At 38.7% G+C, this 72,089-nt stretch overlaps 1 protein-coding gene across 4 annotated transcripts; it reads right to left on the bottom strand.

Moving 5' to 3' along the window:
- Nucleotides 1-13,519: 13,519 nt before the first annotated feature.
- Nucleotides 13,520-69,991, bottom strand: CYRIA (CYFIP related Rac1 interactor A). Of its 4 annotated transcripts, none has more exons than XM_058836218.1 (13): nt 69,827-69,987; nt 54,205-54,255; nt 52,335-52,403; nt 33,364-33,443; nt 25,413-25,534; nt 24,398-24,503; nt 23,228-23,364; nt 23,067-23,144; nt 22,684-22,800; nt 22,514-22,593; nt 20,877-21,003; nt 16,756-16,826; nt 13,520-15,650 (listed from the first exon to the last, which is right to left on the bottom strand). In XM_058836218.1, the coding sequence occupies exons 4-13, from the start codon at nt 33,434-33,436 to the stop codon at nt 15,587-15,589; spliced, it is 975 nt and encodes a 324-aa protein (XP_058692201.1). In that variant the 5' UTR covers nt 33,437-33,443; nt 52,335-52,403; nt 54,205-54,255; nt 69,827-69,987; the 3' UTR covers nt 13,520-15,586. The 4 variants fall into 4 exon arrangements, with proteins under 4 accessions (XP_058692201.1, XP_058692202.1, XP_058692204.1 ...); XM_058836219.1 differs by lacking the exon at nt 33,364-33,443 and adding an exon at nt 33,632-33,711 and having other exon boundaries at nt 69,827-69,985; XM_058836221.1 differs by lacking the exon at nt 33,364-33,443 and having other exon boundaries at nt 69,827-69,985.
- Between the last annotated feature and the right edge of the window lie 2,098 nt (nt 69,992-72,089).

Genomic DNA, 72,089 nt, shown 5'->3' with positions numbered 1-72,089 from the left:
TGCTGTATATGGATGTAAACTCTGCCATGTCACTCTCCCTCATCTCAGATCCAGCTATGGGCTGTTGCCTATGCAAAATAAGCCACAACAGTCCTACCCCCACCACACACATTTCATTTGATGGAGAAGAGGGGGTAAACGCAACTCACATTTCTTCAACTTCATCTGCAGACTGGACATTAAAGAAGTGGAAAATATGTGTCTGATGACCTCAGGCTATGTCTCTGCTTGTAAATAAACCATGCCAAGGATCACAGCTTGGCTCAAGGCCATACATGGAAGATCTTTTTCCTCCAAAATCAGGGTCTTCTCAGGTAAAAGCTTTATTTTCTTGTAGTGAAGTTTCACATACATCTTACCCATCTCCTGATTTTTCTTTAATTTTTTTTTGAGAGTTGACTAAAAAGTTTCATCAGAGTCAGATAAATCTATCTTCAAAAGAGTGGCACTGCAGCTTTTTTTCATGGAAATGACAAAGCTTTCTGAATTTGTTGTCCACTCCAACAGAGACTGGTGAAAGAGGATTTGATGATGAAATTGCATTCCTGTTTGGGAATCCAGCATGGTGTACCCATCCCTTATTTTACATTCTCCAAGGAGCAGAATGCAGAGTGCATGAGCACACTTTAAGACTGCAGCACCTAGCACCTGACCTCAGAGCAAAGCATCCAAAATCCTTCATGCTTTGCACAAAAATAGTACAGCTAAAACCCATTCTTGCAGATTCTGTGTGTGTAGCTTTCCTGGCACTGATGAAGGCGCTGCTGATGCCAGGGGTCCCAGTCATCATCACTTCTAGTGCTGGTAGTTCTGTAGCTGCTGTGGCCTATTAGGAAAAAACTACATTTTATCCTCAGCTCACACTAAAATCTTCCCTATCTTCTATCTTTGCCTTTTTTATATAGTTATATAACTGAAGACCAAAAATAGGAGCCTGTATTTCTATATAGACAGCATAGTTCCACAGGGTTCAAGCATAAACCGTCCATATTTTGCCTCAGAATGCTTGGTAAGTTCACATCCTGTACTTGAATAAATTAGAGATACTCATTTAATAGAGCTATTCTGATTTGTGCCAAATCAGGAGATGTTTCAATATGAAGAAAAAGTTCCTAAAAATTAGACACAGCATCCTTGAAGGCTGATGAAGTAATATATTCCTCACAGTTGGCAGGGACGGTTTTTTGATTTAATATCTCTGCACATATAAAGCTCCTGTCCAAGGATACCCTAAAAGTGCAAAACAATACTTAGAAATTACCAGCTTAGCATGAACATTGCCGTAGACAAATCTGCCTATAAAAATAAAAAATAAACAAAAAAACCAAAATAAACAGAAAAAATCCATATTAATCCAAAATAATTCACTTAAATGAATCTCTTAAAGGAAAAATAATCAGTAATTGGTAGTTCACTGCCAGAAGGAATGTATCAAAAGATTTGTGGGTGTCAATTTCTTCTCCCAAGGAAAAAAAGTCATGACAAATGGACTAGAGAATTTTTCCCATACATTTGTAGGTAATTGCAATGTAGCAAGGACTGAGAATGCAACAAAAAGGTTCAGGTTCATCTTGCTACTGAAAAATGTTGCTGTTTTCCCCTGCTTTCTCTCAAACACATTCATACAGGAGGTGACACTGCACATGGGATATGGGAAAGTGACATGATACCTGGCTCAGAATAGTGTGTCCTTTCAGCCACAGGCTTTGCAAAGGCACCTTGCAATTGCACCCCAATAAACACTGAAAACCAGAAACAGAGCTCAAAATCGTGGCAAGTGGGAAATTCATTGGAAATTGGATTAAGTAGGATAGGTGTAAAGTACTGTACTTAAGAACTACAGATGTCCATTGTAGGTGGCTTACAAGATTGCAATTCCCCTTTGGAGTTTGTTTTATTTTTTTATGCCCATGGTGACTTGTGATTGCATCATCTTGATCCTGTGCTTCTGTGCTACCTGTGGGAGTTTTGGGTTGTCTTTCCAGTTTGGTTATGATTAGGTAGTAGGGCAAAACAGAAAGAAGGTTGTCCCACAAGTCAGCGAGCTGATACTGAACCTGCTGCCAATGGTTGCTGCATGAAACACCTGTAATAATCCCTATGCTCTATATAATTGTTTCACCTACAGCCTCCAGCTTCTGCCTTTTCAAACAAGGCAGGAGACAAAACAAGCAAAAAATCTGATCTCCTAAGCAAAAATCATAACCTAAATGACATGGTTAGGTGGCTTCCTATCTCTCCTGTTGTATGTCCAGAATTAAACCCAACACTGATCTCTCTTCAGTTTTCAAGGAGACCTTACTCAGGTGGAAACCTTGTGGAAGGGTTTAGTTCACCAGAGATCTCAGCTGCCCTCTCTAGATATCATTATATCTTTATATGAATTTGCTTTCATAGACAGGCACTCAAAAACTGTACCTGCACCCTTCTATGCTTCAACAGGATACAAGGCATATATAATTTCTATACTGCACTGCCCTTGTTACCTTCCCACTATGAATGGAGCAATACTGTGTTGATGAGGTTTCCCTTCTTAGGCTTTTACCAGAGGGATAACAATTTATTTTCCTAACTTTTAGATTAAAGGAAAGGTTTGTTGTTTGTTTTTTTTTGATAATTGGCTTCTGATGGGATTTAAACTAACAGAATTAAACAAAAATATAAACAATATGCAAAAGATGTGACTTGGGCTCCTCAGCCATGTTTACACAGGCATCTGAGCGAGGAAACCCTTGTTCTGAGCCACACACATCATTTTTCATGGAGTGTGGTTTGTAAAAAGCTGTATTGTTCCCTCTTCCAACTCACTCAGAGGCCTTTCTGTGTTTTTTGCTGCTTTCCTCTCTTCCAGTCCTGTACACATCCCATTTTTCTCCTTTTATTCTTACTGCTGCTGTGTCCTGCTTCCTTCTTTGGCCTCCTTGCAGGATGTAAGAGAGCTGGGATTCCTGCCTTTCAGCACGAAGAGCAGCCTGCAGACCACAGGAACACAGTGCAGGGTCAGCCCTGGCCAGGGACAGCGAGCTGCTCTGAGCAGATCCTGAGCCCCAGGGTGGGGAACTCCACAGCTCAGCATTTAGCCAGTGTCAGCTCTAACTCATGCCTCTGCTTTTACTCTACAGCCATATTGAGAAAAACACCCCTCCCCACACAAAAAATCCACCAAAAAAAACCCAACAAAAAACCAAAACAAACAAAAAAACCCCAACAATCAAACAAACACAAAAACCAAAGGGGGGAAAAAACCCCAAACAACAACAAAAAACCACCCAAGCTAACAAAAAAAGAGGAAGAGATCATAAAATGTGTAATATTTAAGTTTGCTGCCAAAATATTGTTCTCAAAAGTTTATGCTGAAAAGAGGAGTCTTTTCATCCTCGGGTAAGATCAAGCACTGCTAGAAGTGAGATAAAAAATGGTTCACAAAATTTTGCTGTTGTTTGGCATCTATGTTTATTAAATCTGTCATTATAACAATTAGATTTTCATTTGTTCTTGTCTAACCTATTTTGACTATTTGCTGGTAAAGTTTATATAGCAGGAATAGGAGAGTGAGAATAACATTTTACCTATATTAAATTATGCTACACTTCACCTTTCTCAGATTATATTAATTACAATTCAAGGCTTTTGCAAACCACTCATAGTTAAAGGGCACTCAAATAAGGAAGAAAAACAAATGTAATCTCTGACTCCAGGGTATTCATGCAAGCCAGTTAACCCACTGATTAAATGATCTAGCCTTGCATAATTATTCCTGTTCTATGAACTGGTAAATAAAGGCAAAATGGTGGCTTTCTTAGTGAGAGCCAGCACAGGATATCTTAACCATTAATTTCTACTGAAACTTTAAAAATATCATTGTTAGAATGTTAGTATTTTGCCTTAATGTTCACAAAGTTCAGTCAGGATAAACCCTTACATTTCAAATCGATTACGGTGTTCCAGCAAGATACAAGAAATGACATCTAAGTGCTTCACATTTTAGATAGCATAGGACTATTCCATCAGCTGTATACATTTTTTATATAATACCCCTTAATAATTAACCATTTAATTAACATTTTCCTTAATACAAATTAACATATTTTGGTATTTGTTAAAAGGAATAACGATACAAAATGCATAATGGAATACAAAACATGTCGGATGAACCATTTTTTCCCCCACCCAACAACTCTGTATCCTTGAACCAGTTACCTGGAGTAAGATCCAAAGTCCCTACACAAAAAGGCTGCATCACTACTAATAAATTGAACATGTGCAGTGGCCAGTGGGCTGACTTGCAGGATGTGGCTACAGCCATGCCCTTGTTCTGCCTCCAAAACAACCCTGTCCCAAATGACAGAGCAAAGGCTCAAACTGTACACAGAGCTTTGTGGGTTCTTGGGGCACAGGGTGGGACTGGAGCATGGCTGAAGAGGCTCTCAGTCCTCACCCTATGCCCTGTACAGCTGGAGTGTCTGCATTCCAGAAAGGGGGTTTATTTACCCTGTGACAGATTTATCTCGACCACATTGCTTTAGCTGCTCACAGGCCATCTGTGTGGGGTACTATCAAAAGCTTCATGGAGGCAAATTAACTTGATACTGCTGCTTCTTCTGTGCTGCTTCCTTCTGTTAAGGAAACTCTACAGCTTTGACATGGTCTGGCACTGTCTGTTATCTATGCAGGCTTATTTTCACACCTCTACCTGATTTCTAAGGGCAGGCACATGACTCACCTCCCCTTTGGAAGTAACTACACTCTGCTAACCCAGTTCATCAAATTCCTTACGATGAAGTTCACAGGTCCAACCTACTCCAAAATATTGCAATTTGCTAAGGCTGGGAAGCATGGAATCAGTATTTAAGGATATTACTTACAGGGTATGAGATCAGCTCAGTTTCCCAGTGCAGGGTGTTAATAATGCCAAGACTGTGGGCTTGATCCCCATATGGGCCATTCACTTAAGAGTTAGACTTGATGATTCTTGTGGGGCTCTTCCAACTCCAAATATTCTGTGATATCTCCTATTTGCTGGGGACTAATGGTGAATTAACACTAGCTAATGGACTGAGCAGCAAGTAACACTACTAAAAAGCTCTTCTGTTACCACAGTTCTATTTTCTCATCTCAATATTGTGCCACTGGAAGCATAATTCCTTTCATTTTTCCATCCATTTTTATGCTTCCAAAACTTTAATATTTTATGTTGAGAAAGTTTCTTTCTCTATAAATATCTCCACTACTATGAATGTAGGAGTACCTCTACCAAGTCAATGCTTATAGGAAACAGTCTGTTTTTAAGCATTCCCATAAGCTGAACTGCTCTGCAATGTCTCAAGCTCACTGCCTAGTTCCAGAGGCTTTTTGTGGATCTTAAATGTTTCCAGGTCTCCCTGTCCCTGGTTGTTTGTGTTCACCTCTCACGTTCTGATTTCACTGTTTAAAGGGCAAGGTAAGTTTACTGAATGGAAAGACCTTGGAGTCTACAATATCAAACAGCAGAGTGACCTCAAAGGAAAACATATTTCATTTAAAAGAAAAAAGAGTTTCCTTGCAAATCCAGCTTGTTTTACCCACCCAGATCTGCCTTTTTGCTGCCTCTGTGGTGACATATGTTTTATATGAATCTATATTAAGATGAATTTTAACCTACAAATAACTAGATACAGCTATGCAGTAGGAGGGAATTCCTACAAGATGATGTAAAGTTTTTTAAGCAGTAAAATTAAAAATAGCACGTAAAACCTGACCAGTAGATTTGGATTTGAACCAAGGCAACACATTTGGGAAACATTATCAAGTTTATCAGGGGTAACATATCACAGAAAATCTGCTTCTGTTTATATGCCATTTATTATTCATTTTTGACATTTCCCTTTTTTCCTCAACCTTTTTTACCCCTAAGCAAATATATGTTAGACTTAACTGAAATGTGAGATAACAGACCAGTCTCTTTTCTTTCCCTGTAAGACAAAAGCAGATCTGAGTAGAAGTAAAATAAAAAAGTTCTATGAAATGTAAGTACAGGGGAAAAGAAGTTGACAGAGTTGGACTGGTAATAAGGGAGGAATCTGTCTCACAATGAAACCCCAGAAAAAATAAGTGCCTCATAAGATTAAACTCAGGGCCAAATTCTGTCCTTCCCTATGCTGTCATGCATTTCATGATGTATAAATAGCACATGAAAGCCTTTGCTTCATGTAACACACCACATGTGTGATAAAGGCTGTTCTTTATATCTAAGACACTTATATTAATGGGGTTCTGCAAGCAGAGAGTTCTTTGCCCATGGTTGGCACAATGTTTGCAGTTTATAGTAATCAAGTCTAATTCAGGGAAAAATACAAACAGTAACAGAAATTTCACTCTTATTAAACAGTCCAGTTCCTCAACTTAAAAAATTCTCACTCTTGCCATCACAATAAATTTGAGAATGAGCTGGATGTTTAGCTGTACGTGATCTGATCAAAACAAAGGTTATAATTAAAAATCAGATTAAACCTGGTCCAAAGTCAGACAAGATTCATGAAGTCTTTCTACTGAATGCAAGTTGAAGCTCAAATCTGAATTATTTTGTATTTTTTTCCATCAGTAGTTTGTAAATTTTTTCAGTGGATTCCAATGCAAAATATCAATATTTTTTGAAAGATGTATTCAAACGGTGGTTTGCTCTGATGCTGAGATCTCCAGGTGAGCTGAATGTTTACTATTCTTTGTTAGGATGAGGAAAACTTTCAGAGTGGTTTCAGAAGCAAACCCTTCCCCTGTGTGCTCTAGAATCCACACTTAGACCTTGTTCTATCAGCAAACACTCCTTGTATCTCAAAGAAAACAAACACAATAATGGGCATAAAATGGGGAATATATTTATTTTAAAATGCAAGCAAACCCCCAGAATATAATAATATAAATAGATATTATTTGTATTTATTGTTTAGTTTTATTTTAGTAAATGCTGCAGTTTCTAAAAAATGATAAAAAAGCTCTGTGATTTTGAGTTGTTGCATACTGTTGCCGATGTAAACGCTTTGAGTATGTATTGAATAGTTCCATTTGAACAATTATTTGTAATTAGAATTAAAAATTACTTGTAATTAAAATTAAGATCCTTGCAATTAAGACATACAGTGATCGCAGAATTGCACCCAGACATTACTAAAGAAATGCTGGGTAACTCTCCACTAGTGCAGCAGAGAAAAAAACCTCATGTTTTGGCAAATGTAAGGTAACATGTCTTAAAACATGGTATTTAGAGGACATTTCTTCTAAGTGGATACAGATGGACGAGACCAGAGAGAATAAGACCAGAGAGAGTAAGTCAAAGGAGTTCCTAGTAACCCAGTAAGGTTGAACTGCTGAACTCTGTTGAGGAAATTAGCATCGCTGGTGATGCTGTCAGGTAGCTGAGTGCTACTAGACAGAGAAGATGATTTATAAACACACATAAAGAAAAAGGTACAACTTTTAAGAGTGAAGTTTTGCTTGGCCTTTTTTAGGTTTATTTTCAGCTTGGCAACTTGAAAGCTAATGACTCAAACAGACCTTGAATCAGATCCTCACTGATAAACTAGATTAGAATGAAAACCATGTCATTTATTTTATAATGCTGCTTGTGTTGCCTCCCTCTTGCTGTTGCAGAAATCCCAGAACAGGATAGCAATAGATACTCCTGAAAGCAAAAACTTTCAGATACTGAGAACACTTAGATGCTTTGTTGCCTCTCCTGAAGATGACTGTAAGAGCTGGCATTTCATCCAAGCTAATAACCCAGGATCTCCACAGGCCAACAGTGGACAGACAGAGAATGGGGCTCAAGGGAATCTCACAAGTTTCCCCAATCCATGTGCTGGTGCTGCACATGGATTGGGCCAACCCCTGGTATCACTCCAGGCTGGGGGATGAACAGAGCCAGAGCAGCCCTGCTGAGAAGGACCTGGGGGTGCTGTGGGTGAGAGGCTGGACATGAGCCAGCCATGTGCCCTTGCAGGTGAGAAAGCCAAATGTGCCCTGGGCTGCACCCAAAGCAGCGTGGGCAGCAGGAGAGGGAGGGGATTCTGCCCCTCTGCTCTGCCCTGGTGAGACCCCACCTGCAGGGCTGCATCCAGCACTGGGGTCCCAGCACAGGAAGGACATGGAGCTGCTGGAGTGAGTCCAGAGGAGGCCACCAAGATGATTTGAGAGATTGAGCACCTCTCTTGTGAGGAGACAACTCTCTCTCAGAGAGTTGGGATTGTTTAGCCTGGAAAAGAGAAGACTTTGGAGTGACCTAAATGTCTTCCAGCACCTGAAGGAAGCCACCAAAATAGATGGGGAAGGAGGTTTTACAAGAGCCTGTAGTGACAGGACAGGTGGGGAATGGCTTCAAACTGAGCGTAGTTTTAGTTTAGGTATTAGGAATAAATTCTTTAATATGAGGGTGGTGAGACACTCCAGGAATATGTACCTTTGGAACAAGCTGTCCAAAGAAGTTGTGGATGCCCCATTCCTGGAAGTGTTCAGGGTCAGGCTGGATGCAGCTCTTGAGCAACCTGGTCTAGCAAGAGGTCAGGGTGGTCCCTGTCCACTGCAGGGTGGTCAGAACTGGATGAACATTAATGTCCCTTCCAACTCAAACCTTTCTATGATTTCTGGGGACAATTTAGTCTATCATAACACAAAGAACAAGGGCCTTTAGAGATCCTTCTCTCCATACCCTTTGGAGGACTGCACATATGGCATAACTTGCTACCTCAAGTGTTTAAAACCTATGGTTGTTCCAAGTACTCTGCCTTGAAATGTCACATGAATAAGTTTGTAACATCTGTCACCTGTATTTTCAAGATGTTTTCTTCAGGCAGGATAAAAAATTCTGTGCTTCAAATAGCATATCAGGTTAGTATCTATATAAGCAAATCTGTGGAAGAATTGATCTACTTCAAATGGAGGCAAAAATACATTTTCTAATTTTGAAAAGAGAATTTAAAAAAAATTAAAAATTACTGCCATTAAAAAGAAGGCGAGAGGATGACATTTTGGGAACTCTGATACCAGTATTATGACCATGAATTAGTTTCATTTTGCTCTAAAGATCAGAGAGGTAAATGACCAAATACTGGCAAGTCTAAAATGCTACCTTTCATTTTTATGCTTTTTGACCCATAAAGTCAATGAAGATGTTCCAGAATTCTTCCAGGAGAAGTTTCCATTACATCTGTGACAACTGAATGAAAGCCCCAGGAGAACTGGACGTTTCACGTACACACAAAACTGCGGGCTGACTTTGGCAAGGCCAAATCTCTGCTGTTTCCTGGGCTTTTTGTTTCATGTGGTAACAGCCCCAACTAGTACCTGGCATGAAAATAATCTGAATTAAATTGAAGCCTTTCAAGGCTGAATGCCACAATGTTTGCTTGTTAGACTGGCTAATTTTTATTAAGTATGGCATTTCAAATTGTACTTGGGGTCAAAGACAAATGATTTTATTTTTTTTCCCCTTCTGATTTAATCAGTATGAAAGAACTGAGGAATCTCTAACTTTCCAACATGAATAGTGATCAGTGTCTTGGGCAACTGTATCAAATACTAACAAAATGGTTGTCTTTTCTCAGTTCAGTTACACTGCACCTCTTGATTTAAACTACTCACACACTCAGCCTGCTATCTGTAACAGTAAATCTCAGTTTCTATTTGAAAAAATCTAAAGACAAAAATACTGTTACTTGTTTGAAAAATAATCTTGTCTCAGAAGTAATATTTTTCAACAAAATAATTTAAAGTCATTTTCACATAGTATGCATTTGAATACTTTTGCTGATTCTATTTAACCTAACCTTGTATGATTATTTTAAACTCTGGTCAATTATATAGCAAATGATAAGACTGAAGAAAAAAACTGGTCTTATCTATGTATCTCAAATTAATTACAGTTGTACAACATATAATCAGAATAGTGGGTCTCTGTGAATCTGAAACCACTGAACAAAAGGAATCTTAAGCTTCAAATTTAATAAAGCAAATGTCAATCTGACAGGCTGTGTAAAACAAGCGTGGCATTCACTCTGTAGTTTCAAAACACAGCTGCAAACACAGCAGCTAAGTCAGTGGTTACAAAAAAATCTCTCATTGTGTAAGTATCACAGATATTACTATGAATGTATACCTGAATATGTGGAATTCAAAATTAATCAGAAAAAATATGTTCATTTAATTTGATACCAAACAAAGACACTACACAAAATCCTTTAATTAGGTTGGCTATTTACCACAACTTTTTTTCCTCCCAACTAAAAATTTCCATAGATGCAATACCTGCTTCAGTTATATTGATATATTCAGTATCTCAGCAACTAGGACCACATTTACCTGTTTAGTAAGTTCATCTAAGAAACCTAATTCAACTCCCTGATAAGGCATCTTGTTTGGGAAGGTTTCTATTAAAGAGCTCTGATGCTGCATGTTATTTAAGCCTGAGTTTAATAGTGCAAGTTCCTGTAGTTAACCACAGCCTTGTATGCAATACAGAAAAAAAAACCAAACAAAACCAAACCCAAAAAAATCTCCACCTTACATGAAATGGATCCTCACAGAATGAGAATTATCATGAGCTGTAATAGCACTTTTGATCCAAGCCATATACAAATATTCTAACCTTTAAGTTCTGGGAGCAATTTTAAAATGTCAAGAGGTATCTCACGTTCTTAATACCTCAAGTCTACATATTTAATTGTCAACAGCCAAAATACCCAAGACAAGAGAGTTATATTAATTCCAGCCAGACCCCAAATTAACATGCGTTGGAAAATAATGATGTTTCCTCCTCTTAAACTAGGGAATAGTGCTTGTTTGGCCTGTATTTTAACTATATACTTATCTTCTTGAACAACCTCCTACATTGTTCATTTTAGCTTCATTTTCAAAGCAGTCAAGCACAGGAGATCTCTGCAAGATTATCATGTTACGCCATTGATCCTCACAAGAAGACTCAATTTGCTCAGTAATAAGCAACCTGGGTCAAAGGCCATGACTGAGAAAAGACAAAGGGCATTGTTTACACCTGTGTCAATCAGAAACAGCTCTACTGAAGTCCATTGAGTTATATTTGACTCAAATCCTTACGAAAAATTTCTATGCTTGCTGAATCTGGAGTATGTGGCAGCCAGGAATTCGTATTTGTTAGTCTGTACCAGGAAGCATTACAGACTGCTAAATTCAAATACTAGTTTGCTATACTGGCTTTTTAACCAAAACTGGGTTTTATTCACTTATCAGCAATTCAAAGTCATGTCACTGTTTCAGCCTGCTCACTTGCATTGTGTTACCTAGTGTGCTTCACAGTACGAAGTAATAGATTCTGTAATTTTGGATATGAGAATTCATCTGAGGCAAGGAAAGAGTAATTAGTGTCCTACATTTTAAAGAACCAAAACCCCACCTCTTCCAACTACAAGCAAATTTTTGGATATGCAAGGTTTTGTATTTATTGACTTTTGATGTTCATAGAACTACACACTTCTAACAGTCCAAAAACATTTAAAGTATATTTCTGACTACACACCCATAAGATGATTTACAAAAAAAAGATTTAACTTGGGAATTTTAATTTGGCTTGTTCAGGGATCTGGTTGGAAGCATTGCATGGAATACAGCCCCAGACAGATTTGTTCAGGACAGCAGGCTTACTTTCAAGGACCACCTCCTCCAAGTCCTCAAGAAAGGTCCTTCATAACCAGCATGAAACCAAGCAAAGATGGTATGGCTGGACTTAGGAAAGCCAAGGCCCTTCTGAAGTGAAATTTGGTGAAGGACATGAAGGTCAATAAAAAAGGGATTCTACAGCTATATTAGCAGCAACAGGAAAGTTACAGAAAACATCTGCCTGCTGCTAAATGGGCTATTGGACCTGTGACAAAGAATACAGAAAAGATCAATGAACTCAGCGTCCACTTTGCCTCAGTCTTTTAATGGTAGGATTTGCCTTCAGGAACCCCAGGCCACTGAGACCAGAAAGTTTAGAGTAAGAAAGACTTAACTGGGCAGATCAAGGATCAGGGTGGGAGCACTTAAACAAGCTGTATCTACACAATCAGTGGGACCTGATGGGATGCACCATAAATATGGAGTGAGCTGGCCGATATCTTGTTTATCTTGTTTATCTTGATTTTAGCAAGGCTTCTGGCACTCTAACTTCCTCATAGGTGAACTGCTGAACTCTGGATGAGATAAACTGGCAGTGGGGTATATTGAGAACTGGCTGCACTCTTAAGCTCAAAGGGGATGTCATCAGCAGCACAAAATACATCTTGAAGACAGTCACTAGTGGTGTTCCCCTGTGGCTGGTACTGGGATCAATACTATCTAACACCTTCATAAATGACCCAAAGGGTTGGGCAGAATGCACCCTCAGGAATTTTGCAGCTGATACAAGACTGGGAGGAGTTGTTGATACACCAGATGGTTGTGCTGCCATTCAGATGGACCCTGACAGACTGAGAATTGGCCATCTGTACTGCTTTGGTTCAGATGTAGCATGAAAAAGTGATGCACCATTTCCCAAATGGGATTCTACTGAACTGTACTGTCATAGGAATATATTGATTGCACTAAACTGCTCAAGAAATAAATGGGGGAGGGAGAGGACAGATAATTTCATATGAAGAATTTATGTCCTACATTGCTTAATTCAGAATAAATGAAAGAATGCAATTTCATACATTTACGTCTTACTACCAGTTCAGATGTAGCTGAAATACAACAGAGAAAGCAACACAGAGAGGGACTTCTTGTTGGTTTGTAAATTTTAGTAGACATGGAAAATGTAAGATAATTTACCTGAGTGATGTGATCTACCAGAGATCAGCACATGCAATCTCAGAAGCTATCTTTCAAACACATTCTATTGTTCAAAGTGACAAATCTTAGCCTTTCAAATTCATACAACCCTAAAATAGTATTTCCTTCTACCACAAAACTAGCAAAACTTTTAGGGCTCTTCTGAATCAAACTATTCATACTCATTTCTGTGCATTCTGAAGTGCTGTCATTATGAGGCTTAAATACTTATCATATCACAAACATGTACTCCTACATAACACTGAGACAAAATAAGAAGAAGCACTGACAAAATGGAGATCAATAACTTTGAGTGTTAGTCTATATAGCTCTTCTTCCAAAAGCTATTCATTTAAATTTATCTTACAATTAAATGAATAATCCTCTGGTGACCTTATTGATTATAAACACAACCTGAGATGGCCCCCATAGGTCAGGATGACTAATGTGAAGATATAAAAGTCAGACAAGTGATTCATGCCCTCAGCAGTATCAACAATTTCCCTTGGTCATGATGACAAACAAGTGCCAAGATATGTCAGAAAAAACCAAGATTTTTTAAGTGATGTGAGGTTATACTGTTGTAGCATACAACTGAAAAAAGTGCTTTTAAAATAAACTACAAACTGGACACATAAAGGTGAGCTTACTACATGGTCCAAAACTTTAAATGAGGTATTTCTCAACCTGTTTATATTGTCACTAAATATAGGAAGTCCCAAAGTTTACTGTACCAAATTTTTTATTATTTCAAACAAACTTCTGTACAAAAACATCAAAGCAGGCAAAGAAATCCTGTAACTTCAGCAAACAGCACATGACAACTCACAGAATGTTTTAAGGTTTACATTTTTATTATACAAGTGACAAATAGTTTTTCTCTGGGCTACTTAAAGATTTAAGACTTCATTGACAAAAAAATGCAGGTAAGCATATATTAACTTCAGTTACCAAAGCTCAACAGAATGGCCTGTCATCCACCTAATTTACCTAATGGGAAGTGACTATGAACAAAGCAGGATTTTCCCTAACATACATTTTTAAATGTCCCCCCATTAAAAATGGAGCCTGTAAACAGTGGATTTACTACTGTGAAAAAAGTGTGGTCATTGCTTTCACAAAAAGAAAAAGATCTAATGTGAGTGAGTTCTAACTCTCCAACAACAATAAAGCAACCGCCTGCTGCAGCTCCAGAGCTGTGACATGAATGATGGATGACACTGTGGTGCTGTCCAGTATCAGGACATGCATGACATTGGCACCTGTGGTTTCTGATCAGGTCTAAGAAACCTCACAGGGGTTGCTCTGCTCAGAAATAAGCTCTCAAGTCAATCCCTACTCCAGAGAACTTGTGACATTAATATTTTTTAAGGACTGAGTTCAATGACACAGTTTGCCACAGTGCAGCCGAGTTCCAGCACACCAAATGCATCTTCAAAGTCTTAAGGTAATGTTTTTAGAAGAGATTGCATGAAAATTCCAGTGAAAGCACACAAACCCTGATTTATCTATATGGCAATAAGCAAATACAAATCTGAATCTGTGCACAAGCACTGGAGTTTCCACACATACATGCAAGCAAAGTACACAAAATCAAACACATTTTCAGAACGTGACTTCTGCAAGAATATGTACAGCAACTGCAGACCACCCAGTAGACACACTTAACAGAGCATGAGCACTTTGCTGCTTTTGGCAAAGTATTTCTATTCCATTAACTGGAAAATCTACCAGAAACTCAGCAAGGAACTTTAACTTCTTGAAGTATCACATCTCAAAAGTCAGTGAAGAGCAGTCAGCTGATAATTATTTTTGTGTTGACTCTGAATCATTTAATGAATAACACTATCAGGAACTTAATGGAGCTCCTAAGAACAGATCAGCTCTTAAATTTAAACCATCTCTGGTCTGATGTGGCCGATTTGACACCAGGGAAGTTTGCTACAGAAGAGTGGACTAGTTTAGATCACCCAAAAAATTACTTACTGGCTAGAGCTGTCTGGTAGTTAATGCTCACTGTGATATATTTACACTGACAAACTTTTTCCAGTTAAGTCAAGGCATTAGTATTTTCCCTTTCCTTTCTAAATCTAATAAAATTATACAGAGTTTTCAAAATCTAACAACGATCTTTAAGCATATTTTCTGTTTATTTATACTACATCTGAAAAAGGATATGAATTTCCTCAGTTGTTGAAAGGCATGGGTTATACTGTAAAATTACTTGTTTGAAATACATTTTTGGATGCCAGACAGAATATAATCCTTAAAATTAGGTGGATCTTCACTTATTACAGGAAAGACAATGCATTTTATGAGAGTGATGAACATTCCGGTATTCTCCTATACATACTAATTTGACAAGATCTTAAAACTGACCAAAAACACTGTGCACATATTCTTAAAACATACCAAATGAAGTTTGCTTTCTCTTATATTAACTTTCTTCTTTAAAGTTCCTTTTCTGTGGTACCTTTGATTTGATTTCCATTTTGTCTTCACTGTTACTTATCCGATAGAGGAGGTGTTTAAGGATTAAAATGCACAGGTAAAGTGTCATAACTGAAGTATCTAAGTAAAAAAGTATTTTAAAAGTCAAAAGATAAAGGCTAGAAAAAAAACTTAGGTTGCACTATATAAGTCAGTCAGGTTACGAAGAGATTCATATGTTTTAGCAGTGTGAAGAAAATGGTTATGTAAATACACACAAGTATTAACATCAAACTGTATTAAATTATGTAAACATACACATCTTCTGTGATCAATACAAACATCTACTTGTCTCTTGGTACTACTGCAGCATAGCTCGAATTTGTTTTGAAGTAGATTCATCATTCAGGTGTTTTGTAGTGAACCTAGAAATTACAAGTTAAAACAGTAATTTATAAAATGAACAGGGATAGGAAAAGTCTGAACACTTAAGCCTGTTTCTGAAATCAGAATAGTTCAGTTACACAAAGGAGGAATTTACATGTTCATCTACTGATCATCGAAATTTAACTATTAAGGATCTGGTGCTCTTCATCTTCTAAATACCCTATGCAATAAATTATTGCTAGAAGGTGGGGAACTGTGGCTAAATCCTCTTTGGTATCTGTCTATGACAGTGTCATAATCTTGGGTCAAAATTATCTTTTATTTTTTCTAGTTAAAAGCTTCAAAAGAAGCAAAATCATGAAAAGACATAAGAAATATGGTAAATACTAAAACCACTTAGGAAACTAGACTGATTTTTGGCATAATCTATGACTTTAAGCAGTTTTCATAAATATTCTGAGAGGACTGAAGAGCTTTAGTGTGTTTTTTTCTGTTTAAACCCAAGCATTCTCCACTGTTTACGCTAATAGGGAGACTTATTGTAACATAAGTTTGAAATGCACTTGATACCTGTAGGATTTAACTCCAATTAATTCAAAAGACATGATAAGCAAATATGGAGGTGCAGTTCTCCCTCTGTCCAAGCATTCAACAGCTAGAGAACTCAAAACAGCTCTGAAAACCTTGGTACTGACTCCCTTCTCAGCTTCAGAGAAGTGTCAGACCCCCATGTGTCTTCCTTCCCAAGACAGCACCTTAAACATGATTGGGATTTAGGATGCTTAGCTTTTCTTGAAGCTGTATAATTTAGCAAGATTTAAAAAAATGAAAAGTCTTAGTAAGATGGAAAGGGAGAAGGGAAGTACTTAGTGTTTGAAAATTAGAAATCTGACAATTTCTAAAACGTTCTAGATGCTGGGGTATTTTTTATAGCAAATCTTAGCTAGGATGTACTGCTTACAATATTAATAGTTATTGATTATTCAAGTGAAATGAAATGGGAAGAATATTAAAAAACCTCAGGTGATGAAGGCAGACATGAGAGGATAATCTTATTAAATGAATCTTATAAAGTGAAGAATCTTAAATAACAAGAGATGGGGAGAAAAACAAAGAAATTTTCTAAGGCTGAATCACACATACCTGAGAGCATTCAGGAGTCCTTCCACAGAGTCAGGTGGTTGTTCCTTTAAAACTTTTATGCATCCCTTCATCTGGGAACAGAAGCATGCCACTATTGAACAATAATATATGAATTGCACTAACTGAAAACAAGGAAAAATTTCACCATATACAGGCAAGTTTATTTTCTTACTGAGTGTTAATGTGGCTTTACATGACACAATAAAAGCATTACAACTTATTAAAAATTATCTCAAATTAAAAACTTAACTTTGGAGAAAACATCTACTTCAATAAGCATTTGTAGAGAGTAAATTATGTATCAAGTGGCTATATTTTACCTTGTATACTGCTTCTCCAATTCCAAGTAAGAAATACAAAAATCAAAATCATTTGATATAAGGTGAAAAAAAGAGATTTTGGGAGTTCCATATCATTGCTGGTAACAACTATAAAAAGAGATGTTTAATCTTTGACTTCTATTTTTATGTTTGCATACAAGGAAGTAATTTTAAGTATTCAGTTTTTAGTTGCAAACCTAATCAGTGACAACTTATGATTTGTTTCATAACTAGTGGTTAAAAATTTAATCTAAGAAGTCCATGATATTAACTCCACACTTAATGAACATCTTTGTGGAGACTGTAAAAAACAGGCTGAAACTCTGTTCAAATTTACAGAAGGGGAAATGAAGCAGAGAAAGCAGGAATAGAATTCATTTGACCCACAGTACAGACTCCCTAGCTAGTCAGAAGAAACAAGGAATTCTTCTAACCTATTCAGAATATATCTTCATATGTAATGAATTATGCCCCAGAAGTACTTATTTCTTCCCACTGCTATGAAGACATCTAATCTAGCTATCCAGAAATTAGCCTAGATTAATTCCATCCTATTCAAAAACACAGATAGAGACACGGCTGAGTCAAGATTTGAATCCTTTAATTTTCCAAGTCACATTGGAGTGCTAAATCTACATGTCAGAATCTTCTTTGAAGCTGAAGAGCACCTCTGCCTTCTTAAGGCAGCGGATGATGAAACAATTGAAGTCAGAGTCCATTTATGTGCCAGCAAAAATTAGTCAGAAAATGTAGCTCAGCATCCTGGACAGGGACCAGCCCAATGAACACTGTTCACTGCTCAGCTGGCTCATTTCTACCCGGAAGGTGTAACCAGCTTTGCAAATAGCAGATCAGATGAGATTCTCAGGCTAACACCAGTGTTTTGAAGTGACACAGGTATTTTTTCCTAAATTGGAGAAACTCAAGTCTACATGCACATCACTCAGTACAGGTTTACATGCCCAAGCAGATCTGATCAGACCAAACCAAGTCAAAGGGGATAAAAATTAAAACAATTCTTTTTAATTTCTGTGAGAATACCTAAAACAAGTAGAATAATGTTGGGTATTGGTTTCTGTTTCTTCTCTCAGGGAATTTTCTCCCAAATGTGTTGCTAGGAGACAATAACAACCGGGCACTCAAGACAGACAAAAGAAGTTGTCGCTGCTCAGCGGAGGGGTGCAGCTGGCTACTCTCTCTTTTTACCTGGGGGTTTCTCTGGGAAGGGCAGCGATACCAGGAGAACTGTGCTGCGGAAAAGGGGTTGGCTGCAGCTCCTACGTCTCTTGCGCTCTCGGAATTCAGAAGGGAAAGAGGCTGCGGTCGCTGTGGGGAGAATCCGTCACCACCGCAGGGTTCCATCTCCTGCTGCCTTTCTTCTACCGTCAGTGGGGCTCTGCTCGTAAGAGCGGCCGATGCCCTGGGCCCTTAGTAACACCCCACCCCACCGAGCAAAGGACTCTTCACCATCTGCTGGGGTGCCTCAGGGGAAACCCCGGGATGCCAAGCCCGCCTTCCCCTGTCCTGCTCGGACTGGGCTGCCACTGCCCAGTGTTCTGTCCCACTGTCGCCCCGCACCCCCGGCCTGTCGGGACACCCTGCGGTTACACCTACAGCTGCGGACTTTCTGACACAATTCTTCCACCACCCCGGCATTTTTGTTCATTTCTGGCTTTTCCATCTTGCTGCTCCAGAGAGTCCTGTTGGGGCAGCGGGATCGATGCCCCAGGGTTTGTACAGCAAAGCCTCTCTCCCATCCCTTCCCGTCGGGGCCGAGCCGCCATTACCGCGTGCTGCCCGAGCCCGCGACACAGCGCCCCCTGCCGGCGCGGCGGGATCACCGCACCTGCCCCGCCCGGCGGGAGCAGCAGCGCCCCTGCCGGCCGGGCCCGGAACTGCAGCGAGGGGGACGCTTACAGAGCGGGGAGAGACTGCTCATCGGGTTTTGTGCTCTGCTTTTCCCTTTCTCAGTCATTGCTGCCACTGTTGTTGTTTGTTTGCCTTGGGAAGAGACTGCTCATCGGGTTTTGTGCTCTGGTTTTCCCTTTCTCAGTCATTGCTGCCACTGTTGTTGTTTGTTTGCCTTTGGAAGAGATTGCTCATTGGGTTTTGTGCTCTGCTTTTCCCTTTCTCAGTCAATTCTGCCATTGTTGTTGTTTGCTTGCCTTTGGAAGAGACTGCTCATCGGGTTTTGTGCTCTGGTTTTCCCTTTCTCAGTCATTGCTGCCACTGTTATTGTTTGTTTGCCTTTGGAAGAGACTGCTCATCGGGTTTTGTGCTCTGGTTTTCCCTTTTCCAGTCATTGCTGCCATTGTTGTTGTTTGTTTGCCTTGTTATATACATACACACTAGTAAAGAACTGTTATTCCTTTTCCCGTATCTTTTCCTGAAAGTCCCTTGATTTCAGTCATAATGATTTGGAGGGAGGGGATCATGTACTCCATTCCCAGGGAGGTTCTCACCTTCCTTGCAGACACCTGTCTTTCAAACGAAGACAGATGTCTAAGCTAGGAGACTGTAATTAATAGTTTGAAATACAGCCTTCAGTCTTGAAAGACTAAGGAAAGGGTAATATACTCTACTGTCCCTGAAACTCTCTCGAAATAGCTTGAATGGCTGAAGTGAATAGTTTGGAGAAAATAATTGTTTACCTCAGTAAAACAAACCCATCATCTCAAACATCAGGATTTTTTTTTTAATGATAAAAAATCACTAAACTAAACTCAAACCAATATTTGGGACCATGTATTCCTTTTTTAAAACTGAGTCATACATCTCCTGCCTCCCCTTCATACCTAGCTAACTTTCCTGTAAGATTACAGGGCTGTGGGATAAATGTGAGAAACAAAGTACACAAAAGGTATATTTTGGTCCTATGAGAATTTCATTTGTGTTGCCTCTGTAGGCAAGAGACTGAACTACCAGTCAAGAAATCTGCATTCAAGTCCCAGGCTCTATCTGCTTCATGAGCTTGAACAAATCTATTCACTTCACTGTGACAAGTCTTTCCCTCTGTAGAGAGTCAAAGAGGAGATATGGCAAAATTCTGGTATCCACAGATGCAAAATGCTAATGAAGACCCAGTGTCATAGATGGCAATAATGCATGTTTTTTTCTTTTCTTTTGAAGTAGGCTCTGTTGTAAAGGGAAACACTTGGCATCTTTTTCATTAATAACAGCTCATTTCTGCTGAAAATAAGTGCTGCATGAGATTTAGGTTTGTAAAAAACATGTAGAAAAAAAGAGTACTTTTTCCATGTGTGCTTGCAATTTCTCAAATGGAAAAATCAAATTGATTTCTCTGTGACTGGCCATGCCAAAGATAAAACTGAGGAATCATTATCAACATTACAACAGTAACATTTCACTTCTGCTTCATTTCAGATCTCAGACAAAGCAGAGACAACACTGAACATCTACCTATTTACAAGAGAACTACTATAAAAAATGAGCATTTCAGCATCGATAAATTACATGATTTAAAAAAAAAATTATGACCACAGAACATATTCCAGCCTAGATGTAATACTAAATTATTTTAGCCTAACTATACAGTTGTCAAGAAAGCAGAGCTAACCAAGAAAAATTATTATCATTGCCTGGAAGAAAATAAAAAAAGCTGGTCCTTATTTTATTTTCAAACAAACTGATGTATTAAAGCACACAGGTGAAGACAAATTCTAAGTTTTGCCATTCAAAAGTAATTAAAATTATTTACACCAAGCTGTATGCTTGTGCTGAAAAAGAGCTGCAGACTAATATTCTCAAACCTAGAGAGTATTAAAGAAAGGCTTCTCTTACATCAATCTTTGATGTCTTTGAGAAAGCTCCCACAGGATGGACGTGATCGTACAGGATAATAACTCCCACCATTACTCGCATGCAGAACATAAGGGTCTCTTCACTGGTGAATCTACTCCTGTACTCTCTGGAAAACAAAACAAAAGAAATAAACATTTTGGACCTTTTACTAGACAATTTTAAAAACCAGACTATGAGTGCACACCATCTGAACCAGAAGTATTTTAAGGGTGCAGATGCACATTAGTAAGGCTTAATCTGTGAATTCCATAAGCCTGTGCCAATTTAGAAGAATGGTACTCAAAATTCCATAGAGAATTTAGACTCTAAATTCTAATTTAAAGAATTAATGTAAACCTCTTGTCATACCCATGCACAGTTGAGATCCTCAACATATATGTGATAATGGCTTCATAGAAAACTTCATGAAATATGATGGACACTGATCATACTTCATTTTAATCTCAGAAACACCACATGCTGGGACCTCAAAGGAAAGCTACTGTTTTTGCTTGAATTCTTACATTGGTATAGTTAAGTTCAGGGCTTCACCAAGGTGGACAGTAATAGTCATTGTGATCTCTCTCTCTCTCTCTCTCTGTATTGTAGTACCTCTCAGCCTACAATAACCTCATCTTTTATTCTTCCACAGCATCATAACATGAACAGATTTAAAGGCTACAGAAATTTTGATGTTAAAATGCTCGATTATCCCACAATTAGAATTAAATATCAGATAATCTTCTAGATGACTCACAACCTTTTTTCTCTACTTCTGCCAGAAAAAGAGCTGACTCATAAGGCTGCTTTTCAATTACTACTTCTATGATGTCTCAGGATTGTGAGATGAGTCCCAACGACACAGACATTTCTCCAGAATTTTCATGAACAAACTCAAACCTCAGGAAGTCTACTCTTTACAGGGCTCCATGAACAAATGACTCATAGGCAGAAAGATTACCTTCACTCTATCTTGTATGTGCTTTCCAGTCAAAGAGACATTTAACCTAAAATCTGCTCCACTAAATGCATATCAAAATAATAATAAAGAACCCCACTGGTATTATTATCTATTTCAGCAGATACAAACACAACTGTACAACTGAATACATTTGTATGTATGAAAATTCATACCGCTGAATTTTTTCATATCTAGAATAAGATGGCTGCATCCAAAAAAAGATCTGCTTAAATGATCCTTAAAATAGTCCCCAAAAATATTTGCTAAAGTACTGATTGGAAGAGCCAAAATCTTGCCCTCTGTGTGCTAATAATTGAGCACCACAGGCAAGCAGGAGGCAGCAGTCAGCCTTTGGCTCTGGTTAGACAAGGAACAGACACTGAAGCCTGTGAGTGTATGAGATTATTACACTTGTATTTTAACCTTTTGCTGAAATGCAGACTGGCCATGTAAGCTCTCGCTAACACAACTCAACACTGATTCATGAAAGATATCATAACGTGGTTAGAACAGGAGGCAAGGCTTTCTAATACCAGCTCATGCTTTGTATACAAAAGGAGTAACAACTTAAGGCAAAGATACAGGAATTCACTTGGAAAAAAATGTGTTATCCCAGGTGGCTAATTAAAATACAAGTTCTGTCATACAAACCCCCAAGATCTAAGACAAAACTTACGGTGTTTCCAACATGACTTTACACACACTGGCCATAGTACTTAGACAGTCCGTTGTATTTTCAATTGGTAATGTTTTGTTCTGGTAGGGTAAGAAAAAAGCAGTGTTCAGTAAACTGTCTTGTAAAATTAAAATCAAGAATGTGTTAGACCTTTCTCCCCCTTTACATACTTCTGATACAAAATGTGTTGTTGCATTACTGAGGGTTTTCAGCATCGGTGTGGCTTCTGCATAGAACAGGGACATCCTATTGGCCATTTCATTGTTCACTTCATTCTCAATGTCTAGCTGATGAAAACAGGAGGAAAAATAGTCAGTAAAGCTCTTTAAAATCCTGCCAGCAGCAAGAAAAAGATGTAGTACATGTTTATGTCAGAAAGCAGATTGTTGCCTGAATAGTCCTCTCTAATCACTTCATCCAGACTGCTGATTAACTCTTGGTAAGAGAGAACATGACAGCTACTGAATCAAAGCAAAAACTTTACCACAAATGGCATAAATGCATCCTGATAAATAAACACCTCATTGCAGCACATCAGAGTTTATTTACTTACATGCATGTTGTTTATTCTGTTGCGACTTATTGTCCGCCTGTAATAACTGAAGTCATTCTGAATTGCTGGGTTCCTCATCTTCCAGAAGACAAACAGGAAATAATCAGTTTTGGTTCAAAATACATGGCAAAAATCAACATGTATTGAAAGACTTTATTAACCTTAAGTTCATCAAAACGAAGAGTAAAATGTAAGATTTCCGCAAACTCTTTTGCTAGAGCCTGTTCTCGTTCCAGGTGCTGAGTTGGAGTGTAGGGAGGGCATGTCAAGGATTCCAGTAAACTCTGCAGGGCTTTCTCTGAATAAAAATCAGAAGCACAAATTGTAATTAGTCCACATAAAGTTTTAACTAAAAATCTAAACATACTGCATTTGAAGGGAAGAAACCCTCAAAACATGCCAAGCCCTAACAGAGTGTTTTTTCTTACTATTCTGAAGTGAGAAGCATTAATTAAAGACACCTGTCTCTTCAGATGCCACCATTTTCTCTCCATTTTGCATCACTGAACTCTTTTCCATTTTTGTCACCCTTTAGCTGGGATACCTATCAAAAATTCTAGAGGAAGCATTTTTCTTGCATTCAACACTTTCACCTTCCTCAGCTGGCCATCAGCTCAGTATAGAGATTATTCTGGAATCTCTGCTACTAAAAGTGTATTCTTAGGCACTTTTAGTAACAGAGATAGGAATATAAATCTGCTTTCTACAGGCACAGCTTCTGTGTAGCATAACTCAAAAAGTGGAAAGACATAGTTAGAAGATGTTGTAGAAGAATCCCCTTGCATTAGGAGCCGTCTCACTTCATGCATATATTTGCATTCCAGAGTCCTAATTCAAAGAGTAATTGCATCACCTTTTGTGTTTGTTGGGATGAAAAAGTTGGTGTACAACACATCCAACTTTGGATTTTCACCCAGTGAGAGAGTTTATTGATACACTTTCCCCATTATCCCTGCTTTTAAAAAGTCTCAAAAAATTATTGGCTTATACTCCTTTTCAAACTCCAAAGGATCCAAATTACAAAAAATAAATTGCCTTAGTCCAATGTGGACCAGTGAAGTGCAGAAATGTGGCAGGAAACACAGAAAAAATTCATAGTTTCATCATGTTTTTTGCTTGCATGCTATTTATGTAATATAGACAAACTAACAAACCATGAAATTAAGATTAAAGAGATACCTTGATAAATGCAATTGCAGTTAAATGTCTGTTGATATCAAACAGAAATAACATTAACTGTAAACTCTTTAAAAGTTTGTGGAAAGACAAAACTTCCATTTTCATTATATATAAAAAACCCTATTAAACAGATGTACTAAAACAGGGCTCACCTAATCTGAGTGAAAACTCATAAAAGCGCTTTAGCCTTACAACCAGGGGACAGACTGAATTCCATGCTTTTTCTTGCAGCTGGATATCATTGGGATTTTGTATTGCCTGAAATGAAAATATTACTGTAAAGACCTCTAATAAATGAATAAAAAGCAAGAGGCGGTTTGGAATTCTTCTACATTATTTTAAAAAGCATTGTAAAATATAGAAGAATTCAGAGAAATTACATTGCATAGAATTCCAAAAAATACCGTGGTTTTCACCCTCCCTCTCCCCCTGTAACTGATTTAGAATTATTCATTACAGTGAACCACTGACATACAGAAATATGTTCTAGCATATTCTTTTAGGAGCTAAACTGTTGTAAAAGCATCAGGTATAACCTTTTGTGTGACTACTGGTTGTAAAAGTAGCCTATTTTTTCAGGTTTTAATGCTTTTGAAATCTTCAACATGTTGAAGCTTTTAAGTAGCCAACAGCTCACACTAAGAGTATCTACAAATCTGATGCAGGAGAAGTTTTGGTCACCTGAGAAAAATTCTAAGTTACAGTTCAAAAGTGTACTTCAGGACCAGTTTTGCAGAATAAGATACCTCTAAATGGATATGAAGTTATAATTTACTGTTGTTCATTATTCCACTTACACAGAAGAACAATTATCTGTATCATGTATTTCTGACACCTGAGTATTACTTCTTCCATGTTCTCAAATTTGACTTCTTCCATGAGATACAAGAAATAAAGATTATGAAATAGTGTTTCTTGAAGTGAAAAATAATAACTTATTACTAACAGAAAACCTGAAAGAGGTTCCAACAACCATCATTTTATGATTTCAAGATAGAGCTTTATACTGAATGTTATGATTAATCTGCTTATAATCTATTTATAAACACAATTTTAAGGAGACTTTCACTTGAGTTTGTAGAATGTGCTTAGATAGAGAACAGAAGCAAGGAACACATCGAGTTTTGCCGGATTTTGCTTTCAAAGAACTGACATTAACAAACATACATCTCTAATTTCTTGTCCAGCTCCTTTGTAAGCCTGAAGGTCTGCAAGCATGCTTTCAGAGTCCTGTAAAACTGCACTGATCTGGTTCCAGACCTCCCTTTCTCCATCCGTGGGCTGCGCATCTAAGAAAGAGAAAAGCAAAATGCATAAAGTCAAAAGGAAGCTGCAGTACAAATGGCAAGATTACTCAGTTCCATTTAACAATACCACATCCAGCTTGACTATGTGTAACTCCATTCTGATGTAGTTTTTTTCCAAATATACAATTATACTGCCATTCTGCTAACATCCAAGCTTCTGCTTTTTATAGCAAGGAAGGAAAAACAGTACAGTTTTTGTATGCTCTGGCTCATAATGCCTCTTCTCAAAACGCAGCATTTTAAAGAGCAGCAGTATCATAAAGCAATGTTATTAGAAAATAGGATAATGCATCAGTCCCTCCCTTTCATGAGCTCCATAGCTCAATTACAAAGAATTGCTCACTTTTCTTGCAGCTTAGGGATAAAATTAGGCCTTTCAACGGATGGAGCAGTGGGATATTGCTCCACTTGGACTTTCCTCCAGGCTTCCTAAGCAGGGTAATTTATTTCTCCTTTTGTGGAACACAGATACAGTACTATTAAAAATACATTTTTTTCTCATGTATGTCAGTGATCATTCCTGCCACTACAATAAATCCAGCTCTGTCAGTAATCAGTTTTCAGGGTGTGAGTGACCTGTAGACCTTTATTGTTAGAGAAATGCTGTTTGAAAGTAGATCAATTTTCCTATTCAAATCTCTTCCTATGGCATTTACACAGCAGTGTGACACCAGGGAGTGATGTTATCCCCAAAACACTGACACATTAGACAAGGTAGAGATCTTCTGTCTTCTTTTGCTTTAAAACATAAAGATGACAGGCACTGTCAAAGACTGGATGACCTACATATGGGATTGCAGTCTATACATGAAGGAACAATGATGTTGTCCCAGCAGATTTCTACGGAGACACAACTATTTTTTCCCCTTAGATTTGTATTAGCTTGTAAAGATAGAATGCTAATTTTTATGAAACAAAAAAATTACCTTTAAGTTGAATCTTAGAACTTAAAGACAACTTGTTTGAATTAAAAGCAATGAGGTAAGTTCAGCTCAAAACTCATCAATTAGGATGAGCTACTGTATTCATCTCCACATTAACAGACAAGAAATAGTAAAAATACTTTTTCTATTTAGTCATCTCACTGTCCTTAAGAAATCTGACAGAATTTTCTACCCATGTATCAGTATGGGATTCATTTACCCAGTCACCATTAGAAACAAATTAATTGGTTCACACTGGAGTGTATGGAAAAACAGGCATTCCCTCCACAACGTTTCAGGTTCAGATAATTTAATTGTTTCAAGTTATTGATGGACCTTGCATGAACAGGGCACAAATGGCTGAGACTTACATGTCTGTAGCTTCAAAGCAACTCTTCCCATATTCCTTTGGCACCATGAGTCCCACAAGACTGGGCACATAATACTGACTGGACTTCTGGACTTCCCTTTTATTCTGGAAGTTTTCCTTTCTCTTATTTAAAAAGTGAAATAAACATAAACTGGGCTTACTTAGATGAGATTTATAGCCAAAATATTTAATGTAACTAAAAAATTCTACTATCCTTCAAAAAGTGAGGAAAAGAAGCACTGAAGGGAAAAACTGTCCCCACAGGAAAATTCTATCTGGGACATCACTGTTGACCTGACCCATCAGTTGCAATAAATTTCCAGTGTTCCAGACTGGTTCTTTCCTCAAGCTGCAAGAAATATCAAGTACACACCATAAGGGGTTTGCTGTCTTGTGATAAAGAAGCAAAACAGAAAACCCTTTAAAAAAAGAAAAGAAAACCTTTCTTTATCAAGGAAAGCAGTGATCCTGAGAAAAAGTTACAATACCATACAACAACAGAGCAGGGGAAGGTAGGAGTCACATAAAAATCACTATTGTCATTTTAGTAGTTAAATAACTTAATAACATTTCAATGAATACTAACACAAAAGAGAATAACTTGTTAGTGCCATTCATGAATGTAAGATTTGCGTGTGCAGGTCACCTGAAGCATCTTGTTTAATCTTGTTGATTACTGTCGCCTTGAAACTTAAAGCCTTCTGATAATGTTTTCATAGTTTTACTTTCCCATGACAGTTCTATAAACATTAAGTTTATCACATTCCTTCTAAGAAACGTCTTTTGATGGACGTTTCTCATGACCAGTGTGATTGGGAAGGTGGTAACTTAATTATCCAATCCCTGGTCATTGTCGAGAATCTATAAATACTGGAGTCAAGAGCATAAAGTTTCCCCTTTCCTGTTCTGACACTGAGATGTGTTCGTGTGAATAATTTTGTGTCCTTTAGGGACAGGTTACAAGATACTTCTATGCTAAATTTTAGAATTTATTTGCTTTAAAAGTACTAGTGCTTAAGGGGGATGCAAATGCTCTGGACTGCCCAACGCTCTGGGACTTCTTAAAGGCCTTCAGCAACACTCTTTATTGTAAATCTTTCTTAAAATTTCCCAATTCATCTTTTGCAAGTTTGTGGAAGGAGGAATGTTTGAAACTCACTGAGCTTTCTGTAATATCCCAGGACCCAGGGAAGTAGGAACTAGAGACAGAGGTGTGTGAAAGAGGGAAAGAAAGGGAACTCAAGAAAGGCTCTGGAGCAACAAGCTTAGCTTGCATTTGCAGAAGCAGTTTATATTTCTGCTGGAAGTGTTTAGCTTAAAAGGAAAGGTAGGGAGGATGATTCAGGCTTTTTTTTTAAAAAAAAACATGCATTCATTTGTGAAACAGAAGTTATGCAAAGAAATGTTCTGATAAGCCATAGCCGTGTTTCAAAAGGGATTTTACAAGAAGATCCTGCCAAAAATGGTCAGCTAAAATAACCATAATGGATCACTCTGAAATCAATTTCATCTCACTGCTAACAACAACAATAATAATAATAGCAACAACTAAAAGGAATCAAGACTTCTTCATGACAGATTTTGACTTTTAGAACTGGCTTGCTATTCCAATGAAACTGAAGCTTGTTTCTCTGCCCTTAATTAAAAAGTGCCAGTCCTGAATCACAGTGTGGAATCACTGGCTGGCCATGCTCACCTCTTATCCCCACACCACCAGAAAACCAGCACGTGCCTCAGGAACCTGAGCCCATTTATAAATGAACCCACTTCCACTGACTAACCCATGGCGAATGCAAGCCCTCTCAGTAACAAGTTACCATAATGGCCAGACTCACTGCATTTCAAGGCTGAGTTTTTAGAATACTCATGATTAGCAATCAGAGCATTGTCTTTAATAAGACAAAATAGAGAACCCTTTCACCTCCCTTTGGACAAATGCTTCTAATGTGAACCCTAAACCAAACAAGTACATGAATTCTGTATCAAATTAATGCAAGAGTCAGATGAGGCTTGAATCCCCCATATACAGATTCTACCAGAAAAATTTGAAAATTTTAGCCCTGGAGAGAAATACACTTCCACTGGCTCCATCAGAAGTAACTGGGACATGGTAATTCATCCATTCCATGAACACATGCTCTCTTTCACATTTACACATGGTCCATGCCTTGTTTTGGATGGAACTTCAGACTTCACAAACAACAAGAGGAAACCTGGACCCACTACAGTTCATTTGTGGATGCATTAAGCATTTCAGGTGAATGGTGGGGCATGAAAGTGGGGTCATCATTATCTTCTTAGTAAAATACCTGCCATTTGTTCGGAAGAAAACCTTCCTAACAGTGTAAAGTATCTACCTCATCCTTCACCAAATGTGCATTAAAAAAAACCACAGAAACTTCTAAGTAAAACATTAGTACTCATAGGACAAGAGTAAATATAGAAAAGATGTGATGCCTTTACTAATACCAAATGAAGTGTAACAATATCTTAGTAATTAATTGTAATGAAGAAAGAACCCTACTATGAACAGTACTGAAAACAGTACTACACAAAGCACTTCCAACTCACACACATTTTCTGAACATGAAATGCAGACCAGAAGCTGAGAACTTTATTCCACCCTTAGGTGGTTAAGAAGATTCCCACTAAGGCTGTTTAGTTCTTCCATTTCAGTGAATGTAGAATCATATTTGTCATAAAAATACCATGCCCTTCTGGCCTCGACAGCATAGCAGAAGAAAGTGAGTTAAACAAGTGCTTTCAAGGGCTCTGCTTTCAGCTATTCTTGTTATGCCCACTGCTGAATGTGGCAAACAATTCCATCAGCCAGCAAGTTAAAGAGCAGTATACATATTTAACTGCACAATGCTAAAGTCCTATTTCAGATTTGTCACCATGACAATGATTTTTTTCCATGCCAATCTGGGACAAAATTAAAAGGAAAACTCAGAAATGAGCAAAGGCATTATAACTACAGAAAGTAATGCACTTTAGAGGGTACCAGAACCTGCCTCACTCCATACATTAAAGAACCCCCAATATGGGATAGAAACAGTACCCTACCCAGGCTACACGAGATTTTTCAATTTCATTCTTTTAAACTAGCTAGAATAAAGTGAAGCTCACTAAACTGTTAATACTGGCTCCAGGCAGGCTGCTGTGCCAGGGAGATCAGCACCCAGCCTCAGCTCTGTGGAGGAGCAGGGGATGGAACTGCACCTCTCTGAGCTGTGGTTTCTGGCTCAGGGCACCCCACAGCTCAGGAACTGAGTGCAATCTCCCACAGGCTGGACCCAGGTTATATCCCCAGCCTTGCTGCCTATGCAACAAGGGTATTAATTAATAGCCTATTACGTGAAAAGTGGGAAGTTGCTCTGCTGCTAGACACATTCTAATAATAGACCCTTTTAATCGTACATGAATAATAACTGAAAATTTCATTAATCTTTCTGGGGATGTGGGGGAATCCAAGAAAATAAGATTCTTGGAGGGGATGAGAGGGATTTAACTAGGATCAAGTGAAATCCACCTAGCTAACCGTTCAAAAAAAAAAGCCTGCTCACATTAAGGTTAGAAACGTCTTTAAAGAAGTATTTGTGGAGACGATGGCACTGTAGGTGTCACTTAAGGACATCTCCAAATAATCTCTAAGCTTTAGTCTTTTAGATTCAAAATAAATTGCTGCCTCAACTTGCAAATTATTTCCAAGAATTCATGTGGAATTATTTGTTTACTTTGCCTGAAAAAGGCAGCAGTGATTTGACAATTGATTTTCTGTAAAAAAGAGTAATTTTAAGATAGTACAGAAAGAGCTCAAATATCCAGAAGTGATTTATCTGCAACTAATTTAAATAAGATCAACATTTAAAATACAAAACAGTTCTCGAACTGACAAAATCCATTTCAAGAGAATTTGCCATGAAATCCTGAAATCCACAGACTCTCAAGACTTGCCAGGCACTCACTTTTCCTAACATTATTTTCAAGCTAAGTGCTAAAAAGGAATTAAGGTAAATTAAGTGGTATATAATCAAACCCAAGAGCTAGCAACTTGATTAAAAATATTCCCATCAAGATCCAAGTGTGTAACAGCAATATGGTACACTTTCTAAGAAGGATGAAATTATTTTTCTTTATTTAAACTTTTCAGTAGATCTTAAAAAAGAGTAATTTGGCTGAATGCTTTAAGTCTGCAATACCCCTCAAAGGAAAGGACTTTCTACCTGCATGGAGAATGTTATTCTTCTACACACGGACCCAGCATAACAGCCCAACTCTAAAATGAGTACTGAGGAGCAAACAGAATTGCTTTTGCTATACAGCATTAACTGAAATTACTGCTGGATTCATGTTTTTTCAAGTATGACCATGGAGTTACAAAACTTGATTTCCAGTTTGGATTGGAGAATAATGTTATGTGTCAAAAAGAATTGCAACTGACAATGTGGACACCTGCACTACAGTAGGGGAAAGGAGATGATGTACAACTTTTTAAATTTATTTATTTATTTATTTTATTTTTGTGACCAGCTAATGAAAAAGCCCACAGAAACTAAAAAGCAAGATGTTGATGCAAATAATGAATACAGTAAAGACACCAGCTCAGCACACCTGTCATTTTCCAAATGGCCAACTGTAACAACCACGTTCACCCATATGCTTGAACTGACAGCTCAGGCCATGGAAAGCCACAGGTCCAGCAAGCCCACACCAGAATCTGACCCATGTCCACTCACTCAGAGTGTCCTTTTCCACTGGACGATGGCCAATTATGGGGCCCCAAAGCACAAAACCACAGCCACTTTTTTTAGTCATGTCCCTTTGAGCCAATATAGATTTTGTGCCACTAAAAACCTCTGGGACTGTATTTTGTGAGAAAAATGTTTAAACTTTCATTTACATGCATGAAATTCCCTGAAATTTGGAGATGACAGTTTTGTTCCTCCCCAGGTAGGTGTGCCTGACTAGTGTGCCCTAACCACTAGCACCTCCAGTGGGAGAGGGTACTTCATTCTGTTCTTGGCCACGTGCTTCTGGAAAGAAAAACAACCTTCACTGCCAAGGCAACTAATTCGGTATTTCCCTCTCTCACCACCACCTCTACCAAGGCTCCCCACTGCCAGAGCATCTGTTTCCTGCCAAGCCTGCAGCCTGGGTCAGGAACACTTTCTTGCCAGCAAGGACACAATGGGGCTGATTAAACCTGTAAACTCAGAGCAGTTGAAAGCTTTCACAATAGCTTGGCAAAGCCACAGAGCACTGCCAAGGCCCTCAAAAGTTTGGTAGCAAAAAATTAAGTGGTGGTTTGGATAGCGGTTTGACATCCTGGGATGACAGTAAAGTTTTCAAATTATATAGAGAGAGAAGAAGGGACACATTCTCCTAAACCCAAACTAACCAATTAACTTTATTTTCATAATTTAAAACTGATTTTTCATAATGAGGTAACTAAACTCTAGATGAGAAGATTAAGGTATGTGCACAGTTCCAGTCATATAGTCTAGCTTTCATCTAAGGAAGCATGTTTGAACAATTTCATCAGACTTAAATATATATTTAAATGACTTTTTGAAGCAGTGTTTCCGAGTGTACAGAGACATACACGCTCATAGCATGTTAGTTACTTCTTTCAGAAAATAATTCAGGAATAAATTATTAAAGAACAAAACTATTTCAAGATGACAAAATTTCAGGTGTCTAATCACCTGAAATGCTCTTTTAAAACATGCTACGAAAGGAAAGTATTTTTAAAACATTGGATTTTCTCAAAACTTTTTGTTTGCCTTATTTTTTTTTTAGAATAGAGGTATTAAGAGAGAAAATGTCACTGTGAGTGTTTCAAACACATTTCACATATGTGGTGAAGACAGATTAAACCCATATTAAAGGATTTGGTGACAGTGTCTGGAAGTACATGCAGGGAAGCTGTAGTCAGCAAAAGTAAAAACAGCTCTGAATCAAATATAGATGTGACAAGAAAACTGGAATGGGTAACACTGTTCTGCAACTGATAACCATGCAATTAAGAGAGATGCAATCAAGCACGTACACTTTGACCATTTCACTACTTTTTAGAAATTATAAACCCAGCTAGATCATCACCGAACCAAGCAAAAATAGTTCCACCCCCACTGCTTATTTTTTTTCAGCTTTTTATTTCCAACATATATTTCCATTCAAGGAAGAATCATAATTTTTTTTTTAACCCTGATTTGTTAAAGAAAGTGGAGGTTGAGTTCATTCATATGTAAGTGTAAGTTTAACAATGGCTCATAAATATTTTGAATTTAATTCAAGATAAGGTTTTACTTGTATATCTACCTATCTGTCCCTTTCTCTGCTAAGAATGAAGTAATTTTGTATGGTTTTATAAATATCAGAAAGCAATATGCTACTGAAGTGTAATTTGATTTGTTTGCAAATCCCTTTTGAATTGCTTTATGATGCATAAGCACATGCAGTTCATTAGGAAATAATAAGCAAAGAAGGCAAGCCAGGCAAGAAGCTTTGCTCACTTTCAAAGTCAAGGAAAAAATTTGGCCCCTGATCAAGCTCTGTGCAAGTGAGAACTTTTAAAAGATTTCCCATTTGGTTCCTGAAAAATAGAAAAGGAAGAGAAAAGGAGTCCTGAGTGAACAAATTATTTTAGAGACAAGGACTTGGATAGATTGGTTGCGTTGGAAAATACACACTGTAAGCATTCAGATTTTAAAAGTTTTTCCTCAGTTTGCTGCTAAGTCAGGGAAAAGATTCTCTCATTGTCTTTTAGTTGTTTGAACTTACTTTCAAAATCCAGGAAAAAATGTGGATAGTTTTCAATTTCCCTGGTAAGGACCTTAAGAAGATTACCCATCCCAGCAAACCTAGTAAATGCAACAAAATCATAAACAGTTATACATGTAAACTCAGAATACTACAGCTAAGAGCTTGACACAGTCTGCATCATATATTCAACATTTCAGCAAGTTCTGGACCATGAGAAACATTTTGATGGTTAATTCTGTGATATTTATGCAGAAAGAGGAAGACCTCAGATAAATACAAAAATAATTCTGTTCAACAAATTGGAATTTTAACATCAGGATAACATCCCAGTGTATAAACAGATATTTATGAGTTTATTTACTTAACAAGAGAAATAAACCCAGAACTATATCTCTATTTGTTAATTCTCTAAATTGCTGGACTCCAGATTACTGAATATCATTTCAAAGTAAAAACTGACATCTCAGCACTTGTTTTAGATCTTCAGCAAAAATCCATGACATTTTAAGAAAATAACTCATTATAAGGATAAAAACCTATTTGTTTCTAGTCAATAAGATTTTATAATATATTACTATAAAATTATATCAAAAAGGGTGTCTAAAAAGCTTTTTATCTTTTAAAAGTGTATGTATACATTAACAAAGAAAAAAAAAAGAGTAAAAAGGGGAAGTTTGAATTCTATCTTTTTATCTGTTATTCCTATCTTTTATCATCTTGGAATTCTTTGCATTTCCAGTCATGAACAACTCCCAAAAGGAAAAGTGACCAGCTGTCAAAAAAGCAAGTTTCTATGGAACATAAAAAGGAAAAAGATTTTAAGAAAGGTTTTTTTTTTGCCAGTACAGTCTTTAGGAAGGTAAGTTATGCCAAAACTGTGTAAAAGTAGAGTTTTCTTGGTCAAACTTTTTCTCAGAAGACAGAAAAATTAAACCATGAAAAGCACATATCAGGATAAAGAGATCTGCCTGGAGGGATGTAGAAAAATGTAATTTTAGATTTAAAACACAGATTGAAAACTGGGTTTTGCCTCAAAGAGAAATATTCTCATTACTGTAAACCACGGCTCTTGGGGCTCACATCTGATGTTCATCTGTGATTCAGTTTAACTCTTTTCCCACTTAAAAATCAGACCACAAAAAATTATTCCAAGCATGTACATGGCTGATACTCCACATGAGGAGACAAAGCTTTTTTCAAGTTTTCCCACAAGCATTACAGTAGGAAAAGTATCATCAACCCTAATTTCTATGTGCATATAAAGGATGTATTTCTACATCAGAAAAACCTAGGAATGTAATGTTAAGCTTGGAGATTTCAAAGCAGCCATAATAATACCATAAAATGATAAAAATTTAATCAAAAATCTGTTCAGGATATGCAGTTTCATGTAAGCAAGGCTTTTGTTAAATAAATGGCTTGGTTTTGCATTAAATACTTCTTCAAAATTTTCTCTCCAGAACAAATCCACTGAGCAGACTGTCAAGCCCTTTGTAATTAGCAACATCTTGCATATACAAAATTGAAACACAAAGAAACATTTTCCATTATTCATAAAGTTACATTCATTACATGCAGGAAAAATATTTACACTTTTATTTTCAGAACAAGATCAGCACCTTATAAACCGAGTTTGGCTTTCTGATTAGCCTAGAAAGGGGAAAAACATGCAAACAGAGAAAAATAGATTGTATAGTGTTAAAACTTATATCTTCAGTAATTTAATATTTTCATCACACTGATATACTATGTTTTATCAGTATCAGCTAGAAGAAACACAATAAAATACACACTTATTTTCCTTTTCATAACCTTGAAGGAAAAAAATTATATTATGTAATACTATCACAATCAAAATGACTGACTCAGCTTGGACTCACTTTCAACTCTTTTAAAGCCGTATCTTACCTCATCGCCTTCAATCTTCAGAGAGTACCCAAGCATTTCTTCTGCTGCCAAAGCTTGCACTGCATCCAGAACTGGTTTAGCTGATAGCATGCTTCGAAAAGTGAGGAACCCCTTGTGCCAAAAACCTAAGGATACGCTCCCTCATTTGCATTGAGTAGCTTGAGATCATGTGCCCAAGCTCTGCCTCTGATCCTTCTTAACCAAGTACAGCACATCTCGGCTTGGGAGATTTCTGAGTATTTTTTCTGGAACTTTTGTTACATTTCCTAACTTGTTTTTCACTTTATTCCCTCTCCTTCAATCCCTGTGTAGAAACTGATCCAGCTATTCAGGTCACAAGAATAGAACAGAAGCCTACCACAAACTTATATACACACATCTTCATGCAGGCAGCGTTTTCCAGTGATCCTGAAGGCTCTTCTTTGCAACATCTATTTTCAAAGCACATCAACCCCAAAAATAGCCACATTCAACATCAACATCCAGAAAATACAGTTCAGGCAGCTGGTAAACATGTTTTAATTACTTTTTATATAATTTTTTTATGGTTCCTAAAGAACAAAACTAAGCTTAACCAGCAACATCTGGTTCCAAGAAACTTTCCAGTGTAACTCATCATTCAAAACTAAGTTTTTAATTTCAAATTAAAAGGCCAACCTTCACCTTAAAGGAAATGCTAATAAACAAAAATCTTTGCCTCAAACGGAATTATTTTATTTTGCATAGCCTGCTGCTTCCCAGTACTTGGCTGTTTCAAACTCTTTCCTCAAAAATTCTAATAAACATATTCCAAATCTCAGGAACTGAAATTCACTTCCAGGTTAATTTCAATGAGATTTCAAAGCAACTAACGGCACACATTCTGAGCAGGTCTATATGTATATATATGTATATAAATACTGTGGTTACAAGAAAAATGCAAGTAACAGCTGATGTACAGAAGTAAATCATAAAGGTTTAACATAGGAGCATAAAATTATATTTCATTAAACTGGAAAGCATTTTATTTTACTTACTGTAAAATCAGTTCAAATGTTGAACTGAGACTCAATACATATAAAAAAATATTGCTGATGCTGCACCACTAAATGCTAGCAGCTTATCTTTAGTGCCTAAATCCTTTAAAATTCCAACTTTTAATTATGCTTCAAAACTTATGATATGTTGGCAACAATATTTGCATTTTACTTTTCCCTTTTGTTTTCCAAACCATTAAAGATTACCCTAAGATACTACATAAGCATATAAAAAATAGTTTTTAAGCCATTGTTGACATTTTAAAGCTCACTGCTTAATTTTTGATGCTCAACATTTAATTAGTAACACACAGACATAAATAAACCATAACCCAGCAACGAATAGGAAGGTAAATTTAGCATTTTCCATTTTATTTACCATTATTCAGTAGCATGTTTTAAATCTTGAGCTTTGAACAAAATATCACAGGCTGGTTTTCCAACAAAAAACTGTGTTCCTAAAATTTCACTGATTTATTTTCAACATTCTAGAGGTATTACCTTTTATAGGAAAATAAATCCTTCTACCCCACTAACATAATCAGTTTGTTTTTGAATTGTGATATATAAAATACTATTCCCCCAAAACAAATCAGAATTCAACCCTACAATCTGCCATGGATTTTACATATATACATACTGAAAGTATACTGAAACACATTTATTATATACTTAAATCTGCTTTTGAAAATTAGTAGGAGTTCCCAAACTGGGTATTACCAACTGAATACTGAATGTAATGTTATTCAACACTTCTTTAAAATCTTGGTTAACACACTGTTTTAAGCAACTATGCAATTTTCAAGTATGGAGTTACACTTTCAAATGACAGCTACAGTACAATACAAATTGCTAGAGAAGTATTGATTGATTTCTTCTCTTACAGGACTAATTTAATGAGTACTAATTCAACACCATCAGCAGCACTGTAGTACACTGAAGATGTAACAGAGAGACAAAACCTTGTGTTAGTGAAAAAGGACACATTCACCAGCTCAAGTCCTTGCAGCTCATCAGTGCTCCTTTGCCAGATAATATTTCCTAAATCTGTCTGCTCACATAAACATGGTCTGAAAGGCTTTTGTCAAAATGAGCTGGATCAGCAAATACCTACTGCTTAACCTCATTTAGATCATTCTAACGAAAGCAGGGCTGTGTTTTCACGAGCAGCTCCACTGGGAGTTTCAGCAGAAACAGAGGCTCCCAAGCTCAGAAGTGGCAATGGATGATTCAGAATGATAACTTCTAGTGGCACACCTAAGTGGGTAGAGACAGGAGGCATCCAGTCCACAGTCTGAGGGAAATGTACCAAGCACATCAGCATCATTAACGCACTGGAACTGACCTTACTATAGGTTAATTGAATAGTTAATTGTAGTTTCAAAAAGATACCAGCATCTGAACAAACTCAAGATCTCTCAGATCAAAAGCATGATTCCAAATCACTGAGATACTCACTCATACAGTTTGTTGAAATACTTGTAAGGAAACAGAAGACGTGCAAGATCCAAAAAATTATCTTGGGGAAATTGGCTGCTCATGGCTTGGACAGGTGCACAGTGTTAGAAAGTGTGATGGTGAATGGAGTTAGATCCAAACTGACTGGACACCAGTGGTGTTCCCCAGGGTTCAGTACTGGGGCCAGTCCCAGTGAATACATTCACCAGTGATTTGGACAAGGTGAGTTGTAGTTGTGAGGCCACACCTCAAGTGCAGTGTCCAGTTCTGAGCCACTCACTACAAGAAAGGCATTGAGGGGCTGGAGCGTGTCCAGAGAAGGGCAATGGACCTGGGGCAGGGTCTGGGGCACAAGTCTGATGAGGAGCAGCTGAGAGAGCCTGGGGTGTTTGTCCTGGAGAAAAGGAGGCTCAGGGGAGATCTTCTCGCTCTCTACAACCACCTGAAGGGAGGCTGTCGCCAGGTGGGGTCAATCTTCTCCCAGGCAACTGGCAATAGAATGAGAGGACATGGTCTCAAGCTGCACTCAGGTTGGACACCAGGAAGGACTTATTCATGGTAAGAGTGGTTAAACACAGGAACAGACTGGCCAGGGAGGTGGTGGAGTCACCACCCCAGAAGTGTTCAAGAAACAACTGGACATGGAACTTAGTGCCACGCTCTAGTTGGAATGATGGTATACAATCAAAGGTTGGACTCAATAATCTCGGAGCTCTTTTCCAACCTAAACGATTCTGTGATCAATTCCACTCTCATTCAGTTCACAGATGACACCAAGTTGGGCAGGAGTGCTGACCTGCTGGAGGGCAGGAAGGCTCTGCAGAGGGATCTGGACAGGCTGATGCTGAGGCCAGTTGTGTGAGGGTCAACAAGGCCAAGTGCTGGGTGCTGCTCTTGGGTCACAACAACCCCTGCAGTGCTACAGGCTGGGCAAGAGTGGCTGGAAAGTGGCCAAGAGCAAAAGGAGCTGGGGGTGCTGATCAACTGCAGCTGAAGGTGAGGCAGGAGTGTCCAGGTGGTCAAGAAGGCCAGTGGCACCTGGCCTGAATCAGCAATAGAGTGGCCAGCAGGGCCACAGGGAAGTGCTAATGAGCAGTAAGACAAGTGGAAATGGCCTCAAGTTGCACCAGGGAGGTTTAGATTGGATACTAGGAAAAATTTCCTCTCTGAGAGGGCTGTCGAACACTGGCACAAGCTGCCAGGGGAAGTGGGTGAGTTACCATCTTGGGAAGTGGTTAAAGACTTGTAGATGTTGTGTTTAGGGACACGGATCTGGCAGGATCAGGTCAAGAGATGGACTCGATGAACTTGGAGATCTTTTCCAACCTAAATGATTCTATGTTTCTACTATTTCTTCCCATCAATTCCAGAGTAGGTTTCTTTTTAACAATCTCTTCAGTTTTCTTATAGTTGAGAATATTTGCATGGATATAGTATTATTACTATTTTCAGTTGTTTTACTGCTAAGTGTTTAAATCATATAAACTGCAGTTGCATCAATGAAGAAAAATATAACAAGTGACATTTAATAGTCTCAGTTTTGTAAATTCAGTTAGTTTTCAAAAATGGTATTATTTCTCTATGGACTTTATTCTAGAAATAAGTTTAAAAATGTATTGTAATACTAAACAAAAAGTAAAAATAGTCATAGATTTATGTTGAAGTGATAATTGCACAAACCCCCATAGACACTAGATAATGTACAGTACTCTCTAGAAAGACACAGACAAAAACATAACCAAATTCTTTTCAGAAAGCAAGCTATATTAATTTTCCAGGAAAAAGGAATTATCCCCAATGCTGGCCTCTGAACACTGTATTTATAAGGTTTTCATAAGATAAATAACATAAAGTGCACCAAAAGTGAAAACCTATACAAAAGCAAAGAAAAATCAGTGCCACACACTCCTTCAGCACGTGAAGTATAAACAGACAAAAAGAAACCCCAACAAAACCCAAAGTCAGAAAACAGCAATAGAGAAGTGAAAAGTAAAATAAGAGAAGAAAGTTGCACAAGGTGAAAGCAACTCAAGATAAAAGAATCATTCCCTCTTTGAACAATCATTTTATTAAAAATCCTAGTTAAGGAACACTTCCAGCCAAGAGTTTTTGCTGTTAACTGATATGCTGATTGCAGGACACAATTAAAACCTACAAAGAAGGTGATGCAAGTCAAAGAAAATTAATAAATGGGTTGTAATGACAAATATGTTTTTCAGTAATCATAAAATGTTTAAAGAGCTGGCCAACATTAGTATTTGTAGCCCCAAGGATTACAGAGCTTGGCTTGTGGTTTCTCTGAAATTAAAAGGTAAAAAAAGAAAAAAATTACCTTAGATGAACTTAAAACTTATCCAGCAGGGGGAATTTTCTACATGCCAACCCTCACACCTGAATTTACTCTGAACAGAACTCCTTTATATTTTCAAAGTATATAATGTCAGAGCAGCCATCATGAAAGAAAGAAAACCAGGCAACCAAAATATCTGGATTTTGATATCTGGTCATAACAAAAAACAAAACACAAACCAGACAAAAAAACACTACCAAAAATGTAGAATGGAATCCAATTAAGTAATTAAAGTAAAATTATATTTGAATTTAAGAAAGCACTGTTGCACTTTGATCCCTCTCCCTGAGCACAGAGCAACTAGAGTAACCTAGTCTGAATATGGCATTGCCTATACAGATGCTTTACACAAACCAGGGACACAATTCCTCCGTACACAACAAATGGAGCCTCTATCAATTTTCACAGCAGGGAGACACCTTTAAAAGATACAGGACAGGTTTGGCTAGTTTGAGTGTTTCTTCCTTCAGAGTAAAACTGAATACAAATGTATTTTGTTCCAAGTGGAGTTTGATTCAGTTCCTCCAAAATCTTGTAAGAGATCCACACCATCATCTTCCTCTCAAAAGTTTTCTTGTCCTTATCTCTCAGCAAATTCATAGTGAGAAAAGAAGTAAGCCATCTTAGAACACAGTTTTGGAAATGTAATGATTTGAACATTTGAGAAGGTATCTGGTTTCAATATTTGTGACTATAATGTGTGAAAAATCTACACTAGATCAGATAAGAATCAGAAACAGGACTGCAGGGTGAAAAATCAAAAACAGAAAAAAAAATGTTCCTGGTCCTTTCTGGCTGTACATTACTGCTGATCATTCAGTCTTCTGACTATGGCACAGAGAGTATTTTTATTATATGGAAAGAAAATCCAGGGCAAGTGTCTGAAAAACAAAATGAAAACCATCATATTCTAGTTCTCTGGGCAACTCTTGTAAAAACTTTCCTCAGAGTGATTTTATTTTCCAGTTATTTCTTGTACCAGTTGATAACAGGAGTAAGTTCAGCATGCTAGCTTTCTTCTTTTTCTATTTTATTTCTCCTTTTAATACATAAATGCCAAAACAGCACATCTAATCTCAGTAAGTCAAACATAAATCCTACAGGGACTGGATTTCTCAGCGCATATTTCCTAGTGAACTGCTCTGAATGTGTCAGTATGTAGGATATAATGCTTTTTGCCATTTTGTATTTATGGGTAGGGTATTTATGGGAAGGTAATAATCTATAAGATGGATCAGAAACAGTCTTTACAAGTATGGTTTCCTAGGAAAGGGGAGAGAAGTTAAAGAACACCTTTAACTTCTAACCTAAACAGACAATTCAATCAAAGATATTGATATTAGTGGAATTAAGACAGCTATGGCTGGCAATATTTACCAATAGCTCAAGATTTGAGGCACTAAAGATGAAATGTGGATCTTGCGATGAATTTGCTGCTTTTAGTTTAAAAATTTGTCATAGTAGTCTTATTTAACATCCCATTACAAAAATAAGAAAACTTGCTGACCTATTACAAGGCTGTTACAAGGCTGCTGATGGAAATAGCAAGAATTCCACTAGACAAATAAAAAATCAAAACCTACTGTAAATAAACTGGAGGATAATGTATACTTTTAAAATGTATTTAAAATTTCAGAAAAAGGTAAAGGAAAACTTCAATGTGCATCTGAGTGAGGTGAGGAAAATAAAACAAGAAACAACAGGTAACACCCTAAAACATCAAACTGAGACACCACTTAACCCAGGGAAGTATTTAAGAAGGTTCTGTTGAAGTGTGGAGGCATATGAGTAACAGAATGGGGCAAGAAGCTTCAGGATTAATTAATCATATATCTCTACAGGTTTCTGGAGTAATAAATGCCCCTTCTAGAGGCTATTATTGACTTTTCTGGTAGTTATGGGGAGAATTAACTGAATATAAGGATGGTAACAGGAGAAATTAGAAAGAGAGGAGGTTACTAAACAAGGAGAAAACAGTAAATTAAACTGATTTCACAAAAGCAGTTTCAGTAATCTCAGGTACCTGGAAGGACAGGTCTCTTGGAAAGTTGATTTAAGGGATAAGGGAGTGAAGGAAACTTTGCAGAAAAGAAAATACCCAACAAGTTATTCTGATGGACAAGAGAGGCAAAATGGAGGCTCAGAAACCAATACACCTGTATAAGCATAGGGTGGAATTGAAGAAATATATAAAGGGAGCTTTGGCAAAGCACTAGAGATAAAGAAAGAGAAAATGTTATTTACTACCATAAATTTTCCAGAACACTGAAAATGTGAAAAAGTAGCTGTCAGCAGTTTACTGGCAAAAAAAAAAAAAAAAAGAAAAAAAAAAAAAGAAAAATAAAAAGATGATGGTATTTTTAAACAGTATCTGTTGTATAGATTTGGTTTTGTTCAATACTTTTAATTAGCAACAGGCACTTTTTAAAATATGCACTAAGTTAGAAGAGAATTAAAATATTCTGGAAAATGGGATCATAATTCAAAATATTTTAATAAACTGGAGATACTTTCCAGAAGACATTCCATAAATACAAATGTAAATTATTCCACTCAATGATAAAATGAAGTCAATCCCATAAATGTAGACAGACTGGTAAGCAGAAAGACTGAGGAAAAATTTAATCATTATACTCGACTATAAATTAAACATAAGTTAGATCAGAAAGTTGCTAAACTGTGGAATTTTTCAATGACTGCTCTCATAGTCAAGTTAAGGGATGAGGACGCTGAATACCGAACACTGAAAGGTTTTTTCCAAAACTCTAGTCTAACCTGTAAGTATGCAGGAGTTACTGGAAAGTATACATTTCAATAAAACTCCTTTTTTCTTAATTAATTCCGTATATTTTTTTTTTTAATCCTGCTGATATTATTTTGTTAGTGTACATACTTTCCAATAAAAGACTCAATTCATTAAGGCATACAGGGCAGAATGGGTATTTTTCTGCAAAAAAGCCTGCCTTGAAAATTGTGTTAACAGACAAGCACATTAGCCCTCTTAATGATGCAAACACAAAGAGATTCTTAATTTTGCATTGTGCCTAATACTTTAAGAAGCACATTCCCTAGTAAATCTATTTTCAAATAATGTGTTTTACTTACACTGATTAGCAAACAAGCCTTGTTTGCCAACTCAGTAAGAGCTGCTTAAACCACTGCAACTTTTTTGGGTATATTAACAATCCTATCATTCGCCTAAAATGACAAACAGGGAAGGATTACTATGGATGGTGCAGAATTAAAACCATCCTTTTAATTAAAAATTAGATTTCTTGTAAGTGCAAATGAAAATTGAAAGCCTGTACTGACCCTGGCAGGCTCTGCAGTAATTAATTCCAATCACTCCTGGAAGCCATTCCTAGTATAGTAATGAAATTTGCACAATAACTTTTTATAAAGACAATAAAACTGATGCACGGTAGTGACTTTATACCCTTTCCTGTATGTATGTATGTATGTCTGTCTGTCTGTCTGTATGTCCTGCTGACCAGCGCGGACAGCGGCCGGTCCCAGACCCGCCCTGGGCGGCGCACAGGCCCGGGAGGCTCCTTATTCATGAGCCATTATCCATTGCCATTATCCATGGAAAGCCGAGCGCCCGGACGGGAAGCGTGGGAGCACCCCCTGCTGCCGAACAGCCGCCACCGCACCGCCCCAGGCTTTGGAACAGCTCCAGCGAGGGACATAATCCACCGCCCTTCTGGGCGATCCGCAGCCCCTCCGGGCTATCCACAGCTTCCCCAGCCGATCCACAGCCCCTCAGGGCGATCCATCCCCTCCCCGGGAGATCCACAGCCCCTCCGGGCGATCCACAACCCCTCCGAGCGATCCGCAGCCCCTCCGGGCGATCCACAGCTTCCCCAGCCGATCCACAGCCCCTCAGGGCGATCCATCCCCTCCCCGGGAGATCCACAGCCCCTCCGGGCGATCCACAACCCCTCCGAGCGATCCACAGTCCCTCCGGGCTATCCACAACCCCTCGGGGCAATCCACAGCCCCTCCGAGCGATTCACAGCTTCCCCAGACGACCCACAACCCCTCCGGGCGATCCATCGCCTCTCTCCGGGAGATCCACAGCCCCTCAGGGAGATCCATCCCCTCCCCGGAAGATCCACAGCCCCTCAGGGCAATCTGCTCCTGCACAGGGAAGCTCTTCCTCACGTTCGGGTGGAACTTCCCGTGCATCAGTTTCTGCCCATTGTCCCTTGTCCCACTGCTGGGCACCATCGAGCAGAGCCTGCTCCATCCTCTTGACACCCTGCCTTGTACACACATTGCTTGGGTCTACTCTCACTTCTCTCCAGGTTAAACAGCCCCAGTTCCCTCAGCCTTCCCTTACAAATGAGGTGCACCGGTTCCCTGACCGCCTCCATAGCTCACCTTCCCATCTAAATAAAGGCCGTGGAGCCCTCACACCAGTTGAAATCAGCCCAAGAGCAACAACCTCCCTGTTCACCATCAGCCAGCAGTTCTGCGTGGGCTCCAGCTCCAGTGCACGGCCTTCTCCTCTACTCTTACAGCTTCAACAAAACCCAAACTAATCCAGAATACATCGTAATAACCACATAATACCAATATTAGAAACCAAATCATATTGCTTTCACATTCCTCCTGAAGAAACTCAGAATTTAGCTTGAAAGTAACTGTGACTGCATCTGCAATCATCAGAAGTGTCATTTCCACTCAAAGGAAGAGCACATGGGGGCTGCTCATTAGCACAGTGAGATCCCGAGGCTGGTGAGGGTCCTCGGCAGGGCATCCCCACCAAGCATCTGCCATGTGCCACATCAGCTCTGGCACCACTCCAATCTGTACAGAAACACTCGTCTTATTTACTCTTTTTCAAGAAGTATGGATTAACATAGTTTCTTTTGAATTCAAGAAGCAGCCTAGCAGTCGAGAATGAAAAAATGGCTTTGTAGTCTGACTAAAAGAGATAGACAGGGTAAGATCTCTAATTTTAAAATGCCAGTTACCTGCTACCAAAAATGGAAGGAAGCAGTCACATCCAAGACTTTCTTACTGCCTTTGCTGAATCCAATTTCAAAGGCAAATCATGCCTTCTAGAACTAGGAACTATACAAAATACACTATATTTAGGTTTAGAGAGAAATTTAAAATTTTACTTTTGCGTAACCTTGTTTCATTTTCACTTGTATCTACCTCGCCATCACACTTAGAGGTGACAGAAGTCACATCAAGACCAAATACATCCTTGAAAAGGCACCATCCATTAATTTTTGAGAAAATTTCAAATTATAAACAACTATTTAAATAGGAAATGTAAAAATATTTTAAAAATTTGTTGAAAAACTTAAATTATTATAACTGTAACAAAGCCAAAATATTAAACACTTTGACTTAACCAAAGCTTTCTGTTTGGTGACTGAAAGCCATCTATGGGGAGAAGGAATGACTGGGTGACTTTAGCTGCATTACAAAGAGTCCTACAGCTCACGTTGCTCTTAGCTCATGACATAAGACGATATGAGTTCTCTGGACGATGGCAGAAGGCAGATAAAATCCTGCAATTATTCCTAATTTCACTGTAAACCAATTGAAGAGAAGAAAGTTTCTAAAACATATTGTTATTCACATCATCAAAAGTCTTTGATATTGTCTTTCAATCTTCCTCATTAATTTAACCAGCCTGTAATACAGCACTAAAACATATCTGGAAACTAAATTTTGGGTTATTTTCCTCTGAGCCAATTAAGATTTTAGCTGCAAATTATTCAACTGATTTACTAATAATAACAGCATAAATGAAAACTTCAGAAAAGCCTGAGAGATGAGGTAGAAAATACAGAGTGATTGAAGATTATCAGGGTTGATGGAAAATAATGGAAACTTATTGAAGTAAAAAAAAGTTCAAAGAACAGAGTTCACGGGCTAAAAAAAAATTGAAAAACCTAAATCAATACACATTTCAAAAGCGCAAATCTCTTCCATAAAAAGAAGCCTTTAAGTTGCAAAAAGCATGACATTCCTTTTGTATAGATTTTTTTGAAATGCTAATATTAGAAAAAATTAATATGTATTAAAAAATAATATATATATATATAAAATGCATTTGATAAATACATCAAATACACCAAATTATTAATACTACTATCCAAACTACTTAGCAAAAAATAATCTCTATTAAAAAATAGAGATATATTCGGGAAAATATAAATAGATATATTCGGGAAATGCTAACTTTCAATGAAAATGGTAGAACAGACATTTGGTGTCTAGCTGACCTTTCTGATCTTCCAAAGGAGAATTACAGAATCAAGGAATATTCGGAGTTGGAAGAGACCCATGAGGATCATTGAATCTAACCCTGAAGTGAATGGGCCCATGTGGGGATCAAACACCCAGCCTTGGCACTATCAGCACCTGCTCTCACCAGCTATTTGAATCTGAAAAAGTCCATTTACAGCAGGGCCTATCCCACTCCCATTTTGGATACATCAAGCAAAAGGCACTCACTGCTTTCTTTGATTCAGTTCTTAAACTATTAGCTTGTTCCAGGTCAGTGTCTGCCCAGTCACCGACAAAAAGAGCTAAAGCAAAGCATTGCCTAAACCACCAAAACTATCACCTTACTATCAATTAGTATTTAATTAACCTAACGAATCAGTGCAAAGTGACCAAGATTGTTGTTTGATGTTTCAATGCAAATTAAATATGCAAATAAAATCCTTATTTTCCTATAAGTACAAAATTCTGTGATAAATAGTTCCTACATTTTAATAAATTTTATCAAAAATCTGAACTAGGTACAATAAACTTCTTAAAATGCACCTGATAATTAGGTTTCTTGACAACATGCTATAGTCGACACATTCTAGGCAGGAGGAAAACTCCAGTATACAGATCAAGAGAGCTGTGTGGCACCTGATTTGGCTTTGGAACAGGCTGCAGTTATGGCAGATATCCACTAAGTGGCATTAGCAACCCAAACACCTAATTTTGACAAAAAATAATACTAATACAGAACACTTCTCCTACAAATAAATTGATGGAAAACATTTCCTTTGAATGATCCATTTTATTAAATTTTGTAGTAAGCTTTGGCATAATTCCAAACAGCATTATCAATTTACTTTTCAGATCAAGACACTTGCAAATACTTAGCAGGATGGTCAGATTAGAAATAAAACCATCATGACAAACCTATTAAACAAAGCAACCAAAATATGGGAGCAATGTGAGTTCAAATTAAGACACACAAAACTACAGCAATGTATTTTGAAAGTAGTTGGGGTTTCAGTAGTGCTGTAAATCAACAAGCCTGTTGTGAAGTGTAAAAGTATAGAAGTCACACCAAATGTTTCCTTTACATAAAACACTTAAAATGAAAATTAATTCTAATAATTTAGACATACTGATGCTACCTGATTCTAGAGAGCATAAAATACAAAAGACAACTGGAAATGTAACAAAACTACTACACTTCACTTATTATTGAAGGATTTGTTTTCAAAATATTAATTAAGGGTAAATGACTGTAAATATAGGGTTCTGACAATTGTTTACTGGAAAAAATGCCTTCAGGGGACAATATAAATACCAGAGGAAAGTATTAGATCAGAACTCTAATTTTAAAATAGTTTTCCCCTATTCCTGTTGTTTGTCCCTAGTCTTTTATCACTGTCAGTTTGTTTATACATAAACAGCTCATGAAAATAAAGGGGGTGGAAAAATCAGTATTACTGATTACAAGATTACAGAAAAATTAAATGAGCAAGTACTTCTGTCTCTGTGCCTCATCAAAACATATATTTTAAGCTTGTGAAATATCCTATATATGCACTCAAAATTCTCAGCATACTTCAGTGCTACAAGGAGTAAGACATTCCTTTTTTTTTTAAGTGATTTTTTTCTCCTTGCTGGCCACAGAGGAATTGCATTAGGACATAGTCCTTTTTCCCTACATCCGCCTACGACAAACATTTGCTGCAAGTCAGCGACTCCAAAACCAAATTGTTTACAATTAACTCAAAAAAAACGATTAAAAACTCGTTTCTTTGTTCCAGTTGGAAAGGGACACAGCCAGATGTGAGGCTTGTTGCTCTTGCTCTTTTCTGACCTCTGAGTGTAGGAAGAACTGCAGCTGAGGAAGGAAGTCAGCAAGTTGTGTTAATGAAGGTGAACATTGCAAAAAAAGGGCTTGCAATTTTTTTTAATGGAAGAAAAATATATTTGAAAGACTTTTTTAATAAAAAAGAGATAATACAAGGCCTTATTTTTTTCCCTGTGGGTGAAAAATTAGAGCCTTTGTTTCAGAAAAAGTCACTGACTTTTTGTCTTTTGATACTTTTGAAAAATTATACCATTTCAAAAACTTCAAGTTTCATTGAGTTGTCTGCAAATTAGCAGACACTTCATCATTAACACCTGCTGGAAAACCATCCTTGTTTGAGGATGTCAGAAAAAGCTTTTTAATTTTAGGCTCTGAGTCACAGTCTAGCACTATAGACCAAAATCTGGCATAAAGCTGAATTCCAGATTGAGAGCATGCCCAGTTCTTGGGAAAACACATCTGGCCAACAATACAAGGCAACCCCTACAATTATCACAGTACTTTTCTTCACAGTTCTCCCTGAAACACATTTATAATACCTGGCAATGAATTAAGTAGAGGTCTGTGTTAAAAACTTCATTACGTGGTACTCCTCATAACTTTACAGAACACGCCTGTACAAGATATTCTGTGAGATAAAAACAGTCTCAAAAACTGCACAGCAACAGGTGTGAAACGTTATCATCTTGTTTATAAACTTTTAATTACTTTCTAAAAAAATGTCTGAAATGCATTCTGAAATTCTACGACCACAGTGCTTCTCATTTTATCAAGATACCTGGGATGTCAGTAAGTCATCATGGCCTAAGGTAAACACATTTGTGTGTGAAGTACAAATTCACTCCAGAGATTCAGCTTTAGATATTAATTCTGGCATTCAACATCAATCTCTAAGCAGTTAGTGAAACCTACTTCAGACATCCAGCTTAATTGTCTGGATTAGGTTAAATGTTTGATCTTGCTTTTCCCTGCATTGCTAACTTCATCTTAAACAGTTCACACTACTTTTGGTGGAAAATTATGCCTAATTCTTGTTAAGTAGTTACTATTTTAAGAACATACTTACCATGTGAAGATCTGAATATAATCATCATAGTTCATCTTCCAACTGTCTATTATGATATTATTTAATTAAGAAAATTTCCAATGTATTCTTAGAAAATAGGAAATTGAAAATGAAAACTAGTTTAGTCTCTTCCTACCCCATATTCTCCTGCTCCCAAAGTCATTTAAAAAAACAACAGTAATAGATCACCATATACATGTATATACACAAAACACTTCTGAAAACAGTTATACTATTATTTATTCTGATAAAGATATTCAGACTCTGGAGAACTAAAGCAGTAATTCATGTCACAGTTTTCAAAAGTTGCAAGGGATACTGGCCAATTTAAGAACAGCCTACAAGATTCAATTTTCCTTTTTGCACTGACAGAAATGAAACCCTTATCATGTAAAGTTCCCAGCACAGCTTAAACAGCTCACACCTAAGAGCACAAAAGGTTGTTTCTGCTGCATTAGTATTTAGAATTTGTTACTAGCTTGTCATTTTTATATTAAGATTTGATTTTCAGAACCTTTCCTTTTACACACACAAAAAAATAATCTTCATATGCTTCTGCAGCTTGTATTTGGTCAGTCTGAAAAAAAATCAATCTTTAAGATTTCAGTAAAGTCATGTTTAAGGGTTTAATTCTGAAAAAAAGTTTTAACTGTAAAAGGTCTCTAACAGCCAACAGTTAGGACTTCAAAAATATATCAGGTAAAAAATTATACTAATTCATTTTCTTATCAGGTCTAATTCCTGCCAGTTTATTATTTTCTACCAATGAACTTAATAAAAACACTGAACCATGCTATAGTAGTATTAACTTTCTACAGAATAAATATGAAATAGTCCATAATTTAACAATCCTTATTTCCTCATTTCACTCTTTTTTTGTTTCTCATTTCCTCTTTCTTCTGTCATATCAAGAGTTTTCATCTCCACTCCTACTATTTTATCTTTATTTTTCCTTTTTACTCTACTTGTCCTGTCTCTAAGACTCATCTCAGTCCCAGCCAGGGGACTGGGTAAGTCCATGCTGAAAACCCATTTTTGTGATTCTCTCCTCTCTGGCTCCGAAGGATCATCCTGGGCCATTAATTTTAGTTGAAATGCTACTATAAAATGTCACAGGTATGTTATGTTACTAATTCCTATTTCAACTCCCATATGACTATAACAAAATAAAAGGTTGGAAGCTCTTTTAATGGAGTAAGTAAAACCTAAAAATAAAATATGCAAAATGGCTTTGGTGGTTGTGTATAGAGTCCCTACAGGTTCACATCAGTAGTTTAAAACACAGAGAACTATTTTCTACCCTGCAGAAATTGTCAAAGCTCTGATTTCAGCCTTTCATCTTAAGTCTCTCCTTCCACCCCTCCCATCCATCTCCTCCCTTGGACCTGGGTTTGTTCACCCATCCAGTGAAATGAAACAGGAACATCGCTGTCTTTCAGCTGTGCTGGTTCCACATCATTTGCGACCTTACAGCAACGAATCTCTACACCTTCCACCTCTGCAGGTGGCCTTGTTTCTTTTGAACAAACCTCCTCATGATTAGCAAACACCTTTATTTTGATAGACTGCCCTGACTTCACCTGGGTACTGTGAACCGTCTTTGATAGAAACCCAGTCAGGCTGCTCCCGTGTTGGGCTTGTTTTCACCTGCAACAAATGGAAGTTTTTGTGATCTTTTGCCCACAGCACCACTTGTTGGATGCCTCTCACACACAGCAAGCTGAATTAATGACAGCATTCACTGTTACTGAAGTAGGGTTAACTTAAAAAATCCTTCCAATGCTCAATGGCTTCTATCTCTCCAATAAACCACCGGATCAAAGCTACTGTCTTGCACAGCCTTACTACCCACAGTACCATGAAGGTACTACTGCCTTTCGGATTTTAGGTGTTACATGCTGCAAGCACTCCAGGTCAAATGTCCTGTCTGCTTCATGCTTCCCAGGAATCCAGGAAGGCCTGGCAAACAGCACTGTCTGGATCACAACCAGAACTTATCTCTGTGACTCTCAGCCCTGCAGCCCCAGCACAGTACTGACCACAACTCAGCTACATGTGAACTGTGACAGAGATGCTTCTGGTCCCTATAATCTTTGTAGAAAACACAAGCCAGACTGGCACAACCTCTAGCATTTCACTAAGAAATAGTTTGTTTTCAGTGACAAATTTTCTTTTAATTACATCTACAGACCAAAACCTTCTAGTTCATCCCTATCATCCTCTGCTTCCCCCTTAGCTATTGGAGTCTTCAGCTGCTCACAACCCCTTCCTAGTTCTTCTCATGTATCAAACCTTCTCCTGGAGCAGAGAGAAATAAGAAGTTTAAAGCCAATAGAACAATTTGTTGCTGCAGGTACTGGCACTGATTCCCTTGTGTTGATACCAATACTTGTGTCAATCTGCAGTGAGCTGATGCAGGGGTCTAAACTGACAGACAAGTAATGCTCCAGGAAGCCTCTGCAATCCTGCAGATTTTCAGCAGCAAATTCCCTAAACCACCACATCCTGCTGAGTGAAGGTGTTGATGCAAGAGAAGGGGCAGACAGCACCCACCTACCCCTCTAGATGGCAATGAGCAAATAGAACAATTATATACATGATCACAAAATTAAGTCCTGTACATATATTGACCATACAGAGTGGCTGGTGTGGTTTCTCTCAGGGAACACAGACATTTAGGACAAATGAACTATTAGCACTTAAAACCTCAAATAACATTGGACTCACTCAACAAATACATAAACACTGCACAAAGCACAGTCCAGCATATTGCACTCTTTAGCTTTCTCATAATTCACATATAAGAGGAAGAGGGTACTTAACACAAACACACAGTTATGTCTTACCTAGAAATAAAGTGGCTCCAATTCACATTCAAAAATCCAAAGAGGTGATGCTAAACATTCAACGTCTGTCTGTCATGAAAAACATTCAAGATTATACTTGGGATCAGCTTTGGTCTGTCCTACCTCAATTTTGCAATGAAACTTTCTAGTTTAAAAAAGAAATGTCCAGGAGAAATGGAAGTTATTCTATTCAAAGTGAAATTTGTAACATCCAAAAATTTTTGTAGCAATACCATTAAAAAATGCAGCTGGGTTGAAATGATCAGGTATTCAAACTAAATTTTATCCCATATAGTTCTGCTGAATAGATTCAATTTAAGTTGGATTTTAAAATGAGCTGTTGCCAAAACTGGTACAGCCAAAGGAAAATAATGTGCACTGGCAATGGTATGCATTATATTAAGAATTAAAAGATACAATAATGAAATCATGGAAATGGGAATACATTTCCAAAACATTTAGCAATTTAGTATAAAGGGTATATTTATTTAAAACAGTATTTATACTGAAAAAGTCCAGTTAATGCAGTTCTAAGTTCAGAAATTGATTTTCCAATCTTCTGAAACCACTGAAATAAAGAATGCAATTTAAATGCCCAATAGTGATTATTTCATTTTCTAAGTGTTGGGGGCATGAGAGGCCACTAGAAAAACAAGGGAACCAAGTCCTTCATAAGGTTCTATATGGACAGGTATTTTAATGGTACTTTTTCAACTCTCTAAAAAAAATAAGACAGATGCAAGCTTGCTCCCAGAATTAAGGTGAAGGTAACAAGGAGAACCAAGGAACTACAGAAAAGCTTGGAAGTGAACTTCGACTTTAAACACAACCTCAATAATGCTAATAAAACTCCACGAACACTTTTCCCAAATATTCAGTTTCACTATCCTCACAACCTCAGAGGTCAAGCCATCCTGTTCATAAATCAGCTTAATGAAGCTTAATTAAGTTTTGGCTTTGAAAAACACATGGTTGTGTTTCTGCAGCTATATTTCTAAACATGTGACTAAAAACTGGCTTTAATCTAATTACGAACTTTTATTAATTTAACTTCAAAAAAGGAACCTTGATTGCTGCCTAAAGTGAAATTATCTCCTGAAACTGGTGTGGTGCAGTGCAGATTGGTTTTTTTTTCCCCTAAAAATACGTTCCTTACTGCAAATTGTAACAATTCATTATAAAGGCAGATTAAATTATATCAAAATGTAACACTAATTTCCCAAGTAGAACACCCACACAGGGAACTAATTAGGAAAGCTCCTCTGTGCAAACAAATCTTTGTACCAATTAGCAGCTGGTCAAGTCAGGGAACTCCCTTTCTCCAGGGGAAAAACTTTTTTTTTTTTTTTTAACATTGCTTTATTTTGCTGCTGGCTGCAAATTCTCTCCAGCTATGAAGCAATGCACATTATTTGCAACTTATATTTCAGACAGTTTGATGGGAACTCGGTCAAGATTTGGGGAAAAAAATGGCAGTAGAAGACCCATAAAAATCGCAGAACCAGGACTTCAAAAGGGATGTGAACAAATCATGCTCTCTGCCTAAGCCAATTCTGTCTCAAGGGTTTAGACAGACCAGAACAATAACAGTGAAATGACTCAAAACAAACAGTGGAGTAAATGAAAAAAAGTACATGGGAAGAAGAATTCTCAATTGTTGTACTATAATAAGAAAAGCAAACAAATAAAAACCTCAAGGCGAGAATATTATGCCCAGATAGAAGTCTGAAAGTGTCAGTGAGGTGCAACAGTAAAACTGCTTAAAGGATGGTATTCAATGGGGGCTGAGTGCTCATTTATCACTGATGATATTCAAATTTGCTCCACAGCTGCTCTGTGCAAGTCTGAAAGTACTAGAGTTGACTCTTACCTTGTTGAAGAAGATCCAGAGCCTTCCCAATACTTAAACAGAGGCTGCAATCTGTGGGTTTTAAAATTTATTTAAAAAGATTGTTATTAATGAAACTGTTTTAATTAACGAGTAAAAGTCAGAAAAATTACTTAAATACCTTCAGTAGAGAATAACTTGTCTTTTCCCAAAAGCAAAGAGTATTCTGCAAGGAGTCTTCCACTGTGCATTACTCCCAGAGCCAAAGGTCAATTACAATTACAAAACCATTGCAACTTAGAGAGAAAAGCCATCCCTCAGCACAACTTAAGTAGTAACTTAAAGATTGAATTAGGTTTTTAATCAAATACACACAACATTCTGGAAGTCTGCTTTTTAATATTTTTAAAATATTTTAAAATATTACCTCATATCTAAATTTTGTTCAGTTTAAAACAAAATGAAACACAAAATCAAATGGGATGTGAAAATAATGTCAGTGTAACTTGCAGGTTTAATGTGATTAGCAGGTATGAAATGGGCATTAAAACAAAGACTACAAACAGATGCCAGAAAGCATTTATTGTCTGTAAGCAATAACTGCATGGAATGGGCTGCAATGCAAGTTCACTGAGGTATCACATTTGGACTGAGATATGCCATTGAGTGGGAAAGCCAATGCCATGGGCGGGAAGGAGGATAAATTACTCTGAAAAGTTTAGTTTCCAGTTTGGCATCTTTAAAATATTCCTTTAGAAGTGGAGATAAACATACCAAGATTGGAGTCACAGTTTTCCATAGGAAAGCTGAGGGAAATGAAGAGGAACAACAGCTTAAGGAGCTCAGAAAATTAACAAGTATCAAGATATTTCTTACAACAGTCTGACTTAACCACAGGGTGAAGAAACATTTATGAGCAACCGCTCTTGCTCTTGTGAGAATTTGCAAGTCAGAAAGAAAGGAAAGTGAACATTTCTTAAACACCAGCCTCATAAAAATAGACTGAAATAAATAAGACACTCTGGAAACTTTAATAAAAACTTTAATGCTGCTCTAAGAGAGGGATATTAACAAGGAGGCAAACCATCACATGACGCAGAAGAGAAAATTCTCTTTTACTATTTTGGGATTCTCCGGCAAGTCAATTTATCTCCAGTAAAATGCATTAATACAATGAAACACGGGAGTCAGTTTGGTTCCCTTAGCGTAGCAGTCTGGGAGACCTGCTGGGAGTAAAGCTTATTACCCAGCCAGGGATTTGAGCAGTCGTAGTTCACAACCACTATGACTTAAGGAAAAACACAGCTGCTATTTTCAAAGTTTCCTGCTGTGTAAGAAATAATTAAGGCTGTATGATCAGTATTAAACAAAGCATAAATAGCAGAGATTAAATTAATTCTATTTGGAAATAAGGAGTTCAGTGAAGCTGCATTACAGAATGGACTACATCATGTTCAAATGCAAAAGAGAAGAGCTAAATGAGATGAAGTGTGTGCCAGAGGACAAACTCTCTATCCTAACTATGCAACTACAACATTATTTCATGTTTTAGAAGTCCTTTACTTAAGAAGTAGAAAGTACAAGTTCCAAAATGAAGTAATGAATTTTATTATTATTTAAAATACAAAAACAAAAAAGGAGCAGCAGCTGAACACACTTATCAATGTATAAACTGAAAAAGCACAGACTCATTAAAACCTCTGCTACCAAGCTGGTACTATTTAAATTTTATGCAGAAAAATGTGAGAGATGTCAATGGCAAGACAGGTAATTCAGGGCAGCTCATCCTTAGAGCATCCTGACCTGAGCTTTGGTTCTCTCTCCACACAACCCCCAAAGCACAAACTGCACCAGGAATCCCCAGCCCAGGAATGGCACTGCCCGTGTGGGGACTGGGAGCTCAGTTTCTGCTCGCTGGACCAGTTCCAGGTGCAGAAGCACATGACAAGGTCACCAAGAAGCCTATGCCATGCCACAGCTATTCCTCATGTCCTGTAGAAGCGAGGTGGTGAAACAGATGGCTGTGCTCCATGGACTAGAGTCAACCCCTGAGTTATCTGTTTGACCAGACACTGTTAAGTCATTAGGATGCTAATAGCTTTAACACTACTTAAAGGAAAAAAAACACCCACACACAAAACTTCACACCCTACAGTTTTTGCTAAATATAAGGTTAGACTTGCGCTGCCTAGACAGGAGGCAAATAGACAATTAGAAGAGAGCTGAGACATCTGCTTAAGACAAGGATTCCCCAGGGAAAAGCTAAGGATCATGCCAACTCAGGTTTGCACTAGCACTGCTCCTTTAGCTAACAGAAAGCAAAGCTTAGGGGAAGAATAAATTTTACTCTGCCAGGATATACATCCTTTGGTTGAGGACATTGTAGATGCCATCTGCTTAACATTCACTTTATTAATTTTGATTTAAAATGCCAGGCCATAATTCTTCAAATATATTCTTTTTTCCTTTTTTTTTCTTTTAACAAGTGTTTTCAAAATGGCTGATTATAGTTGTATATTCTCTGGGGCCTGTCTTATAAACAAAATATGAAACTAAATTATTCCATGATTTTAAGTTGCTCTGGCTCATTTTTCCTGCTTTCCAGACAGCTTCTCACTTCCAGGCTTGGAAGAATTTTTCTTGAACCTTCCTAAGCACACAATGACAATGCTGCCCTTGCCTTCCCAAAGAAGCTGCTGAATCCCAGCTTCCTGGAAAGCAGGATCTGTGGCCACATGTATGTCAGAAAATAAAATAGACCAGGGCGCACAGCCATGTCCTGGGCTTGGAACCAGAAAATGTTACAGCTTGTAGCTGGACAACTAAAATCCTATTCCTCCATACAGTCCAGCCAGATCCAAACAGCCTTTTGGAAACAGTCCATCATCTCTCCTAACCCCAGAACTATGCTTGGGCATTATCTGGGAGAATGTTAGCTGGCATAGAACAAAACTGTGTCATGAGCAGGACTAAAAATGTAACAGTAGAGTCGCATGCCATACCTACTCCTTATTTAGTTCCTACTATGAACAGGCATCACAAATACACTACCCAGTTGCTTCTGGAGAACATCATTTTTAGAAGTTAATTCCATAACCAGCCAAATGTATTTCAGAATTAACAGGTCACCATTGCCTAGGTCATTGTTGCTTTCAAATCAGGGGAACAGAATGACATAATCATTCAATATCGGAGCATTTGTGTTTCCACAAGTATCATATGCAGCACGTGTGAAAATTTGCACCCGCTAGGTTTTGGAGCTTTTTAATGTATTCAGATGGACTGAACATGAGCAACTGATTTCTTAATTTTGGCAAGTCTGGACTGCTGCCAGTAGAACATGAGCCCTGATTGTCAGCTGGTATAAAGTGGGCATAGCTCTATCAAATGCATTCCAATGCACAGCTGAGATTGTGCTTCTCCAAACTTCACCCACATAAGAGTGATGGGCAAGGAAGCAAGGAAGAAATCTATCTTACAAGATCCTGCATTTTAGGAACAAATCTGTAGGTTTACTTTCATAAATTCACAAAGTTACATATGCCTTCACAAATTTTTTTTTTATCTAAGTCAGAAATCCCAAATTGATTACTTTAAAAAAAATTAATGCAAACCTGAATTGAGAACATTTACCCTTGATTTGCACAAAAAGGAACAGAAGCAAGAAGTGATTGCAAAGACAAGAGAGGCACATAAAACTTTCCAAAGGAAAACACAACTACCATGGTGCAAATACAGATGTAAATACTGTACTTGTCAAGAATTACTGTGTGTAAAACTTTGTACAGATATGATTATACAGTGTCATAGGGGACTGAAAAGTCTTACTTTTCAGATGTTCTTTCACAAGAACATACAACCCTTTCACAACTGCTGACCTACAGATCATCATCTTCAGTGCCAACTCCTGACCTTGGAGGCTTAAGTGCAACAGTACTGTGTATTAGGTTTCTGTGGCAAGGCTTTGGTAGTGGGGAGGGCAGTGATGGGGAACAGGATGGGATAATACAACTTGCCACTGGCCAAGGCTGACCCCATCAGTGATGGTGGCAGCACCTCTGGGACAACTGAGTTAAGAAGGAGGAAATAAACTGCTGCAGAAGAGCAGACAAAGAGAAAGTGAGCACATGAGAGCAACAAGCCTGCAGAGCCCGGGTCAGTGCAGAGGGAGGGGCAGGAGGGGCTTCAGGCAGAGATTCCCCTGCAGCCCTGGTGCAGCCCATGGTGAGGCAGCTGTGCCCCTGCAGCCCATGGAGGACCATGGGGGAGCAGAGATCCTCCTGCAGCCCATGGAGGACCATGGGGGAGCAGAGATCCTCCTGCAGCCCATGGAGGACCATGGGGGAGCAGAGATCCTCCTGCAGCCCATGGAGGACCATGGGGGAGCAGAGATCCTCTTGCAGCCCATGGAGGACCATGGGGGAGCAGAGATCCTCTTGCAGCCCATGGAGGACCATGGGGGAGCAGAGATCCTCCTGCAGCCCATGGAGGACCCACAGTGGAGCTGGTGGGTGCCTGAAGGGGGCTATGACCCTGTGGGAAGCCAAACCTGGAACAGGCTCCTGGAGGACCTGTGGCCTAGGGAGAGAGGAGCCACACTGGAGCAGGTTTGTGCTGGCAGCACTTGTGACCCCATGGGGGACCCACACTGGAACAACCTGTTCCTGAGGAACTGCATCCATGGCAGGGATCCACATTGGAGCACCTCATGAAAAACTGCAGCCTATGGGAAGGACTCACATTAGAAATGTTTATGAAGAACTGTCTTCTGTGGGAAGGACCCCATGGTGGAGAAGAGGAAGAATGTGAGGAGGAAAGAGTGGCAGAGGTGGGCTGAACTAACTGCAACTTCTACTCTGTCCCTCTGCATTGTTTGAGGGAAAGAAGTAGAGAATTTGACAGTGAAGCTGAGCAAAGGAAGAAGAGTGGGGTGGGGAGAAGGTATTTTAAGATTTGGGTTTATTTCTCATTATTCTACTCTGATATGATTGGTAATAAATTAAACTAATTTCCCCAAGTGGAGTCTGTTTTGCCCATGACAGTCACTGGTGAGGGATCCTTCTTTGCCTTTATCTCAAACCACAAGCTTTTCATAATGTTTTCTGTTCTGCTGAGGAGGGCAGTGACAGAGCAGCTTAGGTGGGTACCTGCCATCCAATCAGGGTCAACCCACCTCAGTATTGACAAAACTGCTTATTACTCTGTAAAAGCTTGAGCACCCATTTACAACTGTCGCAATACCAGCTGCCAATCTGGTCCAGTGAGTCCACCTAATAATCTCCTAATAACCATCTGCTCCAACCTAAAAGTCCCAGATGAACTCCCACACTCTGATTTACCCATGAATACTTTAATTGTAGTGCTTTTCAGTACAATTCAAGGTACAATTTCAGTCTTCCAAAGAGATGAAAAGATGACAAATATATCTCAACATAAAGACCATCACGCCAATAAACCATAAAACTGTCAGATATTTCAAGTAAAAAAACACAATAAAATTGTCTACAACACAATAAAAACCCACCCACATATGTGAAGTAACAAATTTATTAAATCCCAGTGATGATAACACTGCAGGCATGAGACAGACATCTGTTTTTCACAGATCTTGGCCTACATCCTAGTTCTGCTGTAAAAAAAACCAACAGCTAGAAAAAAAAAAAACCAAACCTACTTTAGATCCATAATTAGTATGGTCCTTTTGCTCTGTTCCCAGGATACCTACAGTGACACTAGAAAAGGGTGATGCTGGGAAATGTAGGAGATGACTGTTCGTTACAAAGACCTTAATTTTCTCCAGCTCCCTTTGGACTCCTTGACAAAACACTTCATTCCACATGACAGTAAATGTTTGGGTCAAAGACTTCCATTTTTCGTAGTTCTTAAAGAAGCAAGTCTGGTTTGCACAGACACATCCATTTTGCTGTGATTTCTAAAACTTCTTGTGTTGGACTGAGCAAGAAGAGAGATAGCTGATTTGTATGCCCCCGTGCCAAATGGCTTCACAGCATCAATAAATAAAGGGAACACACAAGGCTGACTAAACCCAAGCTGATCAATACTGTGAATCATCAACTCAGAGATGGCTTTGAACACACACACACACAGGACTTTAGCTGGCAGCATGGTTGGAGTTGACCATCCTGGTGCTTGCTGTGCACTCTGATGCAGAATCAGGAGTCCATCAAACACCATCCAGTAATCCAAGCCAGAAAGTGGGTGGAACTCATTTAGAGCTGCTAATTGCCTTTGCTCTGTGGAGAAATTGTGACCCTCCTCAGTGGGAGGGCTGTGCTTTTTGTCAGAATATGTCAAAGGAAGTCAGACAACTCTTGCTTTATTTTAAAAGAGAGTCACTGTGAGACTGCAGAGTAAGAGAGCTCAAGGACTTTGTGAAAAAGCATGGAGTTGTCCGGATTTGATCTCTGAGCAAATCTTCAGAGAATCACCCAATTAGTCTGCTTTCTGGAAAAACTGGAGATGAAGCTTTTTAACAGTGCAAAATTAGGCAATGAATTCAGGCATGCCTACCTACAGTCACTGGCACAAGATAGGAGAATACCACATACAGTCATTCCTTAACAACCAGCAGGAAAGTGTCTGCAGGTTTGGAGGACAGCCTGATCCCTAAGAATTGAAGTTATCTCCTTCCAAACTCATTAATATCCCTTCCCTTCAGAATCTCTCATCCATGCAGAAAGCAAAAAAAAAAAAGAAAAAAGAAAAAAGAAGTTATTATAAGAATGAAATGTTTGATTGCAATGTCAGTTGGAGGAAACACTATACCACATTAAACACAGAAAGCAGAATGTTTTGCATCATGTAGAAGAAACACAGCTACCTGAATAACTTCCCCCCCGCGGCCCCCTCCCTCCGGCCCCAACCTCATCTTGTGATTCTCTCTGAAGCGAGTCATATGGCAGCACTTTTCTCCTTTTATGGGAAAAAAAAAAGGAGAAAGGAAGTCAGCAGCCGAGCGGGACTGCAGTGCCACATGAATTAAGCAGCTCAGAGCTTTGCTGCTCCTCTCGCATCCCCACCTCAGTGCATTATGGATAGATACTCCCAGAGAGGGACACTCTGAATCAGCTTCCACTTAATGCATATATAATTACATGTCACTGACTGTTTCACGCTGAACTCGTCACCACAGCATGTATTAAAAACCAAAGGATAGAAGGCATGTAATATATTTGCATTTGCTTATCTACCATCTCCTTCCTTTGTGTGAATGTCCTGTCAATAGCAGGCAAACCTCTTCTTTGGGCAACAGCTGTAGTGATAGTATGACACTGAGCACTAATTAAAATATACTACTATCTGCTGCAAGAATTTCCATGTGTTCCACACTGTCCCAGTGCCTACCAGCCACACCCACCTCAGTCCTTTTCATCGACAGCTCTACAAGATGGAATTGGGGAAAGCTATTAATAATCCAGTTTAGCAAATCTGGCACTTTTTTTTTGAGAGAGATCTGTGTAAATTTCATTAGCTCAATGCTAGGGAAAGGTAAATGACACACAAAATTCCCTATGTATCAAGAATAAAAGCCTTATTGTTATTTTATCCTTCAAAAGAAAGGAATTATTGTTTCTGCCTCAATAACTGATACTAGACAATATTAGGACTCACATTCATAAACAGCTACAGTATTGAGAAATTATAAAGAATTATATGAAATTATAAATAAACCCACCTCCTCTCCATGCACAGGTGATTGCACCAAGAACTTGTAAGTACTCCCATCTCCCACCCAAGCACAGGCAGCAAGATCCATCAGCCAGAGAACCACAGTGCACACATGGCCACAGGCAGAACACCTGCTGTGAGTGTGGGACACACCTGTCAGCCTTACGGGTTGTACCACTGAGGCAGAGCCACCCTGCTTTCCTCCAGCTCCTTGTGTGCGCTCAGTCTGAGTTTTACTCGCCTGTTACAACTTCATTTCACTACTAGAACTTGACTACTTTGTTTGGAAGTGATGCTGAAAACAACTGAATTCAATTACATGAGCTAAGCTTGCTGGGTCACAGTCCACACTTCAAAGCTAAAATGTAGATAAGCATTTCCAGGGTCAGAGGCCCTATCCTTAAAACTTTTTTTTGTTGTTTTTTTTTTTAGGAAGGAAGCAGTCTCCCTGGTTATCAGATCATTATCAGGCCAGATCAGATAGCTAAAACACCAGAATTCAGTACAGAGTTTAAAATAATCCCATCATTTTTTTGAAGTCTGGCATTGCTTTTGAATGAAACATGGAATTTCTTAAATATAGGTATATAAGTATATTTCTTATTGTTAAAGATTAACTATTTACTCCTTAGAAGCTCTGAAGTTTTAGTACAGTGTATTTAATTCTCTATTGACCAATGTTATTTCTTTAAAAACATGGACTATCTCTTTAAAAAGTAGTATTTTAAATCTGTAGGTGTCCCTTTGCCTAATGAATAAATTAGAAGACACTGAATAACAGCAACCGCCAAAGTACAAACACTTTATTACAATTGTGGTGACTCAGACTGTCAGGATTTGGCAGCCCACAGTGTTCCTCAGCAGCAGAACAAAAGGGGATTTTTTTTGGCAGTTTTACTTTTGGTTCAGTAAAGGACAACATGATACTGTCTGTGCCTTAATGAATCAAAACCTCTGTAAAACAAAGACATAAGCAGTCAGAGCCCAATAATTTTCCATCTCACAGTATAAAACCAGACAAACATATTACCCATACATCTAGCACCTCCAATATGTTTACTCTGTCCTTGTCTTTTGGGGAAAAAATAAAATAAATAAAAGCAGTAAGACTATCTAACTATAGAAATACAAATCAGTTCTACAGGCAACACAGTCCCAAAATACTTCAAGATCAGGAAACATTTTCTGTTTTCCTGTTGAATATAAGAGACGTTGATAAAAAATTCCAAGTGGATTTTTTAATTCCTTCACTAACTAAAAACATAAATCCCAAAGAATTAAGTGTTGCACTATAATAGCACAATCTCTAATGTGTTCAGAGCATAAAACACATTTTGAGGGAGACTCGTTTTCCTGCGCCCCCATCACGATCTCAATCTGGAACCACAAAACCATCCCCGCAGTAATTGTTATTACAGAGCCCTGCTGCAGCACAGCCTTGTGAGAGCGTGAGGGAAGCGTTCCAGCCAGTCCTACAGGGCTTTTATGCTTTAATAATAAAAAAATAGGGAAAACTACAAAAAACAAAAAGTCACAAAATATCAGAACCCATTTCCTCTGCCACCATCAATTATTAGGGAGAGGATTACAGACTTATTTCCAGAAGCTTCTAAAGATGCCAACATCCATCAAGAAATCTGCACTTGAAGAAGTCGCCAACTGCCTACAGATGATCCTTGAAGCAAAATACTGCAATTACAGAGCAATACAGTACAGGGAGTCAGACTGTGTGTATGTGGGTGGGACAAAGTACAACTGAGACAAAATTAGAACGTTCCTGGAAATAAAACATAATAAATTTAACAATCTAGTCTTCTCAAAGTTAAACAGATCCCAACAACTCTGAGAAATGTTACAGAATTTTCCCCTTGCCATTGCTTCCCTCCCCAGATTGCACAGTATTATAGCAATCCCCTCTGAAAAATTAGGACCAACAGATCACCCATACCAAATAAATACTACTGTATTGTACATACATACTATGTATATCTCCCATGGAGGCTATTTAAATACAATTCTGGAATCAATTTACTGGAGTTAGAATCATAAAGATCAATTATCAGAGAGAATTTTCTTTCTTCTCCAAAACCAATTGTGTTCTGCAAGTGGCACCATCACTCAGCATTTTGATACCAGCTAAATACAGTAATGAATTTTTGCCCCACAGCTCCACACCATTATTAACATGCACAAGAGAAACCAGAAGATGAACTTTTTCCCCTCCTCTCAGAAAGCCATTAACTCAAGCTAACCTTCCAGATTTTATCTGGGGCAGCTGCAAAATGAAAATTATAATGATCAAGCAAGGTATTAAATACACTCACAAAAAATAAAACAGAAAGCAGGTTTGCTTTGAAATATCTTTGAAAAACATGAGAACAACTCTTTCTTCCCACTTCTCAGAATAACCACATACAGCTTAGGCAACAATAGTCTTAGGACACAACTGGGCTCAGTTCAGTTGCAGAGGCAAATAATACTGAGCTGTTTTGAAACACCCCAGTAGGGACTTCAGGACATGGGTCTATGCAGGACATGGGTCTTCTGGCCTCCTCACCAAGTGTAGATGCAACAGTCACTGCAAAGCATCTCATCCAGGACAAAACATTTACACTGGACTACTGAATCACACCAGACTCAAACTGCACCCTAAACCCAAAAGGAAGACTTTCTCCAGAAGTCCTGTCTTGTCAAAGTCTGGCTTCATCCCTTCAAAATCTATACTCTTAGATTTACTAAGCCATATAAGTTTAGAAACTCAAACTGGACTCACAGGAGAATTTTGAGCATGGCTGCAACAAATTTGGGTATATAAGGGAAAGCAGGATAACTGTGATAGCAAGCAGGAAGCCACCTAACCTAATAGGTAAGAAAGTTGTGAGTTTAAGTACCTTAAACTAATGTCACCTATTCCTGGAAGCTCAAGAGGTACCTATGTTATTAAAAAGGGTTGTAAAACCCTCAGGCCTCTCTAGAAGCAGGATACAAAGTCATTCCTTTCACAAGCTCCCGAGGAAAGGCGTCATGCAATTTTGAAGTTTCGGATGAGAGGGCAGGAGCATGCCCTCAAGCACCACTGAGCTATTAAAAAGCATCAGGAAAGCAACCTCAGAGGAAGTAGAAGTGGGTGGTAGGCTCTTTTCAGGTTGAGAGACTGCCTCCCAACCACATCTCTGCACACCAGGGTAGTGCCCTAAACCACAGGCTACTGTCTGTCCTAAGACTATTCCTGCATAAGTTATGAAATGGAAAAATATTTACTGTATGAATGAATGAAACACTTATAGAAACCAGATTTCCCTCACCTGAATGCCTTAATCACAGGGCAAGAGTCTAGGCCTCTGGCCTAAATACTGTTTTGTTTTTTTCTAAAGGTTGCAGGTGAAATAAAGGACAGCTTATGACACTGCATGTTTCACTCTCTTGGGAAGAGGGTGATGTGAGCTCAAGGTACTTAAAGCTGAAAAGGACAGAGAATAAAGTGTCACAATGAATACTGGATGCAACTACTGCACCATAAAACATGAAGAGAAGAGAGATTAACATCATTGCAAATGCTTCTACTCAAGTTTGAGTAAATAGCTTACACTTATTTCTTAGCAAAACAAGCTTTTCTAATCCTGAGGGAACTTTCCCATCTCTGGATGCTGAAGGTAGTTAGGCAGGAGAGAGACTCCACTCTCCAGAACAGTCTCAGTGGTAACAGCTATGGACGGGCACAGAACAGAAGCTCTTTTTCTTCACAGTAAGAAACGTAGAAAAGTGTGCTTTCAGACATGGATTTTAGACCATCAACCTCAGCTTTGAGATATCTAATTGTAAAATAGGCCACTCAAATAATTTATGAATTCAGGAAGTAATACAGCAGAGAGAAGAATTCCCCCCCTCCCCAAATCCCATAAATTATATATAAGAAAGCTTCTAACAACTATTTAAATTTTAAGTTAAACCTATGTGTATCAGAGAGTGTATACACATGCACATAATGACTTTAATTTAAAATGTCAGTTTAAGTCTACACATTCCCTTAAAAACACCAAACCACATCCACAGTGTTTTTATAGCGTGTGAACTTGTACTCTGTCATCCCAAGATCATCACAGACAAATAGGATCAAACTCAAGATTCCAGTATGCTCCATGCCATATTCTAGACATGACAACACCTATGCTGAATGGGTATTATGGATGCTCTTCACCAGGCCTGAGGAACACATGTTCAGGAATCACATTTATTAACCCAAGACTTGAACCAAACCAGACTAGCACTTATGATAGGCACACTTAACACTACAAGCTGCACTGCTACTGGAACCTTCAAAATTAATGTTTCACATGTTAAAAAGCATCATAAATTCCTTGCACAGATTTACCCTAAGATAAGACTAGGACTTATGCATTAGCTTCACCTTTTGCACTGCTGGTCATCCAAACCATGCTGTTAAAATTTGCCAACCTGTCTATGATGAAAGGCACTACAGAAGTACTGTCATGGACAGGAGGGGGAAAAAAAAGAAAAAGCAATATGCACAAAGAAGTCCCCCAGATTGCTGGTTTTCTAGTCTATTGACAAGTTTATAAATTAGACAAGAGTATTTTAGTTGTTAGCATGCCAAAGTAACCATTCTTGAGTTAAGGTAAGGCTGAGTGATGTTTAACTAAATCTCATGGTTGGTATCTTCATGTTGGCATCATTTCTAAACATTTTAAACCCACAATACTAAATAAAAATCTTTCAAGCACTTGTGTCAGTGCTGCACTGGGTCACACCAGTCCTGAAACGTTCTTGTCTTATACCTACTACTGTTATTTTTTCTGTAGAATCAACTACTGCTACCAGTTTAAATTAAGAACTTTTATTGAGCTGTATGTAAAGATAGAAAATAAGCTGCATTTTTTATTTTAATTGGAAGCAGGAATTGGAATTTCCTCTAAGCAGAAGAACGGTAAATTCGTAGTACTTCATAACAATTAGGACCTGTACAGTTCAAATCATTCAGGTTGCTCTCATCACCATTCACACGAGTGCAGAGCAGCTTCTATCACAATTTTAATTTAAACAACAAAATTCAAATTTATGACTGCATTTTTTACAGCTCTCAAACTGCCCCATATATTAAATATTTTAATTCATGCCTCTCAAACTGTTTTCTCTGATTTAGTGTTACTGTTTTGCATTCCTAGATAACATGAGTAGAAAGCACTGCTAAAAGAATGATTGATAATATTGAAATGGATCCAAATACATACTGAATTCAGTAGAGAGGAAACACTAAAAGGTTTGGCTGCTTCAAATTAACATATTGTTAGCATCCATACACCCCTATCCACTGACATTATAGGTCCCAGTAAAATACCCTGTTTGTCTCCAGGGATTTTAACAGGAGACTTAATGATGTCTGGATGATATACATGGTTTGGATATAGAATAGCATTTTTCTGGTTTGTATAAAAAGTAAATCAAATTATTAAGTTCATGTGCTACTGCATGAAATATACATTTAGTGCTAAAGAATGCCATAATTCCACAAAAAAATATTTTACAGTTTATCCAAAAACTCTAATTAGAATGGCATTGGAAGTAGATAAAATATGATAAAGAGGTCTTACTTACAGTATCTGTACACCTACAGAATATTATTTCTGTTAAAATACAGGAATTAATATTAATCTAAATAACATCTAGTATTTAAGCTCGTTTTGTATATCACATAATGTGGAAATCTGCAACATACTGCACATGCAAATCCTCAATGTTTTTGTAAGGCTGCCATACTGCTGAGGACAAGATATTTCAGACTGACAAAACAGCATTAAAAATGATGTCATAAGGACAAGTTAAGCACACGAACAATGAATTATCTTCTCAGCACTGTAAAACTCACTAATAGACTCACTGTCATGGCAAAATGACATCTGATGACAGTAACTGCAATAGTACCCAAGATGATCACCATTTTTCCTTTCTGACTTAATCAACGGGGTTTTATTCTAATTATTGGTATACACCGTCTTTTCAATCACTTGTGGTTTGTTTATTTTCAGTTTTTAATAAAGAGCAGAAGTTCATGGGGGAAAAAACAAAGCATCACTGCAAAAGCAGCACAGGAAGGTACTGAAAAAGTACAGAGCAGAGTACAGTAAAATACTGCAGTCTTTGAGAAACCATACAAGTAACTCAGAATGCCTTGCTTATACTTACCATAGTTTACATCAAGTGAAACTTTAAAGACCAGCAGTTAAACTATACTACAGCAGTTTAAGTTGAAGAATAAAATTCTTAGAATTTTATACTTAGTTGCTATTTTATGCTTTTTATAAACTTTCACAATGTTCCCATAATCTGTAATTTAGCGTCATTAAATCACGTTTTAAAAATTTACCATAGAAAATAGTAGGACTTTACCATTAGTTTTTAATTTGTGTCTGGTGAGAAGGAGGAGTGGTGCTATTACAGAAGAATAGAAAGGAGATTTAAACATGAACAATTACAACATTTATTTTTTTAATTACTTAAAAAAGTACATTGCTGATGTAACAGTCTTCCTTACATGCTACAGATATATGAAAGTTACCATAACAGAGAAAAAGGAAGTATCAGCTCAGTTCTTCCCTGTGTAATAGGTGTTGGGGTATTTTTGTAGAGATGTACTGAGCATGTGAAAATCTGCCCACAAGGCAGACAAACCTCATGTCACGACACTATTTCATTCCAAATCTCCCCCCCAAGAGTTCACTGCCTAAATAATTTAAATTTTTCTTATGGCCTTGCAGATGGTCAAAACAGAAGAAGCGAAGCAAAGACATCTCTGTCCCCCTTAACCTACCCTTTCCCCAAACACGTATAAACTGACTTTAGAACTGGTAACAAAAACAGAGAGTATAAAGATGGTCTGTATGGCAATTAGAGACCAGGAACAGGCTGGAAATCAACTCACATCACTACCCTCGGCAAGTTATTAGCAGCAGCACTGAAAGCCTGTGCAGTTAAGAGCCTCGCTGTGATGCCAGTGAATTACGGATCATTCGATTTTACACAGTGGCACAATGTATTACCGAGACCTTAGCAAAACAAACCCCAGATAAAAACAAATAAACCTAAACAGTCTTGGAATTAATTTAGGAGAAAACTAATAATAGGAAGAATAGATGCAAGCGAGCTATTTGTTCGCTGTAACACCTCACAACATGGACAGAGATTTAAACGAGATGAATGCGGCATTACAGAGCCTGTCTTTCATCTCCTGTCTAGGTACATCCCTCTGGAAACACCACGCTTATGGCACCCCGCATCCAGCAATCACCAGCAGCTGGAATAGAAAGTTTTCGGTATAACTAAACTTCGAACCTTAATCTCCCTTTGCCCCCCTCCCCCGCCATGGCACTCAGTCCAGCCAGGCACAGCGACGCGCAGTCTGACCGGCAGCCCGGGCCAGCGCGGAGCTCCGCTGCCGCGGGCACAGCCGGTCCCTGCGGCCGCGGCGGCTCCGGCATCCACCGGCCGGCAGCGAAAACCCGGAGACTTCCACCCACGAGAGCCCAGCGGCCGGGGAAGCGTCTCCCCGGCTGGGCGAGGCCAATCGGGAGCCTCCGCTCGGGCTCCCACCGCAGCCGGTGCCTCACCGAGCGGGGCTGGGGGCGAATCCCGCCCCCGGCGCTCACGGCCGCGGGGCCGCCGGCAGCGCTCCGGGGCCGGCGCTTCCCAGGCAACAGTTGGCTGTGTCCCCCCGGGACCCCCGCCCGCAGCCCCCGGCGCCAGGGGCAGGGGTACCGCGGGGAGGGTGACCCGGCGCCGGGGAGCGGGCACAAAGGCGGCGGCGGAGGCTCAGAGGGCGAGGGGAGCGGGGAAACTCCGGGGCTGCAGCGCGCCGTCCCCGCCCCGCCGCGATGCGGGGGCGCCGAGAGAAGGAGCGGCAGAGGCGGCTCAGCCCCCATCTGGCGCAGCCCCCGGCCCCGCCGTGCCTCCCCGCTCTTACCTGGGCCGCCCGTCGCCGCTGGCCGCCGCAGGTACCCTCGTCCATCCCCCGCCGCTGCCTCCGAATCAGCCGCCGGCGCTGCAGCGCGGCCCAGCCCGCCCGGCCCAGCGCGACGCTGGCAGAGCCGCCCCGCCCCGCGGTGGCTGCGTGCGGCTCCCGCCGGCGGCCGCCCCGGGCGCGGCTCCCCCGGACCCGCCTCCCGCCGCCGCGGGGCGAGGCCCCCTCCGATGGGGATGGGGATAGCGATGGGGATGGGGATAGCGATGGGGATAGCAATGGGTTCCCCTCCCCGTGCAGACCGTACGCGGGCACCCCCCGGCTCCCCAGCCGGCGGGTCGGGGCTCTGGGCTGTCCGCTCAGGAATCAGGGCCGGGGTGAGTGTGACTGTCACCCGCGCTGCGCCCCGCCCGGGGACATCGGCGCTGACCCAAACCCTCCCCGTTCGCAGGGACCCCATTCCCCCTCTCTCCGATGGCCTCTGTTTTGGGGTGGGGGGAGATGGGACGGGACGGTGTCTGTGTGTATACCCTGGAGCTCGGGACTTCACATACATTTTTTTGTATTTCTGGCTTTGCAGAAGGCAGCGCTTCCTCAAGACGTCAAAACCAGATCTGAGCCCATTCACAGCTCGTGAAAATACTTTGTACTTCCTCTTGCTGTGCTGAGGGTTAAATGAGGTTAAAGTCGCCAGAATGGCTGTGCAGCACTTGGTTTCCCCCTTCCCCAAAAGCCAGTCTGTGCGTCATTTACAGCGAGAAAGCAAGAAAAGAAAAACAAAGCAAAACCTACAAGTGACAATATTAGAAGTGCAGTACAGAAATACCTGCTCGTTTGTTCAAAGGGCTTTGCTTGCTGAGCTCTTTAAATGTGAGAAGCTGTGATGCTGACCACAAAGCCATCACAGCTCTGTGCCAGTGAACCTGAGAGTTCACAGCTGCGTCCCGCCCGGGGCAAATGTGCTGAGGAGAGCTGTGTGCTCTGAGAGGTGCGATTCTCATGAATATGGCAAGTTTTGGAGCGCTGCGAAGTGGAGTGGTTTGGTGGAGCTGTGAGCGTGTAGGGCCTGCTGCTGCCTTGACCCCCTGGCCTGTCACTTCCTCCAATCAAGCACTCCAGAGCAGCATAACTTTCATGATTTAACTTCTTCCCTTTACCCAGGCTGGATCCAGATGTCCTTGAATTGTTCTTTTTTTGGTCTGAAAATTCCAAATTGTCTAGTTAGAAAATAATTCAAGTGACACACTTAGTCTATTAAAAGGCTGTGTGTCTGTTGCTGTACCACATTTAGTATAGCTACCCTTACAGCACCCAGCTTAGCAGAACACTGAGCTGCTGGCTTGCATTTTTTACCCACAAGTCTCAAAGTACCTTTTAAAAGAAGTAAATAGCATTGCTCCACTTTCAAGTGGGAAGAACAGTCACGTGGAAAACTTGAACCAGGAGAAAGAACTGAACCTCAGATTCCCAGCTAGCAACGTAATGTCCCCTTTTAATTATTTTTCTGGGGCATGCATTCTGACTGCTTTATAATGGTCGTCTCTTGAACTGGATGCTTTTACAAAAGAAGAGGCAGCTGTCACCCATCCTTTGGAAATATCCTGACTCTATGACTGTGTGCTATGTATGGTCTCAAATTGTCTGCACTGAATGCATCAAGGACTTAGCCAGAAGAATATTTTTGTTTTGCGTGCAGGTAATATTTAGGAGTTAGAAAAATCCAACTTTTAAATCCTACCAAAATAAAGGGACTGCTAGATATTGATGAAATTAACCGTAGAACATTTACATGTAGCGTCACATACTACCATAAGACTGAAGTTGATCAGCCTGTAGGGGAAATGACAGGCGAGTGATAGATTTCAGATTCTCAGCTTCAGACAATGACGTTAGAGACCAGGAAACAATTATTTAACTGCCTATTGGCATATTAGCCAAGCCACAACTGCCTGTGTGAAACTGTTATCTTAGTGCTTGTGTGAGACAAATTCAGTTTGCAGCACATTGGGTAGGGATCAGATTCCTCACTAAAGTAATTTCTTATCACTTAGACTCTGTGAGTGATCTCACATATCACCCAGTTTTTTCTTTGAAGAGATGCAGGGCACTCATAAATTTCTGTCTCATCTCTACCAGCCCCATCCTAATGCCTCAAGGACCTTAAACTTTCTCTGGTGAAAGGATGTTGCTTGCATTTACAAAGGTGAATTGTGCCTCTAAATTTGGCTATACAGACATCTCAATTTCTTAGACTTTATTTAGGTGT

Source organism: Poecile atricapillus, chromosome 3 (assembly GCF_030490865.1).
Source record: "Poecile atricapillus isolate bPoeAtr1 chromosome 3, bPoeAtr1.hap1, whole genome shotgun sequence".
In the NCBI taxonomy this organism is placed as follows: domain Eukaryota; kingdom Metazoa; phylum Chordata; class Aves; order Passeriformes; family Paridae; genus Poecile; species Poecile atricapillus.
The sequence above is the reverse complement of the archived record's forward strand: the minus strand, read 5'-3'. Positions and strand labels throughout refer to the sequence as shown.

Bases quoted from the DNA above. Each gene is read 5' to 3' on its own strand.
- CYRIA (XM_058836218.1), bottom strand. From the start codon at position 33,436: ATGGGAAATCTTTTAAAAGTTCTCACTTGCACAGAGCTTGATCAGGGG. The intron at 22,801-23,066 runs GTAAGTAAATAA...TGTTTTCATCAG, and splicing joins ACAGAATAAACAACATGCAT to CTAGACATTGAGAATGAAGT. The intron at 21,004-22,513 runs GTAAGTTTTGTC...TTTGTTTTCCAG, and splicing joins AAAGTCATGTTGGAAACACC to AGAGTACAGGAGTAGATTCA.